The following is a 72,089-nucleotide window of genomic DNA, read 5'->3' on the forward strand; positions in this document are numbered from 1 at the left end:
ATGCATTAAAAATTTTTTTTTAAGGGCTTGAGAAGGGAAAAGTGAAGATCACTGCTCTAGATGGATTGCTTCGTTTCCTTCTGGAGGGCCAAGGACCATTCACTAGAAGGTAATTTATTTTAAACCTTTTCTTCGTAGTTTAATGAAGCAGAAGTTGATTCATACTTCACAACTTCATCTGTATTAGGACTGATAACTAATAAACTCTGCAAAAAAAAAAGTGTGCTTATGGAAATTATGTGGATGTGTTTTGTATGTGCACGGCATTTTCTATCCATTCTCTGTCCGTGAAAGACAAATATGTCTGTATAGTACAAAGTTACTTTTGCTGTTGTCAGTACTTATCAATATAGCTTATGTCATAGCAATAATTAAATCATTCACTGTGATATCAGCCTCCAGTTCCTGTTAATTTTTAGTCTATGTGACCTATGTCTATAATCTATTTTTTAAAATTAATTTTATTTATTATCAGACCTCTCGGCAGTGAAAGCGTGGAGTTGCAACCACTGGACCTCCAGGGAATTCCCTGGTATGACCTTTATTAGCAGGAATAGCTAACAATGAAACTCACTTTGGTGTATATTGCTCACACACTATTAGAACTGCGCAGAGGCCCATACACTGGATGTGCTCTTACGTCTCAGTTCTCCAAGGCTTTGCTGACATGCTTTGCTGCCAGCTTTACCTGAAGCAGAAAGTTTTCATTTCTTATCAGTTACATTGAAGTGCATATATGTATCTTCTCAAAGATGATCATTTTATCTGTTCAAAATGGTACACATAAAATGTAAAATATGCATGAACAAAATAAAAAAGTGAAAATCCTGAGATCAGGAATAAATGGAGACAAGGATTTGTAGTCCTACTTTAAGCTTTAAGTATATCAATAATTCTTTTGAAATTTACATCTGGAAAAACCTACACATTTAGAGTGTTTTCTTCTCCCTCAATTTATGCAATATTACTATATGACAACTTTATGGCTAGAAGAGTTTAATTTTTTTTCTTTTATTGAAATATAGTTGATTTACAATATTGTGTTAATTGCAGGTGTATTGTGTTAGTTTTCAGGTGTATGGCTAGAAGAGTTTAATTTTTCTTTCATTGAAGTATAGTTGATTTACAATATTGTGTTAAGTTTCAGGTACAAAGTGATTCGGTTATACATATCTATATATTTAAGTGTATACTTTTTAAAAATTCTTTTCCATTATAGGTTATTACAAGATACTGAATATAGTTCCTTGTGCTATACAGTAAATCCTTGTTTATTTTTTATATGGTAGTGTGTTTCTGTTAATCCCTCCATCCCCTTTCCCTTTGGTAATCATAAGTTTATTTTCTATGTCTGTGAGTTTGTTTCTGTTTTGTAAATAAGTTCATTTGTACTATTTTTTAGATTCCACATATAAGTGATACCATATGACATTTGTCTTTCTCTGACTTACTTTACTTAATATGATAATCTCTAGGTCCATACACATTGCTGCAAATGGCATTATTTCATTCTTTTTTATGGATGAGTAATATTCTATTGTATACATGTACCACATCTTCTTTATCCATTCACCTGTTGATGGACATTTAGGTTGCTTGCATGTCTTGGGCTATTGTAAATAGTGCTGCTGTGAACACTGAGGTGCATTTATCTTTTCAAGTTAGAGTTTTCGTCTTTTAGTTTCATTGGTAGCTATTCCATGCAGATACATGCCCAGGAGTGGGATTGTTGGATCATATGTAACTCTATTTTTAGTTTTTTAAAGAACTTCCATACTGTCCTCCATAGTGGCTACACCAATTTGCATTCCCACCAACAGTGTAAGAGGGTTCCCTTTTCGCCACACCCTCTTCAGCAGCATTTATTATTTGTGGACTTACTATTTGTGACCCGTGTGAGGTGACACCTCGTTGTAGTTTTGATTTGCATTTCTCTAATGATTAATGATGTTGAGCATTCTTTCATGTGTTTGTTGGCAATGTATATCTTCTTTGGAGAAATGTCTCTTTAGGTCTTCTGCCCATTTTTTGATTGGGTTGTTTGTTTTTTTGATATTGAACTGCATGAGCTGTTTGTATATTTTGGAAATTAAGCACTTGTTAGGCACATCATTTGCAAATATTTTCTCCCAGTCAGTAGGTTGTCTTTTTGTTTTGTTTATGGTTTCCTAGACGAGATTAATTTTTTTGAAGAGGTTTTTATTGTGAAAAATGAGAAAAAAAAAACACCGCATGAATTAACAGAATAGATTATTCAAAACCAAGATTACCTGAAACAGAGAAGTGGAAAAATGGACAGTGATAAATAAAATCTGTGGCATATCCCAAATGCACTTTTGGTATACATAGATGCTCAAAATAAAATTTATCATTATTGTTATTTTTAACAACTCAGTCCCTTCAGTAAATACAGTTGCCTTGAAATATGACCGTAAAAGATAGCTAGAAGTAGATATAAACATTTTCATTTTTAATACATTTTAAAGAAGCAGCATAAATTGCTTTATTACACATAAATTATTTTAAATAATTAAATAACATTTTATTATTAAACATGAAGCAAAATTGTTGAAAGATGTTGTCTCATTATCCTGCCAATCTCCAGTTAATCAAGGCCTTATTCAGTATCCACTAGGGCTCAGCACACCCAAAAATAGTGTTTAATGATGTACAAAAACAGATCCAGTTAAGGCTTTGTTGTGATTGTTACATGTTACACTGTTACATGCTATTTTTCAGAGCTATGTTGAAACATACTAGCTCAATTAATATTTCTGTCTCACTTTATAGAAAATAAAATTTCACTTATCAGTGAAAAGGAAGAGGCAAAAGGCAAAAATAAGAAAGAGAAAGAGACATTTAGCATTGATCAAGACGTAAGCCTCGGAACCTCTTTTTCAGAAAGCAGTGGAGATTAGCAAGAATGGAAATGAAAAAATAAGAAAATTGAATTCTCAGTGTTGACACAGTTCCTAAAAAGTAAGATAATCAAAAGCAGCTTTTAAAAAAAATTTTATTTTATTTTTGGCTGCACTGGGTCTTCATTGCTGTGCACGGGCTTTCTCTGGTTGGGGCGAGCGTGGGCCACTCTTCACCATGGTGCATGGGCCTCTCATTGCGGTGGCCTCTCCTGTTGTGGAGCACGGGCTGCAGGCGCACAGGCTTCAATAGTTCTGGCTCGTGGGCTTAGTTGCTCTGCGGCAGGTGGGATCCTCCCGGACCAGGGCTCCAACCCGTGTCCCCTGCATTGGCAGGCGGACTCCCAACCACTGCACCACCAGGGAAGCCCAAAGGCAGCTTAAAAAAATTTTTTTTTCTATTTTAATTTTTAAATTTTGGTTGCACCTGGTCTTAGTTGCAGCAGGTGGGCTCCTTAGTTGTGGCTCTCTGGCTCCTTTAGTTGGTGGCACGTGCTCCTTAGTTGCGGCCTGTGGGCCCCTTAGTTGTGGCCTGCATGTGGAATCTAGTTCCTGACCAGGGATCGAACCCGTGTCCCCTGCATTGGAAGGCAGATTCTTAACCCTGTGCCACTAGACAAGTCCCCTAAAGGCAGCTTTAAAAAAATTTTTTTTTAAATTGAAGTATAGTTGATTCACAATGTTGTGTTAGTTTCTGGTGTATAGCAAAGTGAATCGATTATACATACATATTTTCTTTTTCATATTTTCCATTATGGTTTATTACAGGATATTGAATATAGTTCCCTGTGCTATACAGTGGGGCCCTGTTGTTTATCTGTTTTGTACATAGTAGTTTGTATCTACTAATTCCAAACTCCTAATTCATCCCTCCCCCACCCGCTTCCCCCTTTGGTAACCGTAAATTTGTTAAAGGCAGCTTTAAACAAAAGTGGTGAATGGATTAATACCAAGACCAGCCCCTAGTCTCCCAGTAGCTCACCTGCTTCGTGCTGCCCAGCACTCAGCCCTCCCTGGGACACAGCATCCTTCCACTCTTCCTGTCCCTTCCTTCTCCTCCCCATGCTTCCTCAGCGGGCTTTTAGTAGGAAAACAGTATGATTTAGTACCTCACGCTAACTGATCAATCACCGGTGGATAGGCTTAATCTCTCTTGCTACACCTTAGCACCAAGTGCGTTATTCACTATAAGGAATGGCCCCTCCAACCACATTCCTCCCTCTCCCAAAGAACAGGGAACTGAGAAGTCAGAGAAGTTCAGGAGAGGGCAGGGTTGGGCGGTCCAGTCTTTAGGGTTCTCCACATCCGATTCTCAACTCTGCTTTCTGCTCTGAAGCATCTTCATCACTGAGCAGAGGATGCTGTGCTGGGCCATCATTGCAGATCCAGCAACATCTCTCCTCCCTCCCCTCAGAAGGGGAGATACATACTTTTCCATAACCCTTTGCCGGCGGGAACCATTATGTTTCCCCAGCGGGAGGCAGCTGCCTGAGGTGCGGGAGGCGGGAGAGGAGCAGCAGCCGTCCTTCACCTCTGGCAGGAGGGTGGACTTGGGGAGGGGGCTAGCTGTTAGTCTTGCACCGGCCGGGATGTGAGGCTGCAGCTCTTCCTTGGTGCTGTTGGCTTCTTGGCTTCCTGAGATTCCCTCATTTCCCCAGCGACCTAAGGGCAGTTCCTTGACCTTCACTTTCCCAGCCTTTAGGAAGGGGAAGGTTGTGGAAGCACCTGCTCCCTCCCTGCTTTCGGTTTTCCTGATGGAACTCTGGCTGATAGGGGCACTTTGGCTGACTTGCTTGTTCTCTGCTGTCCTCAGAGTGAGTTGTTAGTTTTCCCACCAAGAATGCAAACCAGTGATGACTCTGGATGTGCTCTAAATTTGTAATAAAGCACATTCCTTGGTATTTCCTAGTCGTTTTATACACTTTTTGAAATCTCCGACACCCCCTCCCGGAGAAACTCAAGAAAACAAAGGAAAGCACCATCACTGTCGTTAAATCTTTTCATTTATCAAAGCTGCTATTGTTGTTATTGTATCTTGCTTCATACCAGAGTTGTGACAAAGGGCAATTAGTTTTAGAGAAAGTGAAGAAAGGTAGGAAGGTTGCTTTAATTTTTCCCAAACCTGGCTGGAGGGGAAATTCACACATCCTTCCAGTTTATGAAACAGGCGTCGGATCTTTATTAAACTGGCCAGCAGAAGAAGGTCGTCCCCGTTCAGGTGTCGGAGTGCTGGAATCTCTTCAGGGTTTGGTAGCTTTTCAGGAAAGAGAGAAGGGAAGCTCAGAGTCCAGGGTGGAAATGGTGACTGCTGAAGCAGGAGGTGGGAGGAGGCGAGAGGCGACGCTAATCTGGGGCTGGATTCCCTCTTGAGTCTAATTATCTATAAATAGGGGCAGTGGTGTTAATTCTAGTCCGAACAGGAATGAGTTGAGATGCTCTGGAGATTTGAGAGACTACAGCAGGCCAGACCACATAGAAATCGGATACTTTCTTTCAAATGCTTACAATGTATTCAAGTCATTTACCGGCATCTGCTGGGGGAAGCACAGAGATGCTGCAGGCACCCCGTCCCTGGGACACGCCCAGTGCGGAGAGCGTGGTGGGTGCGGGCCTAGAGGCTGGGAAGGCCCTGAACTGGGCTTTCCAGAAGGAGCCGGGATGACTAAGGCACCTTTCCTTCTAAAGCGCGCCCCAATATCCAGGAGGCCCTTCCACACGACCCTCCTTGCCCTCCACCCGCCCCACTTCCTTACGGCCTTGAGTGATTCAGGCTGATGCTGTCTCCTCGCAGCTGCGGGAAGGTCAAGTGTCTGTTAGGGCAGCCTCGCCTGAGGTGTTTCCCAGCTGCGGCTTCTGAGGCAGCGCAGGAGGGCTGCATAGCCTCGGCGGGGTGGGGCGGGGCGGGGCTAAATGCAAGCCCACCTATTACCTCCTGCAAAGCTGAGTGACCTCTTACCTGCCAGAGACGTGAGAACTCGCAGCATCTTCCTGCATTTTTATCCCTCCCCTCTTTGGAAGGGAGGAAGGAGGGAGGGAGGGGGGAAGGAGGATGAGATGCCTGAGTAATGAGGATGGATCTCCATTTTTAGTTTTCCTTCAATCCCAAATCCCATAAAATGGCAGAAAACATTTTCAGAGAGTAAATCAATAGGAAATAGGAAAATTTTTTTTATCAGCAGGAATAATCTTAAGGAATTCCTGAAAATCAAGAAGCAGCTGGGACCACATCCGTAGAGAGATAAATGACCAGATGGAACCACTAATCCCAAACACATTCTGAGGTCAAAGTCAACAGCAATGGGAGGAGGAGAGGCCTTGAGGTAAATATTGCCATGGTGCCCTGGCCTCCCCTTTGTGTTGAGCCGCGGTGCCCACAGGCTGAGGCTGGAAGCCTGGCGCTGGAGCTCGCCTTCCACCCCTCAGCAGCACATGCCACTCCTCCACAGTTAGCAGAAGGACACTTCGGTAAGGAGAACATGCAGGAAAACAGGGCTTCTCAATGAGAGGCACCAGATTTACCTGTCAGAGATGCTAATATTCAGGGAAACAGACCTTAGAATATATGTGTGTGTGTGTGTGTGTGTGTGTGTGTCTGTGTGTCTGTGTGTCTGTGTGTCTGTGTGTCTGTGTGTGTGTATACAGTTAATATTTTCTGAGGGATTTGGGAGAATTGTCAAGGAAAATAACTAGAGGATTTGGAACTTAGTTCTATGCATATAGAAAAAAAGATACGTTAATTTTAGAATAACCATTAAAATATAACGTATTAAAAGATCAAGTCTGTTAGGTTGAGGAGAGCAACAAAAGTTAGATGTGTTTGCAGGGACACATCTAACTCAAAACTACATAAAAAGGTTGCAAATCAAAGGATGAAAAAAAGATGTATGAAGCCGGTGCAAACTAAAAGAAAGCAGGTGTAGCAATTTAACATCATATGAAGTAGCATTTAAGGCAAAGACCATTAAGAGGGAAACTGGGAATAATACATATTGATGACATTAAAATTTTTTGTCAAAATAGAAACAAAAACCCTCAGTGATATGCTGAGTCATGTAATGGGTACAGCTGAAAGGCAAATAAGTGAGGTGGCCCAGGGGTGAAAAGTATAACTCACCATGAAGACAGTCGACACCTTTAATTTCCTAACCATAGAGCTTCAAGACAGATAAAGCAAAACCTGATAGAAATTGTAGGAAAAATGTACCAATTCAGTCATATTGGGAGACATTCGTACATCTCTCAGAAATAAATGAACCATAATAAAAAGAAAAGGATATAGAGAGAAGTGTAAATAGAACATTTAGACATACACAGTTTTGTGCTAGTAAACCTTTTGGGGGGGTCAAATATACATGGAACAGTCATAAGTTATGTCATCAGCCACCAAGAAAGTATCAGTACATTTTAAACAGCAGGGAAAAAATGCAAGCCATATTCCTTGACCATTTAGAAGTTAATAAGAAAAAGATAGCAAATTTAAGAACTCTATTTGAAAATTCAATAACTACTGAGTTGAGGAAATCAGAATACAAATCATATACCCTTTAGAGGTGAAAGAAAATGGGAGCCCTACATATAAGAACCTGTGGCATATATATATGCCCAAAGGGGCACTCAGAGTGCCAGGGTAGGGGTGGGGGTCCTGCGAGTTTACACGGGGTGGTCAGGAAAGGACTCCGAGAGCAGAAACCTGAGGGAAGTGCAGCAGCTATGTGCTAAATGGGGGAGGAATATTTTAAGTTGAGTGAATAGCGAGTGCAAAAGCCCTGTGGCAGTGACATGCCTGGTATTGTCTAGCAACAGCAAAAAGGCCAGGGTGGCTGAAACTGAGTGGGTAGGAAAAGAGGACTACAGAGGGAATGTTAATAGAAGGAAGTCCAGATCACATACAGTATTTCAGTTACAGGATCTTGGCTTTTACTCTGAGTAAGGTTAGAAGTCTCCAGTTTTCACCAGACTTTGGTTTTCAAAATATCACCTCCACTATCGTGGCAGAATTGACTTTGGGAAGACCGGAAGCAGGGAGATTTAGGAGGAGGCTACTGTAATAATTTAAACAAGAGATGGATTAGGTACATGAGGCAGATAAGGGTGGTAGTCTTGAAGGATGCCAGGAGTGTTAAGAGTCTGGAGATATGTTGGCGGTAGAGTTTATAGGACTTGCAGATGAAAGATGTGGGGTTGTGAAACAGAGAGGAGAGGAGGGTAGCAACCCCGAAGTTTTGGGTCTGAGCAACTGAAAGCAGTTGCCATTTCCTAAGATGGAGAAGACCCAAGGTAGAGCACGCTTTCAAATGTCATTTTGCTCTGTGAAGTTTCTAATGCCCTTTAGACACCAGATGGAGATGGAGGGTTGGAATCAGATCTGCAAGTTTAGAGTTCCTGGGAGATCCACGTGGAGATAAATGGAGGGGTCATCAACAAGCAGATGGTATTTCAGGACAGAAAACTGATGAGATCACCTAGGGAGTGAGTATAGCTAGAGAAAAGATGAGCCCGACGACAAGCCCTGGAGCCCCTCAATATTTAGAAAAAGGCGGGGGTGAAGAAAATAGGCAAAGAAAAATGAGAAGGAGTAGCCCTTGAGGTAGAAGTAAAATCAAGAGAGAGTAGGTCCTGGAAGCAAGGGAGGAAATTCTTCTAGGAGGAGGAAGTGAGCAGCTGTGCCCAATGCCACTGAGAAGGCATTAGATTCAACATAAATTAACTATAGTACATATGAAATATTACGTAGCAACAGAATAGACAAATATGCTTGGATATGTAGACATGAAAGGATCTTTAACACATGTTAAATGGAAAACAAAAACAAAGAGAACAAGCCTAATAATACAATCAGTGTAGTCTGATCCAATTTTTATTTTAAAAAGATGTATGTGAATAATTTATAAGTACATAGAAAAGAGAAGTACACACCAAATTTTCAGTGGTGATTACCTTTGGGAAGAGAATTAGAAGAGAAGAAAGGATGAAGGGGGTATCTCATTTTTTTACTCTCTATATTTCTATATTATTTGAATCTTCAAATATGAGAATGTATCCACATATCACTTCTGGAATTTTAAAAAATTGAAAGGGTGTTCATGAGGATGATGAGAAAAGCAATCATTTTTAACATCAAATTCTTTCTTTTGCACCAACTCTCTTTTCTGATTAAAATTCATTTCGAAGGAGGGAAGTGAGAAAGAGAGCATTTTTGACATTTTTGGTAAAAATGCATATTTACCATGAATGTAATGAACCAAAAAAAGACTGTCTTGTAAATTTCTAACCAAGGAAGAAGCTTGTTTGCAGCCTGACAGCTGACTGCAGTAGCTAGACTGACTGGAAGTAGCTCAAATAATGCTTAGCACATTGTAGACCCTTGCTCCATGTTGGCTGAATCTGAAGTCTCCTTTTTGTTTGGTGTTTATGAAATATCCCTGCCTGTGTGGAATCCTGTAGTCATATTTCCACTCGATTAAACGTATAGACTTTTTAGATGCTGAAGATATCTTTGAAGTTTGGAACAATCTCTTCCTTGAATAATTGATGAAACAAGGTCCTCAGAGTTTAGGGGACTTATTCAAAGTCACATACTATATATGCTCTATATGTGACATAGATCTCTATTTATATCTTTCTCTACATGCCTATATATATTTCAGCTTTACTGAGGTATAACTGACAAACTCTACATCTCTACTGAGCTATCATTTGCTAAGTACTTAGTCAGTTCCAAGCACCATGCTAAGTACTTTGCATTCTCATTGAATCTTCACAGCAATCTGTAAGAGAGGAATCATTATCCCCATTTTGTAGAGGAGGGGACTGAAGTTCAAGTTCAGCCACTTAGCTAAGTGGCAGAGCTGAGGTTTGAAACTACGTCTCTGTAACCCGAAGTCTGTGTTCTTAACCGTTGTGCAGCATTTCTGGTCACTGAGAGTGTACTCTGGGCCATGCTCCGGGCAGGATAAAGGAATCAGTAAGACAGATTCTGTCCTGCAGGAGCTTACCATCCAGTAGGAAAGACAGCCATGAAGGCAAGTAAGGCACATGGTTCAGCAAGTGCAGGGACAGAGGTGAGTACATGGACAACCCAGAGAAGGACATTTTCGACCCTGATTGGACAAAGGGCTAGGAGCTCTGGGAAGTGTTTCCAAGGAGATGGGGCTTGTGCTGGGTCTTGAACATGGTCAGAACCCAGGTCTCCTGACTCAGCCAGGCGCTTTCTGCTAGAGCACAGAGAAAAGCAAACCCAATACAAAGTCTCAAAACCAAACCCCCGAAGCCGCACTACCTCAGTCAGAGAGTAAACACTCAGTAAATATTATTTGGAATCAAGTCTGAACTAAAAGGAATTTCTGAGGAAGAAATAACAGCAAGGTTGTCTCAATTCCATATGAAACTTTCACTATATGTATTTTCATTGAACTCCAAAATTCACAGTAGTGCACAGTGGATTACACACAAGTATAATCTATCAGTAATAACACTAACAAACATTGCTTTACTCATTATTCTAAATGCTTTCAACTGTTTATAAAAATGTACCTACCTTCACTTTGGTTCCGACACTGATTCTTGCCTGTTGGCCCATTGCTAGAAAAGTGATTGAAATCTTGTCTTGTTCTAAGATGCGGATTCCAACATAACGGTTCAAAGCCAGAAAGACAGGTTTAAATGAAACGAAGGGTGAGGACGTGACGGAACTTGACCAATTCCAAGCCCTTACTCTGTTGCCAGCTTGATCTGAACATTGACCGCCCAAGATATTGATGTATACCCTGGGCAGAAAGGAAATTAAAAATAAACAGTTACATTATAATTCAACCTTGAATTAGCCTGCTCACTTGCTAACCAAAGGGAATAGCAGTTTATACTAGCCAATAGCATATGAATAGTGGAAAACCTCAGGTAATCTTAGGAGCAATAATACTGTGACCGGATTCTATACTAATTTGAAGTACTGGGTATGGTATAAGATGTAGTAATAAACCAAAATGGGTCCAAAGGCTGGAACCGGGATGGTAAAGGGATCTGGAAAATGATGTGCTGGGGAGGATGAAGAGGGAGCACAGAAGGTTTAGTCTGGATAAGAAGAAATACAGGAGAGCAGGCTCTACATGGAAGAGGGGAGAAGACTCGTACTTAGATTTTCCCTGTGTCAAAATGAAGATCAGTGAGTGTAAGTTCTGGGAAAGGCCAAATTGGCCTGAGTACAGAGACCTGTTTCCTAACAGTGCCCAGCAACTGGGGCCAGGAGTCCTTCTAGGAGGTCTCTCATCAGGGCCAGTGTGGGCAGGAGAGGCTCAGGGATCATCTCTGAGATCACTGTGGTTTAGAAGAGTTTGGTAATGGAGCAGAAGGGGGAACTGAGGCCAGCCGGCCCTCCCCAATCTCTTAGAGTTGTTAATGCCACATTTTACCACATTACCTACAGATGTAGCCCTGCACAATCTGAGATCTAGTGGCACTAGTGACTGCCATCCTACTCTATGAGCTCCTTTGCATACCCTCTCACTTTCTTCCATCTGGGGTCACCATCTCTTTCTCGAGGAGAGAGGATAGGTAGAGTTCTGGGTACTTAGCTGGCTTAATTTGATAATAAATTATTTTTTTTAAACCAGATGAATTGGCCAGGAGGGCTCCCTAGAGTAAGATAACTCACATTGTATTTTCCCAGCTTTGATGAGTGGCAGTAATCTGATAACAAAAGTACAACTGAGAAATTGAGGTGATTATCTTTGTATCTGGGAGGAGGGAGATTTAGTTTTATCTTGGTACGTGGGTGAAAACATTTGGCTAAAATTATCTAGATAAATTGTTTATTTAATAAACTTTCTTTGAGTCTATGCCATGTACAGATAAATGTTATGTAGTGGCAAAGGTGCAGGGTGTGCCTTCAAGGGACTTCAGTCCCGCAGGGGAGGTGGGCTTGCTACACAAGAAGCAGCGAGAGGGGCTATGAGAGTGTCAAGGAGTCATGTCAGTGGGCCCGGGAGTTCAGTCGGTGGCTGGGAGGTCTTTACTGGTAAAGGGAGAAATCCTAGAAGCCAGTGAATATCTGGTGACAGTTGATATAGTGCCCCACCAGATGTGATGCAGAGCTGCTACTGAACCCTGAAGGATAAGCAGAAAGTCTCCAATAGACTTGGAGGTTTGGATTGACTACTGCTTTGAACTAAAAGTACAAATATCTCCCTGTGTCCTAACTTTCTCAAGTACTGGCAGAGTGTTCAAATTTCTGTCAATTATTGGCAGAGTGTCTCAAGATAAGATTGTTATACCTGTAAATAAGTTAAAGGGAGAGAATATCTCTTTCTGAAAAGCTTCAAAAGATTAAATTGTATTTGAAGTTAGAACCCAAATTTTACTTTCTCAGACTAAATGAAATAATATGAAATCACAGAGTGTGTAAGTTAGTAGATCGAAGGCATTAGGACCTTCATTTCTCTAGAGATTTTGTTTGTATATTATTGTTGGTTGTGGCTATGGGAAGCCTACTTGTTAGGGATATGTCTCAAACAGTAACAACACAGTATGGCAGCTGTCCATTGCGAATTATTTCCATAGATGAAGCCAGGATAACATTATCAGGGCATAGCATCTAGAGAGACTGCCTGGGTTCATAGCTCAGATCCCTAGGATGGCCATACAATTTATTTAGAGATGTTTTTCTAATATTAAAATTGTATATTTTCTTTCTGTTTATAGAAAAAAATATGATGAGCTTTGTTTTATGTAGTTGCCTGGGATTTTTCCACTAAGCAGCATATGGAATGACATAAATCAAAAATTTATCTGAGTTGAACATTACTATCTAAAGACCACTAATATAAATAAATCTTCTTAAAGCTATTTTTGTCCTTCTAGTTATAAGATGAATAAGATCTGGGGATCTAATGTATAGCATAGTGATTATAGTTAACACTGTATTATAAACTTGAAAGTTGCTAAGAGAGTATATCTTAAATGTTCTCAACACAAAAAAGAAATGGTAATTATGTGACATGTTGCCTGTGTTAGCTAATGCTATAGAGGTAATCATTTTGCACCATATAAGTGTATCAAATCGACACGCAGTACACTTTTAACTTACACAGTATATGTCAATTATATCTCAATAAAGTTGAAAAAATAAAAGGAAAAATAAAATTTCACAAAACCTGAGAAACAAAATGACAGCAGGAGGAACATAGAAGCCTACCAGACATTTCCATTGGGATGATAGCAGGAACTTCGACCCGAAGAATCTAGCACTGCCAGGATTGCAGGGTTAGTGGGCATGTCTTCTTGGACTATGCAGGTGAAGCCATTTATCTTATTGGGCACTTGGATGATGGCTAGGTTTCCAGATGGGTAGCTGAGATCAGATAAGGTCATTTGAGTTATGCTAATGGTCTTTATACTGGGAATAAATTCAATTTATAAGAGAGCCCTTTGAAACTATAAAGCATTCTGAAAATGGGAGGGTTATTACAAAATAATTTCATGCTTTTTATGTGGATCAAAATATATTTATGAGACACAAAAATCCTCAACAAAAATACCAGCAAAGGAATCTAGCAACATATTAAAAGGATTATGTACCACGACAAAGTGGAGTTTATCCCAGGAATGCAAGGTTGGTTTACCATCTAAAAATAAATTAATGAAACATACTATATTGATAGAATAAAGAGCAAAAAACAGATGATCATCTCAATAGATGAAGAAAAAGCATCTGACAAAATCCAATACCTTTCATGATAAATGATTCAATGAACTAGGAATAGAAGGGAGCCTCCTCAACCTGACAGAGAATGTCTAACAAAACCCCAGAGCTAACATCATACTTAATGATTAAAGACTAGGTGTTTTCCCCCTAAGATCCGGAACTAAACAAAAATGTTCACTCTTTCCACTGCTGTTCAACCTCACACTGGAGGTTCCAGTCAGGAAAATTTTGTGAAAGAAAAAGAAATGAAGACATTCAGAATGGAAATGGAAGAAGTAAAACTATCTCTATTTGCAGATAACATGTTCTTGTATATAGAAAATCCTAAGGAATCCACAAAATAATGTTAGAACTAACAAAAGAGTTCAGTAGGGTTGTAGGCTAAAAGATCAATATATAAAAATAAGTTGTATTTCTATACACTAGCAGTGAACATTTTGAAAATGAAATTAAAATAATTCCACTTACAATAGCATCAAAAAGTATAAAATATACTGAGGATAATTCACTAACTGTTAATATTCAGTCCTATCTCAGCTGATCGGAAGTCCAGAGGTGAATTAAACACAAAATTGATTCTGAATCATTTTGAAAATCAGCCATAGCCTTCAAAGGAGTGAAAACGAATTAAAGCCAGGGCAGGAAATGATAACGAATGATACAAGCTGGGGAAGTTATTTAAAATTTTTTGATATAATTAAAACAAAAAACCTACACTCTTTCTCAAAGGGCCTAGGGAACTAAAACTTCATTACACTTCCTATGCCATGAAAGCCATTTTTCTGGTTTCTTAGTGGGGTTTGACTAAACATTTAGGCAACTATGACTAAAAATGACTTTCTCCTACAAAATGAGGCCCTTAGTTCACCAAAAGGTCCTTCTCATTTCATAGTTTCGTTTTACTTTCCTTGAGATATTAAATGGCCTTTGCGTCAAAATAGCAAATGGTCTGATCATCAGGCAGAATTCAATTGATCAATAACTTGAACACTCAATAACTGAGTGTTCCATAAAATGGATATTGAATTTTTGTATTAAAAAATAACATGCTGCTCATGGATGTGTAAACTGGTACACATTTTCTGGGGGGCAAAATCTATTAAACCTTTAAAATGTCCATAATTTCTTACCCAGAATTTCTATCCCTAGGTATTTAATTCAAGGAAGTAAGTGATAAGTGTGCAGCGAGGTATGCACAAAGCTGTTCATGTAGCTGTTGTATAAAACAGCCAAAAATTGTAAAAACACCTTTGATTAGTGATAGGGGATAGATGAAAGGAATTACAGTACATCACTGTGATGGAATGCCATGTGCTTATAAAGATGGTGTTGTATCTCTATATTTATTGCATATTATATACTCATAACATTTATGAGTATTTATTGTATAATATTTATTGTATAATATTATGTAAAGGGTGCAAGTTACAAAATATAAATAGTTGAAGAATTAATTTTTAAAGAATTATATAATTACTCATAGGAAAAAAGTAAGGCAAGATGTATAAAAAGATGTTAACAGCTTTGCTCTGGATGGTAGAATTTGGTAATAACTATTTTTTCTTCATATTTTTCAATCTATTTTTTCTTTTTCTTTTTGTGAAGAAATAAAGCTAACGAAAATAAGTTGTTGAAAGAAAGGATACAATATTTGTGTTGTCCCGTCTGGAAATGAAGTCAGAAACTTGCTCCCATGTTTGTAGTGCTTTTCAAAGAGCTCATTTGTCATGATCTATACACCGTAGAAAACAAAAGCACAGTTACATGATGACAACAGACATCCCTTGCTTGCTAGACACTCACACAAACCATTTCTTAACTTAAATTTTTGATCCTGAATCAGCAACAGGGAACAATCCTTAGGAATCATTAAAGATTGTCCCTAACCCCTGCAGATAACCTGATTAAACCTTTCTGGCAGGAATCTGACATTACTTATCTGTTTGAAGAGTGTTTTTTGTTTTTTTGTCTTTTTTAAAAACTTAAAAACAATTTTTATTCAATAGAACAAGATAGAAGAGAGTGCTCAGGCTTCAGTCAGATTTAAGTAATCGTCATCATCATAACAGCAAACACTTAAAAAGAACTTATATGGTAGGTATTTTTTTTAATTGAAGTATAGTTGATGTGCAAGGTTATATAAGTTTCAGGCGAACAACATAGTGAGTCACAATTTTTAAAGGTTATACTTCATTTATAGTTATTATAAACTATTGGCTATATTCTCTGTGCTGTACAATATATCCTTGTAGCTTATCTATCTTATACATAGCAGTTTGTACCTCTTAAACCCCTACCCCTATCTTGCCCCTCCCCACTTCCCTCTCCCCACTAGAAAATAGTAGTTTGTTCTCCATGTCTGTGGGTCTGTTTTCTTTTTTGTTATATTCATTAGTTTGTTTTCTTTTAGATTCTACATATAAATGATATAATGCAGTATTTGTCTTTCTCCGACTTATTTCACTTAGCCAAATACCCTCCATCCATGTTGTTGCAAATGGCAAAATTTCATTCTTTTTTATGGCTGAGTAGTATTCCCATATATATATGTGTGTATGTGTGTTATATATGTATGTGTATATATATATATATATATATATATATATATATATACACACACACACACACCCCACATCTTCTTTATCTATCTGTTGATGGACACTTAGGTTGCTTCCATATCTTGGCTACTGTAAAAAATGCTGCTATGAACATTGGAGTGCATGTATCTTTTCGAATTAGTGTTTTCATTTTTTTTCAGTTATACACCCAAGAGTGGAATTGCTGGGTCATACAGTAGTTCTATTTTTAGTTTTTTAGGAACCTCCATACTGTTTTCTACAGTGGCTACACCAATGTACATTCCCACTAACGGTGCACAAGGGTTCCCTTTTCTCCACATCCTTGTCAACATTTGTTATTTGTGTTCTTTTGGATGACAGCCATTCTGACAGGTGTGAGGTGATATCTCATTGTGGTTTTAATTTGCATTTCCCTGATGATTAATGATGTTGGCCATCTGTATGTCTTCTTTAAAGGAATGCCTATTCAGGTCTTATGCCAATTTTTCAATCAGGTTTATTTTTTATTTATCTACTTTTACTTTATATGCATATTGTTATAAAAACAAAAGAAGATTAAAAAAAAAAAAACCCAGCCCTAGCACAGTGGAGATATTCTGTGTCCTGGTTGTAGTGGTGATTACATAACTGTCAAAATTAATGGAGCTGTACATATAAGAAGGTGAGTTTTACAATAAATTATACTTCAATAAACTGACTTTACACTCCAGTGTAAGCTGCAGCATCTGGTGTCTTTTCAGGGTTGCTCTTGAAGTTCATTTGAGAAAAACACTAGTGGAATATGGGAAGATGAAGAAAGAAATACAAAGAGATATTCCTTGTTGTACCTCCAAGCTTAACTATTTTACTTTCTATGTAATACTCAATAGGGGAATGAATTTGTAGCCAACAATGTTTTATTTTTTAATTTTTTATAGACATGTCTTTTTAAAAAAATTAACTTATTTTGGCTGCATTGGGTCTTCATTGCTGCGGGCGGGCTTTCTCTAGTTGCGGCGAGCGGGGGTTACTCTTCGTTGCAGTGCGTGGGCTTCTCACTGCAGTGACTTCTCTTGTTGCAGAGCACGGGCTCTAGGCACGTGGGCTTCAGTAGTTGTGGCTTGCGGACTCTAGAGCGCAGGTTTAGTAGTTGTGGCACACAGGCTTAGTTGCTCCGTGGCATGTGGGATCTTCCCGGACCAGGGCTCGAACCCGTGTCCCCTGCATTGGCAGGCGGATTCTTAACCAGTGTGCCACCAGGGAAGCCCCCAACAATGTTTTAAAATGAACTAAAGCTTCAGTTGAATTCTGTTTCTTCCTAATCTTGAATTGTAATAAAATGCATACAAGAATTCCTAGGGCTAAACAATGAAACAATCTAAATTTTCATGTAAATGTTGCCATTTATTTTGAAAGATAATACACTTTTCACTTTTATGAAATATAAAATACATTCAGATAAGCACTAAAATATGCTATTTTGTTAATGCGTAATTATAATGTGAACACCCATGTTATCACCATGTGGGTCAAGATATAGAACAATGCCGATACTCTGGAAGTTCCCTCTGTGCTACCCCAAAGTCAGTGTTCTGTAATCTCTAAACAATATAGTTTAATTTTTCCCATTTTGAATTTTACATAAATGGAATCGAACATTATGAATTTTTAATACTTTGTTTCTTTTAGTCAACATTACGTTTGTAAAATTCATACACGTCCCAGTGTGTAGTTGTTGTCCAATTACTTCCATTTGTGTGTAGGATTGTATTGTATGACTTCATCATTATTTACTTATCCATTCTATTGTTAATGGATATCTCGGTTGTTCCCAGTTTTTGGCTTATAAACAATGATACTCTGAACCGTCTTTTGCATGTATGCTGGTACCCAGTTACTCTCAGATCTTATACCCAGAGGTAGAATTGCTGAACCCCAAGATATGCCTGTCTCCCACTTTACAAGGTACTGACAAAATGATTTTCAAGTTGTACCAATTTGCATTCACACTAGAGGCAAATAATAGGGACTGTTACTCTATATCCTTTCCAACACTCAATAGTATCAGACTTCACAATTTTTTTTTTTGCCAATATTATACGTATGTACTGATCTCTAATTGTGGTTTCAATTTTCCTCTCCCAGGAAATTACTAATGAGGTTGAACACCTTTTCATATGTTTATTGATTATTTGAATTTTCTCCTTGGAGAAGTGGTCAAGTTTTTTTTTTTTTTTTTTTTTTTTTTTATGCGTTATGCGGGCCTCTCACTGCTGTGGCCCCTCCCGTTGCGGAGGACAGGCTCCGGACGCGCAGGCCCAGCGGCCATGGCTCACGGGCCCAGCCGCTCCGCGGCATGTGGGATCCTCCCAGACCGGGGCACGAACCCGTGTCCCCTGCATCGGCAGGCAGACTCTCAACCACTGCGCCACCAGGGAAGCCCTCAAGTTTTTTAAGTTCATTTTTCTATTAGGTAGACTTTTTTTTCATGTGGATTTATAGAAGTTCTTTATACATTTAGGATAAAAGCCCTTTGTATATCATATGTGCTGCAAAATATCTCCCTTCTTGGCTTGTCTTCCAATTTTTAATTTTTTAAAATATTTTATTTATTTATTTGGTTGTACCAGGTCTTAGTTGCAGCCGGTGGGCTCCTTAGTTCTGGCTCACCTGCTCCTTAGTTGCAGCTCACTGGCTGCTTAGTTGTGGCATGCAAACTCTTAGTTGTGGTGTGCATGTGGGATCTAGTTCCCTGACCTGGGATCGAATCCGGGCCCCGTGCATTGGAAGCGCAGAGTCTTAACCACTGCACCACCAGGGAAGTCCCCCAAATTTTAAGTTTAATTTATCAACTACTTTATGGATATTGCTTTTTTAAAATTGGTTAGTAAATCTTTCCCTAACCTTAAGTAATAAAGCTAGTCTCCTATTAAAAAAAAAAATCATTGTAGTTTTGCATTTCACATTTAGGTCTTTAATCCACTGGAACTGATTTTTATATGATGTGAGGTATGATTCCAATTTCATTAAAAAATATGGATATCCAATTGTCCCAGCAGTATGTATTGGAAAGATTTTCCTTTCTCCATTACTGTGCAGTGCCACTGCTGGCATAGATCAGAAGTCGGTGTGTGCATAAATCCGATTCTGAACTATTCTGTATCATAGATTTATTTGTTTATCCTGCCCCAACACTACACTGTCTTAATTACTATATTTTGTAATAGATTTCAGTATCTGATAGAGCGTGTTCCCCTCCCTCCCAGGCTTCTTCTTCAAGAAAGTCTTGGCTCTTCTAAGTTCTTTATATTTCCATGTAAATCTTAGCATCAACTTGTCAAGACCTTCCTTCCCCCTGCACACGCAAATATACAACCTTGTTAGAATTTGAATTACAGTTGCATTGGATCTATAGATCAATTTGGGAAGAATGTCATATTTTAAATACTCTTCCAATCCATGAATATTAGGTCAAATTTGTTAAATGGGTTGTTCAAATATTCTATCTTATTACTGCTTTTTTTTTTTTTTGGTCTAATAGTCCTCTCAATTATTGAGAGAAGCAGGCTAAAGTATCCCGTTATGATTATGGATTAAAATTTTTTCCCTTTTACTTCCTTGAAATTTTGCTTTATTTTTTTTGAGGCTATGTTAATAGGGGAAACATATTTTGTAACATTATACCTTCCTGGTGGATTAAAACTTCTGTCACTGTGAAGTGGTCCTCTATCTCACTGATGTTCTTTAATATTTTCATGATACATCATTTTTGTTTATTTATATTTAATCTTTTTGTATCCTTTTATTTTTTATTTATTTTATTTTACTTTTGGCTGTGTTGGGTCTTTGTTGCTGCTCACAGGCTTTCTCTAGTTGCAGCGAGCGGGGGCTACTCTTTGTTGCGGTGCGTGGGCTTCTCATTGCGGTGGCTTCTTTTGTGGAGCACGGGCTTTAGGCGCACAGGCTTCAGTAGTTGCAGCACACGGGCTCAGTAGTTGTGCCTTGTGGGCTCTAGAGCGCAGGCTCAGTAATTGTGGTGCATGGGCTTAGTTGCTCCACGGCATGTGGGATCTTCCCAGACCAGGGATCAAACCCGTGTTCCCTGTGCTGGCAGGTGGATTCTCAACCACTGCGCCACCAGGGAAGCCCCTATCCTTATATTTTAGATATAGTCTCTTGTAATCAGTATATGGTTGGAATTTTTCCTTAAAAAAGTTGTCTGACACTCTTTGTTTATTAACTGAAGCATTTACTCTATTTACATATAACTACTGACATTCCTTGACGTGTTCTATTTGTCCTCTGTTATGTGTTTTTCTTTTCCCTTATCCTTTCTTATCTTTTGGGGGGCACTTAAAGTGAATTATTCTAATTTTTTTGCTCTGCCTCTGATAGCTTGGAAGTTATACTCTCTACTTGTTATTTTTCTGGCTACCCCAGAAATTTCAGCAAGCAAACTTAATTTATCAAAGTCTGAGTTTAAACTATGTTTGCCTTTCTCCCAGACCAAGGACTTTTATAACACTATAATTGCATTTAGCTTTCTTGCCAAATCATGTACTATTTTTTCAAGTATTTTTACTCTATACTGTTTCTTGAAAGTCCTTGAGCCATTATTATTATTATTGTTTTATCAGTCAACTTTTAGTTTTATACATATATCCCATGAACGCTTTTCTTTGCTCTTCATCTTTCTTGAATCTCATACTATCCAACTACACAAAGAACATCCTTTAGAATTCCTTTTAGTCAGAGGCTACTAGTGACAAACTCTGTTTTGCCAGACCATGTCTTTTGGGGGCATATTTTAATGAAAGATATTTTAACTGGGTATAGGCTTCTAGACTGACTGTTATTTTCTTTCAGCACACAGAAGACATTATACTGGCTTCCATTGTTGCTGTTGGGAGGTTATCTGATTTCTAACTGTTCTCTTTTAAATGTAAACAGACTTCTTTTTCTCTGCTGATCTTTAGATTTTCTTTTTGTCTTTGTGCAGTTTCACTATACTGTGTCTAGGATTTATTTTTATTTTACTTTATTTTATTTTTTTAATTCATCCTGCTTGGGATTCTTAAATCTGTGAATAGGTCTCTTTTATCAGTTTTGGAAAATTATCATCCATTCTCTCTTCAGATACTGCCTCTGCCTGATTATCTTTTTCCTCTCCTTCTGGGATTCCGAACAAATACATTTTAGACCCTTCATTCTATTTTCATATTATACACACTTTTCTGTATTCCTTACCTTTTTTTGCCCCCATGTAAATTTTGGGGTAAATTTTGATAGTTTTCTTTTAACCTTTCTTTCAGGTCATTAGTTCTTTCTTTAGTTGTGTCTAACCTGCATTTAACTCTCATCTTTTAAGTTTTTATATTTTTTTGTATAGTTTTTGTATTTTTCATTTCTAAAGTTCATTTTTTTCTTTTCAATTGTATGTCCCTTTATAGTTTTCTGTTCCCTCCATATATCTTCAAGCTGATCTTTTGTTTTCATAAACATAGTTAGATTACTTCAGTTTTCGAAGTCTTTGTAGATCTTCTCTTATTGATACTAATCCTCTGAGTTTTCAATTGTGGTGTTGAGTTTCCTTGTGTTCTTAATTATTTTTCACTGTGTGCTGGTAATTGAACTTGAAAGATAATTTGTAGGAGTGATTTCAGGGCTAGATAAGCAACCTTCCTTCAGACAGGATTTGGATTTGATTCTGTCAGAACCTCAGTTCACTGCCATGCCTTAAATTCTATGTCACCCAGGAGAAACAAAACTGGTCTCAGGAGTTTAATTTCTAGGGATCTATTCTGGGGAACTATATTTAGTATAGTGTAAATTTATACACAAAGATATTGAAAGCAATGGTTAAACTATATGAAAAGGCACATAGATATTAAAATGATGTTAATGTAAGCTATGTAATATCATGGAAAAATTGTTGATAATTAAGTTAAAAGGATAAAAATTACATGTGTAATATAATTACAAGTGTTTTAACAGAAACTTATGCTTAAAAACTCTAGAACAGTGCTGTCTAATAGAACTTGTAGTGACCATAAAAATTTTCTATATCTGCCCTGCAATATGGTTGCCTTTAGTCACACACAGCTATTTAACACTTGAAATGTGGCTAGCATGACTGAAGAATTACATTTTATTTACTTATTTAATTTAAATTATTTTAAATAAGTTATTTAATTATTTTAAATTTGGATATCCATGTGGAGTATTTGTTACCATATTGGGCAGTGCAGATCTAGATAATATTGAAATATTAATAATGATTTGGGGGATGTGGGTGAGACTTCTGATGATTTTCTCCCATTCTTTTTAGTTTTCTAAAGGGTTCCAAATGTTCCTTACTATACACTGATCACATTTTAAAGTAAAAAGGCTTTAACCAAAATACCCCCTCATAAAACATATGTAAAGCATTGTTATAAAGTCTAGTATAAGTTAAAAGGCCAAGTCCATACCAATTCTTTTTGACAAATAGTTAAATGTGTCATGTAGCCACGCTGCCATATTCATCATGACAGCTTTTATAATTTTAGGTAAAACTGATTTTTAAAGAGTAGCAAATAAAAAAAATTACAAGCTAATTACCTTTCCACATGCTATCCTAGAATCACAACAAACAATGGATATATTTCTTTTGTCTAGTTGATAATCAGTTAGTTCTTCCTTAGCTGACTCTACTTCTGGAATATCCATGGGAAGTTGATAAGAAATTGTTTTAAATTGCTTTGCATCTAATGGGAAAAGAATCACATGAAATACATATATGATGTTTAAAACTTTCCAAAACCTCTCTTCTAAAATGAAATTGCAAATTCTGTTACGGATGCATTGATTCATTGGACATATTTTTAATGGAAGAAAAATGAGGACCTCCTTCTTTTGTTTAAAAAAATGAGAAATTCTCATTTGGTTGAAAGAAAAATAATGATGATTTTCATTACGTGGAATTTTCTGGCCTTAGGTTTAGTAGAAAACAGTTGAATACCAAGGGATTTTATACTAGGGGTTTCATTGAAAAAAAAAATCTTCTCTAAGTATCTTTTCAATGGCTCTGAGTCATAGAGGAGGAGCCTGAGGCTCAGAAATATTAAATAATTTATCCCCAGTTGGGCAGCCTATGAGGAGAAAAGCAAGGACATAAATCCAGAACTTCTGATTCTAAAATCGGTGCCCCTTCAGTCGTACCAGTACTACAGCTATACTGGCCAGCTGACCGATGGGGCCTGCCTATAAGAAAGGAATCTGATTTATTTTTGACAGATTTTCCATATCCTAGCTTGAAACAAAATGGAATGTGTGTTTGATAAAATGGGAGACAATGAACTCAAAAGCTCTTTCTAGCTATCTGTAAAGTGCTCTATAGATGTTGCTAATTTATTTCAATCAATAACAACAGTGAGCTGAAGACTAAAAACTTCAAAAGCCAGATGACGGAAAAGCGGGATTTTCTGAGCCATTTTGACTGATGTATTGACCAAAATGAAAAATTTTAATGTTATTTTTAGAATACGTCAATTTTTGCTCTTGGTCAAACATATGAGCTTTCTGATCTATAACATCAGTGTTAAGGAACTTACCTTCTTCAGAGGAAGTAGTCTGTTCTTTTGTTAATATTGTATAGTGTTTGGCCATTCGTCGCTCCTGTCTTCTACAAAATCAAAAAATATGATGCATAAGTCTGAAATACGTTGGAAGTTTAAAACAGTATACTATAAATGTTTACTGTTTAAACGCTATTCCTTGTTATTTTTATCTGTTATTACTTGTGAATCAAGTCATTTAATCAGTGTGCGTGTGTTTCTACTATATTTAGTGGATAGATTTCTCCAATATAGGGATTCTGAATTGCCCTGAGAATTTGAGATTGGCAAATTTCTACTCTAAGTCAGTGAGTTCACTGAGTTTCTGAAATCTTCTGACACTTACAGTGTCCACCAGGAATTGCAATAGGTTTGCTTTGGCCAATTTTTGTTTCTTCACTGGGAATGCATCTTCAAAATTATCTATTTTGAGAAAATGAGGTTCATTTTACAAAAAACTCTCTAACTAAGTGGGCCTATCTGAGTTTCAATATCAAAGGCTCACTGTTACCTCCGCAAAGCTTTTTCCTTTGCTTCGAGTCTGTCGACTTCACTGCCGTGGGCGGCATGAGGGTCAATACAGATTAATTCAGCTTTAGAGCTCTGGATTTTTTGTTTTCCCTCATAGATGTAGTCAATCAGGTTTTGGAAATAACTACAACAGGAGGTCTGAAAAACAGAGTTCATTTTCATCTCATCAGTCCTAGATGATAATTACAGGAGGGAAAAAACCCCAAAAAAATGGTAATGGGGTTTTGGATAACAATCTATCATAACAGTTTTTTGGTAACAGTTTTATTGAGATATAATTCACATATCGTACAATTCACCCATTTAAAGTATACAAGTCAATGGTTTTTAGTGTTGGGTTGGCCAAAACATTCGCTCAGGTTTTTCCATAACATTGTAGGAAAAACCCGAATGAACTTTTTGGCCAACCCAATATAGTCACAGAATTTTGCAACCATCACAACAATCAATTTTAGAAACTGAAACCTGTACCCATTCATATAAATGGAATCATACAACATGTGGTACTTTGTGACTTGCTTCTTTCACTTAGCATAATATTTTCATTTATATCGTAGCACGTATAAGTACTTCATTTCTTGTTATGGCTGCATAATATTTCATTGTATGGATACCCCACATTTATTTACCCTTTCATCAGTTGATAAATGTCTGGGTTATTTTCACTTTTTGGCTGTTATGAATCACGCTGCTGTGAACATTTGTATACACCTTTCTGGGTGGACATATGTTGTTAATTTTCTTGGGTATATACTTAGGAACGGAATTGTTTGTCGGGTTATATGGTATCTGTAAGTTTAACTTTTTGAAGGATTGCCCGACTGTTTTCCAAAGTGGCTGCATCGTTTTCTATTCCCCTTCAGCAGTGTATGAGGGTTCCAGTGTCTCTACATCCTTGTTATTATCTGTCTTTTGGGTTATAGCCATCCTAGTGGGTGTGAAATTGTATCCCATTGTGGTTATGATTTGCATTGCCCTGACGGCTAACACATCACTCTCTTAAGAATGGCAATGCAGGGAATCCTCTGGCAGTGCAGTGGTTAGGATTCTGGGCTTTCACTGCCAGGGTCCCAGGTTCGATCCCTGGTGAGTGAACTACGATCCCACAAGCCACGCAGTGCAGCCAAAAAAAGAAAAAGAAAAAGAAAGGCAATGCATTGGAAAGATGCAGAAGAAAATACTACTTATGCTTAAATTAGTGTCTATAAGTAACACTATTTCCTCCGTGAACCTGCTTTAGAACTTACATGTTCTACTAGTTCAGAACTATTGTAGTCACAGGAAAGATCCACATTGGAGAGAAATGTTCTTAGATCGCTCCCACAGAATTCACACGTGGGTGATACCTCCTCCTCTTCTCTCTTCAGAGAGGAGAAAAAAAAAATGAAGACATGCCCACAAGGAGGCCCAGAGCCTCTGAGAGCAGGCGGAGCCAGAGCCCTGGACAGGGCCAGCGAATGTCCAGTCAGACAACAGGGTTGATGAGGGATGTACAAACCTGCTTGAGAACTCCTGTCAGACAACATGAGGGCTCCCAGTGATGGTTAGTAGGGAACTTTCAGGAGTCTGAGATCCTATATCAGAAGGCACCAAGCCAGCAGGATCTGTATATTCCAGAAATGAGACATCATTTCTATTCAAGGGCTCTTAAGGGCTGGGGAGGCTGAAGTGGTGTTTTGGAGGCCTCTGTCTGGTGCAGTTCGTTGGGGTGCAGCTGAGCCCATCAGGAGCTCTGTGGGTCCTTGGGATGCCTCCTCAGTGTAAGAAGAAAGTTGCAGAAATGATTTTACTATTGACATCAGTGTCCCTTGTCGAGCAGGGGGATGTACAGTGTGTGACGAGATGTGGGACACAAAGGATAACACATATTTGATTTTGTGTAAATGGTCTAAGGTGTTTAAATACCATAAACTCTTTCAAGAAGTGTCAGCTAAGGGCTTCCCTGGTGGCACAGTGGTTGAGAGTCCGCCTGCTGATGCAGGGGACATGGGTTCGTGCCCCGGTCCGGGAAGATCCCACATGCCGCGGAGCGGCTGGGCCCGTGAGCCATGGCCGCTGAGCCTGCGCGTCCGGAGCCTGTGCTCCGCAACGGGAGAGGCCACAGCAGTGAGAGGCCCACGTACCGCAAAGATAAATAAATAAATAAAAATTTAAAAAGAAGTGTCAGCTAAGAAAAAGTCTTGACATTACTATGTAGGCCACTGTTTAGAATGCTCAACTTTCTAAAATAAATTAGAGTCCTTTCTGAAGGGAAGCCCCAGTTGGGGCACCACATTCTCCTATCTGTGCTGTGAAGGTAATCCAGGAGGGGAGGGGAGGCTAGGGAACACAAGAGGAGGCTGGGAGTTACGGGCGCAGGTGACTCAGTGAGGGGTGGATGCACTATGGCCCTCTTAGTGATCTGAGGTCATGGCTGTGACTACAGAGGCTCCTGGCAGGTGAGCAGCCAAGCCTTGGCACAGGCCTCCAGGAAAAGACCCAGATCATGACTTGCATGTCGTGAAACCACCAGGGCACCTGTAGTTACCATGGAAACCATTCTCCGAGCCTGGCAAAATGACCGCCCTGGGGCCAAAGGGTGACTGAGATGGCCGGTGCAGCCAGGGACCCTAGAGTACAGTCCAGTATAATTAGGCCATGGAAAGTACCCGATAATAAGTACTGTACATCGCTGAAAGCAGAACACTCAGGGAGGAAAGCCTTGTGAGAGAGAGATGGTGATGACGGATCCAGGACAGCTACCAAATGATGGAATGGGCAGGAAGAGCTTGGCAACGCCAGGCCAGCTACAGACTGTGCCACCAGCATCTCGGTAGTGAACTCCTCTGCCCATGGCCCCTTCACCCCTTCACCCCTTCACCTGGGGGCGAAGTAAGTAAAGATGCTTCAAAAGACATGAGTGGGGTTGGAATTTCTACCTCAAGAGGGTGTGGCTGAAGAGGAGAGCTGGCCAACCAGCTGCTGCTGCCCCTGAACTAGACCAGTGTCCAGGCCCATCTCAGAAGACCTGAAAGGTTGGCCCAGGGATGCAGGGGGAGCCAGCCCTGTCCAGGGGCCGGTGTAGGGACAGCTCTGTGGAAGGAAGTCCCCAAGGCCTTCCTCATGTTCAGGCGCATCTCTGGGTGTCAGGGGAAGAGAGCTCAAGAAACTTCCTGGATACAAGCCTTTGTGCTTCAGAAAAAGGAAGGTGCTACGTTTGAAGAAAGAATTGCAGCCTGAAGAGTCTATAAGGTGACCATAAAATTTAGAAACCTGGGCAAATATAAACAGTAAATGTTGACTCATATTACGTTACGTGACGTATTTAATGTATCACCAGGCATTAGAATCACATAGTTCAACGTGCTGCACAAAATGACAATGAACACCAACCACATTGGTGCATCCACACGGCATTCCCGTCGACTCCTGCACACACATCTGTGCTGTCCTGCCTCACATGATTGGTGTCTCTTATTTCAGTGAATAAGCCTGTACCTTTAGTGTACCCCAAAAGAAGTAATCAAGGAGGTTCCAGTCTGGGGAGTGTGCAGCTCTCTCCACATGGCCATGCCGTGCAAGTTTGGAAATAATCATACCACCGGTCAGTCCCTTACCTCTGTGGCAAAGCAGGGTGGTTTGTATCCTGTTGGAATTACTAAGGTGACCTCTCCCTTGCCCATTGAATGCAGACATTAATTGGTCACTTAATGTGATCAAATACAGCTGACGTTCACCTGTGCTGCCAGGCCTTATGACCACTGTTATAGGTTGAGTTGTGCTCCCCCAAAGGTTCTGTTGAATTTCTAACCCCTGGTACGTGTGAACGTGGCCTGACTTAGAAACGGGGTCTCTGCAGATGTAATCAAGTTAAGATGAGGTCATTAGGGTGGGCGCTAATCCAATATGACTGGTGTCCTTGGAGAAGAGGGACATTTGGACAGAGACACACAGAGCGTGCTGGGACAACCAAGGCAGAGATTGGAGTGATGCAGCCGCAAGCCAAGGAATGCCAAGGATTGACGGCCACCACCAGAAGCTCAGAAGAGGCAAGGAGGGACTCTCCCCTCCAGGTTAGACTTGCTGACACCTTGATTTTGGACTTCCAGCCTTCAGAACTGTGAAACAATACTTTTCTGTCGCTGTAAGCCACCTAGTTACTGGTATTTTGTTCCAGCAGCCCTAGGAAACGAATACAGCCACCCTAAGTGCTATTCCAAGTAAATGTGCTCCTTGCCTTTTGTTGGTAGAAGGATTCACTGTCTTTTGTGCAGATCACCATGTGGCTTTTTATACCACTTATTACAGTAAAAGCAAAAAGAAATATAAATGAAAATTACCTTGAACTTAATGCCTAAATTGGAACTCTCTTGTTTGAATGTGAGAATAGATGGTGGCCCGATGCTGGGTAGTGTTCTCAGAGAGGGCTCAAAAAGTGTTATGAAGTCTTCCTTAAACTAAATTTTAAAAAGAGGGAGAAAGAAAAAAATTGAAGATTGAATAAGTGATTTTTACCATGAGTTCAGTGTACTAGTTGGACTGATAAACATTTCTTACCTCCAGCTCACATAAAATATTTAGTTCTGGCTCTTCTGGGTTAATTACCCATTTTGCTGAAGACAAAAAGACAGATTTAGAAGGAATGTTTGAAAACTTTATGCAGTGTATTCCATTTTCTCTAGTTTGAAGATCCTAGCCCATGACACACACTCACTCACATACACACACACACGCACACACGTGCTGTCTAAATGCCCTGAAACCCTACCTTCACCACCTTCTTGCATATACTTTTAGGGGAGCTCTTTTGTAAAGGGGTTGGACACCATCCAAGTTAAGGCTGGTTCCCTAAGGGCAGTTTGCCTTTGCCAGCAGAGGGGATGATGCCAAACATCCAGTTACCTCTTAATTTAGAAGGTAGATTTTCAGGTTCATCTTCCTTCTTTACAGAGGGCACTTCCTTCTCTGTAAAAAGAGTGTACATTTGTCATCAATCCTGACAAAGGATGAAAGGAGTCTAATAGAAAAGAAAATATGCCTCTTGGAAAAATAAGTGCCCATTTTGTGTTTTATTTTTAATTTTTTTCCCAAATAACATTTTGTCAACAGTAAGTAACAAACAGAGAAGACTCACCACTAATGAATCACATTAAAAAATGCTTCCTTGCTTCTTTTTAGTCTTAGAATGTTACACGAATGCATATTTTATTTGATTATAATCATGGTTTGCAGACCCTTTTGTGTTCTGCCTTTTAAAATTACTGTTCTGTCTAATTTATGACTGTTATTCTGCAGAAGATTTTTCAGGGAGAAGAGTGCTGGCGTGGGGTGAGAGGGCGGTTCCGAGTTCAAGACAGTGAACTAAACCACCAGAATAATTCCCTCTGCAGATTCCAGGGCAGTACTGGAAATGGGGACAACAGCCATCTATCAACACACGAGCCTCTTGGAGTAAATATCTGGAAAGGTAAGCAGACAGGACTGGGATTATGAAAAACCAATCAGAACAACCTACAATGAGACAGAGGTGAAGGGAGAGGGCAGACCCATTTTCCCTGTGTAGCCGGGACTGGTGCTGGAGAAAGAGATGGGCTTCAGAAAATGACATGCTTCATATGTTGAGTACCTGAACAATTAAAAAATACGTTTTGGGCATTTTGCCCAACAGGAATACCAGCACAGGTATTAAAAAACAAACAAACGAATGAACAAGACTTTCATTAAGGCATTATTTGTCGTAGGGAAGAGGTCAAAACACAAAACCAAACCAAACCAAACAACCCTGCAACATCTAACAATCAGATGTATTACATAAGTCACAGTAACTGTAGGTATATAAGGCAATACTACATAGTCATTTCAAGGAATTAGATCAATATTTCCTGACATGGAAAGATGTCCCTGATACACTGCTAAGTAAAAAAAATTAGAGATAAAACTGCTGTTATTCACAGGAAATGTAATTGTCTAGTGGACTTTTAACTGATAAAATATTAGAATAAGAAAGTTCAGCAAGGGAATCAGATACAAGATTAATGCATTGAAATCAATAGTTTTCCTATACATTGACAATAACCAATTAGAAAATATAATAGGAAAAAAAAGATTCCAATTATTACATCAATAAAAGACAACTGTAAAACACCTAGGAATAAACTAATAAGAGGTGCCTATCAGTTCTCTGTTAAAAAAAACCTACAAAAAAAGATATGAAAAAATTGAAAAGGTACATTAGGTTCCTGCTGTTAAAGTAATCAAACAAGGAAGCCATTAGATGAGGGGGCTCTAATGCCTTGGTAGCCAATCGTAAGCAGAGTGAAACCTAAGCCAGAGTCAGTTCCTCAAGGTTAATGCCTCAAGGTTAAGAACAGCTCATAGCAAACAGCCAACCGGGCTTTCCCAAATACAGTTAAGTCCTCTACACACGAACCTTCGAACTGCGAACTTTCAAAGATATGAACGTGCGTTCTCACGTCCAATCACGTAAATTAGTTCACGTGTCTGGCGTACATTGTCACGTGCATGCACCCTCTACAAGTGGTTGTGCTTTTGTGTACTTTACTGTACAGTACTGTTGGCTGTGCAACACGAGGAGCTGACTAATGAAGACCTGATGGAATTGGAGGCCCAGAGAAAGGACAAAGAGAGACAAGAGGAAGGAGAAGTAACTGAAGAACCGAAGAGATTCACGACGCAGGAGATGGCAAGGGGATTTTCTTTATTTGAGGAGGCGCTGTTAGCTTTTGAGGCATAGGATGGTACACGAAGGTTGCGGCAGCCGTTCAGAATGCAATCCAGTGCTACCATGTCATCTATGACAAGAAAAAAAGAGCTACTACCCAGACATCGCTGGATCCTTTTTTCAAGAGGGTAGGTAGAACTGAATCTGGCAAGGAACCAGAACCTGTGCCATCCATGTCTGGCATGAGTGAAATTGCAGCTTGCTTTCCATCTCCTATCGCTGACGACCCTTCAGCTCTACCATCTCCCACCCCTTCGCCCTCTTCCAGTCAGTAACTCTTCTTGCCTGTTCACTCGACGCCAGCCCCTGGATGCCAGCTGTTGTGCTGTACCACTGTACTTTTCAAGGTGCTGTACTGTGAGATTAGACATGGTTTCTTTATTTTTTTGTTTGTTTTTCATGTATTATTTGTGTGAAAAGTATTATAAACCTATTACAGTACAGCACTATATAGCCGATTGTGCTAGTTCGGTACCTAGGCTAACTTCGTTGGACTTCGAACAAATTGGACTTATGAACACGCTGTCGGAATGGAACTCGTCCGTATGTAGGTGACCTACCGTAATGCAACCTCGAGCAATAGCTATAGTCAAATGATTTCCTTGCTTTGCTCCCACGACTTCTCTATAAAAACCTCTCCTTAGCTCTTGTCTGTGGACATAACCACTTCTGCTTTGGCGCTGCCTGTTTCCAATCCACATCTGCTCAAATAAACTCTTAAAAATTGGAAAATGCCTCAACTTATCTTTGAACGCTGCAGAGCAAGACCAAAGAATCAACTTGTCAAACTCCACTGAAAAACTTCATCACAATTACATTGAATATATAGATTAATTTGGGAATAATTAATGTTTTTAATATTAGGTTTAATATTATATTAATATTTATTTTTTTTATTTTTTTTATTTTTTTTATTTTTGGCTGCATACGGTATTTTTGTTTTTTTCTTTTTGGCTAAGTTTGGTCTTTGTTGCTGCGCTCAGGCTTTCTTTAGTTGCAGTGAGCAGGGGCCACTCTTGGTTGCAGTGCATGGGCTTCTCATCGCGGTGGCCTGTCTTGTTGCGGAGCACGGGGTCCAGGTATGCAGTCTCAGCCGTTGTGGCTCGCAGGCTCCGGAGTGCAGGCTCAGCAGCCGTGGTGCACGGGCTTCGTTGCTCCACGGCATGTGGGACCTTCCCGGACCAGGGCTCGGACCCGTGTCTCCTGCATTGGCAGGCGGATTCTTAACCACTGCGCCACCAGGGAAGCCCTATATTAATATTTAATATTAATTATACATCTAATTTTTTAAAAATTTATTTATTTATTTATTTTTGGCTGTGTTGGGTCATCGTTTCTGTGTGAGGGCTTTCTCTAGTTGCGGCGAGCGGGGGCCACTCTCCATCGCGGTACGCGGGCCTCTCACTATCGCCACCTCTCTTGTTGCGGAGCACAGGCTCCAGACACGCAGGCTCAGTAGTTGTGGCTCACGGGCCTAGTTGCTCCGTGGCATGTGGGATCTTCCCAGACCAGGGCTCGAACCCGTGTCCCCTGCATTGGCAGGCAGATTCTCAACCACTGTGCCACCAGGGAAGCCCAAATTTTTAATTTTTATGTTAGATTGTGTCACTCCTCTGTGCAGACCCTCCAGTGACTTCCCACTTCATTCTCATTGAGTAAGATTTGGTCCTCATTGTCTCTCTGATTTTATCCCGTAGGGCTCACCTCCTTACTTACCCCACTGCAGCCAAGCTGGCTGCCTCCTTGTTCTAGAAGGAAGCACTTGTTCTTCCCTGTGCCTGGAACACTCTTCCCCCAGAGATCATTATCACTCTCTCTCCTCCTTGAGGTCTTTACTCAAATATTTCAGCTTCTCAGTGACGATTTCCCTCAGCATCCTGGGTAAGCTTGTACCCATCTACCCAACATTTCCCATCCCTCTCCCTGCTTTATTTTCCTCCTTAGCATTTACATTATGTAAGATATTGTGCATTTACTTACTTTGTGTATCATTTATCTCATTATTACTTCCATCTCCCACACTTTAATAGAAGACCATTGAGACAGGGGGTTTGTCTGCTTTATTCATTGCTGTTACCTTAGAACAGGAAACTGACCTATGACAGGTGCTTGGTGTGTGCTCAATCAACATCTCATGAATAAGTGATATAACATAAAACAATAAAATTGAAAGGAAAGGCTGTTCATAACGATCACTTCTGAGGAATATACTGGGATAAGTTAAAAACTTAATGTTTACATTATATTTTTCTTAATGGTTTGATGTTTTAAAAACGGCACGCATGTTACTTCTATAATAAAAAATAAAGATGTGTTTCAAAATATGATGGCAGATTATTTCTTGATGTGAACACAGGTGCTACCATTTATTAAAGGCTCAGTGCCAAGGAGTTTAAATGTTGAGTTTCATTTTGATCGTCGTAACAGTCCTGTTACAGAAGGATTATTAAGGCCAACAGAGAAAGAAACAGAGTCAATGAGGTTAAGTGACTTGCCCAGTTGTCATGGTGTTAGTTTGTTTGGGGGCTGGGATTCAATCCTAGCTCTCCTGGCCATCTACACCAGTGCCCTTTCCAGTGTACAATCCCATGTCCCAGCAAAAGCTAAAAAACCAAACTACTCACTCGGCTGCTGCATACCTGACAGTTCTTGAAGCCAACTTTCTTCTGTTTGTACTGATGTTGAAATTCTTGGATACAGGTTGTGATAGACAGCCCTGAAATTTAGACAAAATGTTAGTTTTCAGTATACCTATAGAGTTGTTAACAGTTCTTCTAAATCTAGTACATTTAACAATCAAATAACAGATGTTCTCAGAAGATCCTGGTTTCTTTTTCCTTTGAAATCTTTTCTTCCGTTCTTATGTCTTCAGTAAAGTCAGGCACAGTGTGCTTGCATCATATCTGTTCTTTGCAAAGCACTCCTCTCTCAATCCTGGAGGCTCCCAATACCGTATTATTTCTCTCACGGAGTAAATTACTACCCCTCTATCTGTGCTGTGTGTTGGTGGTGGTGGCGGCGATGATGGTATGTGTGTTTAAACATTTACTTGAATTTAAATTAGAACGCGTTTGTTCATTTTAAAATAGCTTTAAAATAATCCAAGCTCTTTTTAAAGGGCTGAAGTTAAATGCGTTGTAATTAAGCAATCTGTATTCTTTCCACAAGTAGTTTAACCAGTTAGTTACATGATAGGAAGCAGGAATTTATTGACTTTTAAAGTAAACAATACCTATTGCTTTTCAAGTTCCTTTGCCTCTTTGAATTTCAATTTTTTTTGCCATAGTTTGCTGGCTCTTCTAAAATTATCAAACAAAATTTCCCAAATAATTTAGTCAACTTCCGGATTGTCACTTTTTCACCTTTCTCAGTTCTCTTATGTCTCCACCTTCCTTTTTTGGTGCTTTGTTCCTTGAAACATTGTGTGTTGAGAACTCCTCTGCAGAAGCCACCTGAACAAGTGTCTGGGGGAGTCCTGATTGTCTAAGTTCCCATGGAAAAAAGTTATGGGACCAAGAGTAAAGGAACATTGACGAGCAATCCCTAGACAACATTTTACATTTCAGTGTTTTCCCAATACAGTAGTTAACAAAATCAATACATAACTCATCTAGGTCTCTGCCTCCCTTGAACCAACATGAAAGATTGTTTCTGAAATTCTGTGTAAAGATGGCAGACATTGGAGCATAAGAACAAAATTAACGTTTCCTGAGAACTTACTGTGTTGTAGTAGATACATAGTAGTTGCTTTACTTACATTACTTCATTTATCTTTACAAAAACCAATCAAGGTAGGAATTAGTATACCCTGTCCTTTTTTAAAAAATTTTTTATTGGAGTATAGTTGATCTACAATGTTGTGTTAGTTTCAGGTGTACAACAAAGTCAATCAGTTATATATATACATATTTCCACTTTTTTTTTTTTAGATTCTTTCCCCATATTGGCCATTACAGAGTATTGAGTAGAGTCCCCTGTGCTATACAGCAGGTAGTATTCCTTTTCTATAGGCAAGGAAATCGAGGCTCTGTGGGGCCCTCTCAAAATCAAACATGGCCGAGGCAGATGGGGCCCAGACCTATTTGGCTCCAAAACCTGTGTTTCTCCAGATTCATCTGCCTCCTAAAGTTTGCCCCAGAATAGTAATAGGGCAATTAAAAGTAGAAATGGAGCCAGTATTGGTTGCATTTCTGTTTCCTTTAAGGACAGATTTCCTTAAAAACACAATCTCACCAAATTCACCAGAGAATGCTTTGAAGTACAGAAGAAGCATCTTCTTAGGAAGATTTATGAGGAGAAATTAAGAATTTGATTTAGGAAAGATAAGTTCCGATATGATAGAAAGTCCAGGTCAAGATGGCACCTGAACACGCAGTTCTCCCCTTCCTTCCAAGATCTTATTGAACTAACAAACACTTCAAACCCACAAACAAGCAATAGCCCTGGAAAACAAGCAAGAGCAGTGTCATCAGTAGACAAGTAATATTGAAGAAGTCCTCGAAAGAAAATACATGGCCTCAGGTTGATGGAAAACTAGAGCAGAGACCGCCACAGCTCAAGATAAGAGACATAAGTAAAGTTCTTCCAAAGGGAACTCCTGAGAAGCTCCTAGCCCAGACTCGACCAAATGCACAGGGGAGGGGGCTGGAGATGGTCATCAGGGTAGTTCAAGGAGTGAACGTGGAACAGCTGGCCAGTCAGACCCCTTCCTCTCCTCTTACACAGGGCAGTTGGCAGCAGTTGTGTTCATTTCCAGATGAAGCCCAAAGAACTGGTTTCTAAAAAGCCTGCCTGGGGAAGTTTTAGGTCTGAAAGAGAAGGAGAGCGCAAGATGAGTTACTCAGGACCTACCCAACAGGCTTGGGTGAAAGAGGAGGAAGGGAGAGTCCCATGAAAGAAATACATGAGGAACTCCAGCCACACAGTAAAGTGTCCTTATCATAACTAGTAATAGTGGGCTTACCCACCTTGCCTGCTCCCTGCTGACACCCCACAGGAAGCTGGCTGTGACTGCCCTACCCACCCACGCAGGACTCACAGTCAACATTCCCCTGCCAGCCCAGTCAGGAAACAGAACTACTTGGCTGCAGGACTCCTATCCTAGTTTCAGCTACCTATCAGTCATTCATTGATAAATACAATTGGATAACCAAGGATTACCAGTCACTTAAGGACAATCCATAGCGTGGAATAGAAGGACCAAGAAAAACAAACGGAACAAGTGATCTTGAAAGAAAAAAGAAGAAATACAAAGAACAAAGGAGAACTTTAGTATTTTATAACAGTACCCTCAAAGAGATTTAAACACACACACACACCTCTTCAGAGAGTAAGAATCGGTTCTTGGAAATTACATGGATCCCCCAATAAAAAATTCTGTACAAAGGCTACATCGTAGCATGTAAACACCAAGAATCTTGAAGATATCCAGGAAGTCCAACAGCCAGCTAATAGCAGTTCCAAAGGAAAGAATAGAGAAAATGAAGGGGAGGAAATAAATATTAGAAGGGTTTGAAAATCAGACTGATCAGCAATACTAGATACTAGAAGGCAATGAAGCAATGTCTTCGGAGCTCTGAGGGGAAACGGTTTTAAACCTATTCTTTTATTCCAGGTTATATTATTAATAAAGTATGAGGGCAAAAGGAAGAAATTTCAAGACAGGCGAGAACTCAGAAATTTGACTGTGCATGAGATCAATATGAAATAATTACCTGGGGAGTTTCTCCAGCAAAAAGAAAAGGAATAAAAGAAAGAAAACAATATGGAAAACAAGAAAGTATGGCCGTTGAGCCCAACTCAGAAAAATTGAAGACAACTAAAAACAACTGAGAGTTGAGAAGTTCTTCAGACATAGGATTTCATTTTCTTGTGCATGAATGCAGCCACATCATTGGGTTCTTAGCAGGAAATTGTGAGTATTGGTTATTGGTCTTCAATTTTCAGAATCAACTTGTACCCAAAGCACTAAGAGCTAGTTATAATTACAAAATATGCAAACACTATAAAACTTGGTAAAGTAATATGACTTTATAGGACTATATATTTTAATAAAGTCTGTTACATAATTTGTTAATTGGGAGAGGAAAGGGTGAGAGGAGAGAGAGAAGGAAGTAGAAGTGCATTAAGGTGTTAATTCCTCAAAATAGAGCTAATAGTTACTCAAATTGATAAACCAAGAAGTAGAGGTTTAAATACTTTAAAGTCCTAAAGGTTAGAAAATGTAAAAATAATCTAACTACTGAAAATGGAGAGGAGGGAAGTAGTGTGTTACGTTCCTCAGCTTTCATGGTGGGAAGTCAGTACTTATGTCAAAAATTAATAAATCAAGGAATGAAAATATGCTATTTAAATTATACTGGAAACAAAACAAACTGTTAACAATATGTTAACTCCGCTGAGTGGAAGTGGGAGCAGAGAAGGGTACAGAAATTTTAAAATTTATAGCTTTGTCTACTTTAATGTTTTAACCATGTACATATATTATCTTTTATTAAAATGTTGACTTGGATAAATAAAAACATATTAGTGGGGCAGAACAATTCTCTTTCTGCTTAAAAATGGAAATTTGCTTATAAAAGCAAAACTTAGGTGAACAATAATGTGAGATTGTGGACCCATGTTTGGTGTGAGGTTTCAGGGAAGACTGATGAAGATGTTCCAGATGTGTTTCTCTGGTGTCTTCCTATTATAGTTAGAAGTGCTTGGAGGCTAATAGCAATAACAACAAGAAAAAGAAACCGTACTTTCCACTCTCCACCACAGGTGTCCCTGATCACTCCTAAATTTAGCCAATAGAGACTTATGTCCTAAAGCCTCATAGCACTTACTGTTGTGCACATGACATTTATGATTTCATGCTATATTAGTAAGTAGACATGTCATCTCTACAGGTAGATAATAAGCCGGTGATGGGCAGGGACCCTATCTATCTCCTCCAATAGTGTAGATTAAAAAACACCTTTTTGAATAAATTGGTTGTAAATGCCCTGGATGATTTTACTCTACTTCCTGACATGTTTATTCCAAAAGTAAACATCATCAGCTTCAAAAAATAATAATATAGAACACTGAAAACAATTTCTTACCTATCTAAATTCGTTTCAGACACGTCTTTTTTAAATGTCTGAAGTATTTTAGGAAAACCTGTTGAATGAAACATTAAACAATTTAGCCATTCCCTTTAAATCAGTGGCTCTCAAAAGGACAATTTTGCCCCCCAGGAAACATTTAGCAACGTTTAAAGACATTTTTGATTGTCACAAAGCCCGGTAGGGGCTAACTGGCATGGTCAGAAGTGGAGACCAGGGATGCTGCTAAACATCCTGTAGTCCATCCAACTGCCCTCAACCCACGCGGCCCCAACAAAGAATGATCCTGACCAAAATGTCAATGCTGGGAGATGGACAAATCTACTGTAAGTAACTGCTGTGCCTCTCTTTTTAAGGAAGTGGCTGGAGTGGTTTCAGTCCAGGAAGTTAAGCACAAAAGTGAATTATTTTTGGCTGGGCTGTTTCAGTAGCAGAGCGCCCTTAAAGCACTACTTCTTCTTCAGGAGTGGGGCGCGCGCGCGCGCGCGCGTGTGTGTGTGTGTGTGTGCGCGCGCGCGCGCTCGTGTTTGAGGGGGGCGGCGGGGGGAGAGAATGAATGTAAGAGGACGCGGTCACTGAATGCACGAAGTGTTATAAAATGAGCACTCCGTACAGCACTGCCTGTTTCCAGTTTGACGAGGCTCAACTGTGGACCATCACAACCGCTCAGCCAAGACTTCAGTGTCTTGAGGGACTGAGATAAGGGTGTGTGTGAAGTCTTGTGTGTATTTGGAAACAGACTGGCGGGTAGACGGAGGCTCTAGAGGAGTTGGACCTGCTCTCCGCTAGGGACAGGGAAGCCTTCGAGGAACGGGTTGGGCGGGCCGGGGAGCGGTACTTTTTGGGGAGGAGGTGCTGGAGGGTGCACTTTCGCTGGCCACCGGCGTCTGGCTCCACTTCAGGCTCGGCGTTCGGCTGAGCGTCGGCGTCGGGCTCAGGCTGGGGCTGACTACGCTGGCTAAGCGGGGACGAAAGGCTTTCCATTCTTCCTCAGTGCCATCTCCGAAGGCCAAAAGCTTCCATAAGGACTCCTCGCTGAACCCCGCATCCTGGTCCGCCGCCGCCGCGTCCTCCTCGTATTCCTCCTCGGGCTTTTTGAAGCGGTGATGCGAGTGCATGTTGGCCGCGGCGGGCGGGAAGCGGGATCGCGGCCAGCGCAGGGGACACCGGCGGGTCCAGGCCTGGGGCGCTCGAGGCCTCCTGTGCGTCCGTCTCCCTGGGCAACGGCCGGCCGCGCGGCCCCCGAGTCTGGAGATTAAAGTCGCAGGACCCTTCAGGCCGGAGGACTGGCGCTGCGGGGGGAGGGGCGGAGAGGCACGGAGCGACAGTGGGGGGAACTAGGACCACTGAAAGCTCCTTTCGCACCTGCTCTCCGGAGTCTCGGAGAACCCTAGCGGCTTGCCGTGAACTGATCTTCCTTTCCAATCTCTCTCAGCTCCTTTGGAGCCAGTCTTTCGAAATTTTTTTTTTTTTTTTTTGCGGTACGCGGGCATCTCACCGCTGTGGCCTCTCCCGTTGCGGAGCACAGGCTCCGGACGCGCAGGCTCAGCGGCCATGGCTCACGGGCCCAGCCGCTCCACGGCATGTGGGATCTTCCCGGACCCGGGCACGAACCTGCGTCCCCTGCATCGGCAGGCGGACTCCCAACCACTGCGCCACCAGGGAAGCCCTTTCAAAATTTTTTAAAATATGGAGGTATGGTCGACTTACAATATTATATTAGTTTCTAGCGTACAACATAATGATTTCAATATTTTTGTAGACCATACTCCATTTAATTTTATTATAAAATATTGGGGAGCCAGTCTTTTTTTTTTTGGACAGGGGAGGGGGCGTGGCTGCTAGCTATGGGCACCCGTAAGGCCTCTTGGTAGTGCTGATGCCGGCGTTTGGATGCTTGCTGGAGCTTACAATAAAACTTTATTTACAAAAGCTGGCACTGGTCCTTGGTCGTAGTTTGCTGGCTTGGTTTTTTAAAACACTGCCTTAAATGTTGTTTATCTTGATTAGTGAGATTTTTGATGCCACTTACATTTTGCGACCGAGGTGAGTGCCTTGCTCTAGTCCAGGGCCTGATTGATGCTTGTTTCATTCATCCATCCAGGAGGTGGAAAAAGCTTGAGGCATCTGGCCACCAAGGCATCTCCTGCGTCTTTCTGGGGCTTTGTTTTCAGCTCATTGTACTTGTTACCCCCGGAGCCAGAAACCAGCTCGGGTTTGGCTGCTCATTGCTCAAAAGTCGATGGTCAAGAAGCAAGGGTAGGTGGAAAAAGAAAGGGGCTTTGTTCAGGAAGCTGGCAACCTGGGGAGGTGGCGAACTAGTGTCCCCCAAACCATCCCCCAATGGCCAGATCAGAGTGCAAGAGCCTTTAAAGGAAAGCTCCAAGGATGTGCAGGCGGGGGCTATGTGCAGAGCAGCACAGTCAGCTCTGACCGTCATCTTGAAACTGGTCATGCGGTGGTCTGGTCAGCGTCATCTTGCTTGTTTTAAGCACAGTAAATCTTCAGCTCCAGGATCGGTGTGTTGCCATTTTCTTGAGGCCAGTCCCTGGAATGGTGCTAGCCATAGGTTCAGTACTGCTCAGAACGGAGCAGCTTATATTATGACTACAGTCTGGTCATCATGCAGTTAGCTTTTTCCCTCTTTTGGTGGTTATAGTATATGCAAAACAACTCAGGAATGTGTCTCAAATATTGTTATCTGTGTCCTTCAGGGAGAACTAAAGATTCTGTGACTGCTCTTTGGCTGAGTTCCTGTTTATTTATTTATTTATTTTTGGCTGCGTTGGGTCTTCGTTGCTGCGCGCGGGCTTTCTCTAGTTGTGGCGAGCGGGGGCTACTCTTCGTTGCGGTGCACGGGCTTCTCATTGTGGTGGCTTCTCTTGTTGAGGAGCACAGGCTCTAGGCATGCGGGCTTCAGTAGTTGCGGCATGCGGGCTTCAGTAATTGCAGCATGCGGGCTCAGTAGCTGTGGCATTCAGGCCCTAGAGCGCCGGCTCAGTAGTTGTGGCGCACGGGCTTAGTTGCTCCATGGCTTGTGGGATCTTCCCAGACCAGGGATCGAATCTGTGTACCCTGCTTTGGCAGGCAGATTCTTAACCACTGCACCACCAGGGAAGTCCCGATTTCCTGTTTAAACTGTTACTAGTCCTCTAGGTCTAATTCCTATTTTTGTCACTACATGTCTACATCCTTTCAATCATTAATTCTTGAACCAGGCTTTTGTGACTCAGGGGAGGCTCCTAGGAGACTAAAGCCTTCTTCTACAAACCAGAAACAGGGGACACGGAAGAACTTTTGTACCTGGGAGGGTCCCGCAGCATCCTGCTTAGCTTCATACTTGCTAAAATTTGTGTAAGATATTTGTATACACACAAAAAAAGTATACAGAATAATATAATGGACATCTGTTTACCTACTACTCAGACTGGAAGCTATGACTTCACCGTCCAGTTCAGCTTCTTTTGAAAAGCCTGTTAAGACTGAGAAGGGTTCCTGGTGGGAGGGATTCTGTTCTTGCTGTTTGACTTCAGCTCTAAGTAAAGGATGCCAACTGAGATTCTGTGTGGCTGAGGACATCTGGATGTTGTGAAGAGGGTCTGGATTGGTCCTTACATTAAGTGACCAGGGTTAGGTCTAGAAGTCCCCTTGTATAATCTCTGCTAAATAACCCTTCATTGTCCAGCCTCAGTTTCCCTGGGAGTAAATTGGGAATAATAATACTTACCCCCTAAGATGTATGTGGAGACGATTACAGGGCTTTCAAGGAAGCAGAAAGTGAAAAGTTAAGTGTCGAGAATCACTAAGCAATATTTTATGATTATCAGATCGAACTAATATTTATTGAGTACTCTGAGCCAGCTCTCTGCTGAGTGCTGGGCCATGAGTGAGTAGGAGAAGTGTGTCCTGCCCTCACTACCTGCCAGCAGTACCTGAGCATGGGACAAGGGTCTGGCAAGCTCTCAGGCACTGGGGCAGAACACGGCAGGTGAGAGGCACAAAATTGCCGTGCACTTCAGGGAGTCAGCGAGAAAACACACAGAATATTGTTGGAAGAGGAGCTCTTGCAGGCTATTGGAGCCGTCAACACAGATGAGAGGACATTTGAGCTGCTTTGGAAGGAAGGGGAAAACGAGAGGAGAGTGAAACCCGTCCAAAAGTATTCCAGCTCTCCCAGGGTAGGAAAGGGGGCCAGCGCAGGGAAGTATGGGTGGAGATGTCAAGGTACAATTAAGATAAATGGATTGAAAAATTACCCAACCCTTTTCTGGGCAATAAAAGCATTTTGATGCTGGAAGGGATCCTAAAAGTCATGCAACTCAGCTGGCCACTTCTACTTAAGGGAAGTGGCTTGTTTGAGGAGAGGCAAGTTTGTTTGTTTCCAGAGCCCTCAGCAGAATGGGAATCAGGATGTGGGCTGGGAGAAAGCAAGGGTACAAGTGTTTATTTTCATGGCGGCCACAACCTGCTCAAAGCCACCTTCCTCCTTGCAGTCTCTGATTCCTCTCCTGGAACTCAACTGTGGTCTTCCCAGAGGACTCTGTCACTGCATCCAAGCACCTAGCAGGTGGTGTTACTGAGAAGGACAACAGTGACATGATTAAGGACATGGATTGGAGGAGCAAGACGACATGGGTTTAAATCCTGGCCTCCAAACTGACCAGCTGCACTCCCTGGCTAAGATACCTGACTTCTCAATGCCTCAGTCTCCACATCTGCAAAATGAAAATAATATTTTAATCTTCCTGACAAGCGCATGAAGTGGGCACTAGTATTCTTTGAAACTGGTTTATAGGCTGCTCACGAGGGTTCAATGAGTTGATATGCATAATAAGTTAGAACAGCTCCTGGCACACTGTACATATTGCATTATCTATTCACATTTTAGGGTGTTCATTGTCTGGCAATAAGAATGAAATTAAAGTTTGTGGCCAGAGGCAGCCATGTGGAGGCCCCTTTCAAAGCTTGTCATGGATCCAAAAAATAAGTGAGAAGGTTAAGAAGAGAGAGATTTAAATAGGCATAGATGATAAATACCCAAGTGTATTTATAGGCTGAGAAGGAAGCGGCAGATTGATTGGAAATTCCTTGCCAAATCGGATTCTCCTCCACTCGTTAGCTCCCTACTGTCTGGAATTTTTTAGCAAATGAGTAACTGAATAAATGATGGCTGACCCTATAGGAATGTTACATGTGGGAAGAGCGTAGAGGTGCAACATCTGTGAGCAGGGAGATATGCACAGGTTTGCTCTTTACTCTATTTTCTGGATTATAGTTTTTATTTTCATCCTTACATTCCAGTAAGTGCTGACAATCCACCAGGCCTTGGACATCCGAGAGTAGCTGGCCATGGGGTTAAACATCTTGCTTTATTTGCTAGTGCAGCTTTAATGAGGAGGGTAAGGTGTACAGCCTGTTGGTTCAGGAGAGGCCCTCTGAGGGTGTCTCAGGAGTCTCGGTTGTGTTTCTATGTTCACCTTGTCCCATCAATGATGGTATCAGTGAACAGGGCAGCCAGGGTTTGGTTGGGGGCTGACTTAATAAGCTGTGGCCCTATTTCTCCAGTGATGTCTCATTAAACTCTTACCCACTCCAGTGGACCTCTTACCCAGGTCCTACTGATGTCTTTGCAGTCCTTGAATCCACCGTGTGCCTCTCCCCTCAGGGCTTGCAGCATGTGTTCCTACTCCTGTGTGCTCTTCCCCTTGCCTCACCTGGCTAACACCTACTGTCTTTCAGGGTTTCCAGGAGGTGCCCCCCTCCCCCATCGCCCCTGATGCTACTCCCTTCAGAGATTGCACAGATCACAGGCATTTCTGCTTGTGTATTTGTCTATTTGCACTTACTAGTTTCTAAGTCCCACCAGGGCAGGAAATGTATCTATTTTGTCCTCCACTGTGTTCAGAGGGCCTAGTAGATACTTAATAAAAGTAGATGGATCACATAAAAGTAAATGGGTTTTAGGTATAATTTAAAATAACCCCTAACCTCACAGGTGAACAACTCTGACTCAAAGATACTTGATGGTTTATCTTAGCCCAAAACTAGTTAGTGGCTGCATGGGAACTAAAACTCAAGTCACCTGGTTCCCAGGACAATGCTATTTTCACAAAACCAGAAACACTTCATGTCTGTCCTTGGCACTTTTATGATCAACCTGGGGCAATTTTTAAAAATGCAATCTTTTAGTTAAAATACACATGCAGTCTACAGTCGTAGAGAGCAAACGTATGGATACCAAGGGGGTAAGGGGGGAGGTGGGACGAATTGGGATATTGGGATTGACATATAAACACTATTGATACTATGTATAAAATAGATAACTAATGAGAACCTACTGTATAGCACAGGGATCTCTACGCAATGTTCTGGGTTGACCTAAATGGGAAGGAAATCCAAAAAAGAGGGGATATATGTATACATATAGCTGTTTCACTTTGCTGTACTGTAGAAACTAACAAAACCTTGTAAAGCAACTATACTTCAATAAAAATGTAAAAAAAATAAAATTATGGAAAGAAAAAATAAAATAAAATACACATGCAGAAAAGTGTATAAATTATAAGTGTACAGCTTGACAAATTTCATGAAGTAAACACATTAGGACAAGTTTTAGTGACTAAACATTAACTAAAATATGTATAATTAATATAAGCCTCTCCATAAACTTGGTGTGAAAGTGGTCACACTCACTGTCTTTTCTAAGTTAATCACTTAAGCCCTTACCTGCCTGGCTGGCACAATCTCAACCACGCAGGCTGCTGCCCTGAGTTTTCCAGAGAGGATAAGCCACATCCTGGTTGCTGAGTGCCCCTCGCTTGGGTTCACAAACTTACAGCTCTTATCCCATTCGGTTCCCATCATAGCTGCCCCGGACCAGTACCCACCCCTCTCAGTACCCACCCCTCTCAGACCCAGAACCACTGTCTGCCTTCTCTCCCAGGCTCTGCCCTTGAGGGAGGAGTTTTCCCTTAAACACTCAGAGCACGAAGAATCTGAAAAGGAGGTGTGCCTTTCCCCTAGACACTGAACTTCTTGCCCTTCTGACCGGGTGAAATAGCATCTCAGAGAGACATCCCTAGGAATTCCCAGCTGCCCTACATATGCACTTAGGGTGTCTGGTTTTGAATAGGTGGCTACAAATTCCTTCCCTCCCCTCCTCTGTAATGTAGCTGTAACTTTGCGGCTTCTCCCCTCAACAGGTGGAGTCCATTTCTCCACTCTTTGAAGTTGGTTCTGGTCACGTGATTTGCTGTGGCCAATGGAGCGTTAGCACACGTGACGTAAGCAGAAGTACAAAAGCACTCCTGCCTTGGGAGGCTTGCCTGTTTCTGTTGCTGGGAACCCCGAAGTCTCCATATGCTGAAGCCTGGGCTAGGCTGCTGGGGCCCAGCCCAGCTATTGCAGCTGTGGGCCCTGCCTCCACCAGTCAGCCGGCCAGCCAGCTGCCTGTGAATGGGCATTCCAGCCTACCCACCAGCTGACCACAGGGAAGAACCAGCTGGCCTAGGTCAGGACTGCACAGCTGAACTCCAGAACTGTAAACGAAGTAAAATGGTGAGTGTCCTGGTTTGTTTTTAAAGTCATTACGTTTGGGGATGGTTTGTTATATGGCGATAGATGACGGAGTTAAAAGTGATTTTCTCTTCTAGCCTAGAGAGTTCAGTAGCTGAAACTTCTCTAAAGAAAGGAACAAACACACGTGTGATGCCCCTCAGGTACGGCAGGCAGCACCCTAGATACAGATGGAGATAAACACACACGCATACACATACATGCAGGAGAGGGCTGGCTTTTTGTTTTATTGTTAAAAACAAATTCCTCTAAGAAGCAGGAATGAATGGGGTGGGGTGGGAGAGTGAAGAAGTCCTTTAACTTCAGCTCTATGTATACCTGTATATAGATATTTTGCAACACATGTGTATTTACAGTATTACCCGAGTTATTCTGAAAAGTAAGTACATCCCCATAAGCACGCTGAGGAGCTTTCATGATGTCCCCAACTTGTGGCCTGGAGGACTAAAGTCCCCTTCCCTCTCAGCCATAGCCCTGTGGGGTTGCCTTTCCCTCAGGAGGTGAGAGGAAACATGCCCAAACATGGCTCAGTATGGGAGGACTCGCAGCAGCTGGGAAGCTCTCTGCTCCCCTTTCACCTGCTGTGGGCACTGGTGGAAGCCTGGGTGAGCGGTGGGTGTGGGCAGCAGAGAGAAGTTGGGGAGAAGGGGATGGAGGAGGAAGTAGAAATGTGTTCTGCTGTTTCCAGATGCAAAGAAATAACCTCAGGTCTTTGAGGGCAGTGCCTAGGGCCTTGTTCTGGTCTGTCCCATCATTGCATTTGCTGACCCAGAAGCTCCTTCCAAATCTCACTGGATGGCGCAGTAGAAAAGTTGTGGGACCTTAGGTTTCGAATGCAGAACAGAAAAGTTGCCAACAGACAGTGTCTGGGCTTCTGGAGACAAAAGAAAAAGCAGGGGTTTGTATAGGAAAAGAACATGGCTTGAGCAGAGAGGAAAATCTGATAGCTGAAGTTTTATACTAGGGATGAGTTTGATATGGAAACATTATGAAATTTCACGTTTCCCTTGGTTTAATTTCACGATCTGTCTGCTCTCCATCTGGTACTTGTGGTTATAAAGCCTTCTGGTGGACAGTGAGATTTCTTCTCTCTACTCCTTCCTTGTGGAGAGCCCATTTCATGGGATTTCCATGAGGAGGATCTCTCAAAACCTCTCGCCATAATCGGGGGTTGGCACATGGTTTCCTAATTCTAGAATTTCGACTGGGAAATTATATGGAATATAGAACATACATTAAAAAATCTTCTCTGTCCTTCATATTTTAATATTTTTGAATTGAAATTTTCAGACTTGTCTTTTGTCTCTGCGGTACGCGGGCCTCTCACTGTTGTGGCCTCTCCCATTGCGGAGCACAGGCTCCGGACGCGCAGGCTCAGCAGCCATGGCTCACAGGCCCAGCTGCTCCGCAGCATGTGGGATCTTCCCAGACCGGGACACGAACCCGTGTCCCCTGTATCGGCAGGCGGACTCTCAACAACTGCGCCACCAGGGAAGCCCGTCTTTCGTCTCCTTTAACATTGTAGGCATAGTTATGTTTGCGCCTATGTCTGAGAGCTCCCATATCCAGAATCCTACATTTGCTGTAGGAAGGAACCTAGAAGAGCTCGTAATGCAGGATCACCTTAATCCAATTTCAGTGATTGCCATGATTTAATGCTAGATTGCATCCCTACAAGGGTTAATCTATTTCCACTTCAACCTGTGCTTAGAATGCAGCCTTCAGTGTCCCAGTCTCAAGTGTGGGGTTACCTGCACTCTCTCCCAGACTTGGTGGGCTTAGACTCTTTTTTTTTTTTTTTTTTTATTCCCTTAGCCCATTTAAGGCTGTCAAAAATCTTGCTTGGCCTCTCAGTTGCCTCATCTAGAATTGGCAAGTACCCAGGAAAGTAGCAAGTCCAAATGCATCTCTGGATTTCCCCCTTCTCCATTTTCTTAGTTTATTTTACCTGCCTTGCTAGCTCTTCAATGCCTGTAAGTAGATTTTTAAAATTAATTGTACCTGGCTTTCGTAGAGGTCCTCAGTGGGCAAGTTGGTCCAAATTACCTAGCCCATCAGTAGTGGAAGTAGAAGTCCTTTATGTAAAGTGGCAACTTGTTTTGGATGGGAACATATATAAAAGGTGGGTTTATGGGGACAAATGCATGAAATCTCAGCCTTAGGAAAGGAAATAGGATTATAACTCTAGGAAGGAAGCTCTGCCCTCTAAAGAAAGTACAGGCTAGGTTATGACAAAGAGAAATACAGTAGTTCAAACAATGTCACATTGCATTTATTTCTCTCTCACATAATACTTCAGAAGAAGGTAGGTTAGGTTCTTGAGGCAGCTCTGATCGAGGAGTATCTAAGGACCCAGGTTATGTCTGTCCTGTTGCTGCCCCAAAGCAATGTCGTCTTCATCATCGTAGCCAAATATCATATTAGCATTCCAGTTGGGGAGGAGGGGAAAAAGAAGAGGAAGGCAACCAGGTTTGCTTGTTTTTTAAAGATAATCTGGAGGTCACATGCATCACTTTCATTCATATACTCTTGGTCCAAACTAATTATTTGCAGAGCCATATCTAGAGTCAAGAGAGGATTAGATATGTAGTTTCCCGCTTGTATTAGTAGGAGAGAGAAGAGTGGAATGGATCCTGAACAATTCATAGTCTCTGTCGTGGGTCCTGGATAAGAGAGGAAGAATGACATCTCATACCCAGGATGGGCTAATGGGACAAGGAGGAGAGACACCAGTATGACTTCACACAAAAATAAGGGCACCTGGGCTTCCCTGGTGGCGCAGTGGTTGAGGGTCCGCCTACCGATGCAGAGGACACAGGTTCGTCCCCGGTCCGGGAAGATCCCACATGCTGCGGAGCGGCTGGGCTCGTGAGCCATGGCCGCTGAGCCTGTGCGTCCGGAGCCTGTGCTCCTGACACGGGAGAGGCCATGACAGTGAGAGGCCCACGTACCACAAAAAATTTAAAAAAGTAAAAAAAATTAAGGGCACTTGATGTCTCTGTGTGTTAGGGAGGATGAATTCGAGTGGCAGTTGTCAGATTTGAGCATGCATCAGAATTGTCTAAAAGGCTTGTTAAAATATAGGTTGCTTGTTAGTGCCTCCCCAGAGTTTTGATTCTGTGAGTCTGGGGTAGATCTGCGAATTTTCATTTCTAACAATTATCTGATGTTGATGGTTCTGGTCCAGGGATCAAACTTTGAGAACACCGCATCTTGGGCAGGACTAGCTTAGACCGGCTTTGTTTCTGAGAGTTGACAAAAAGGGGTGTGTATAACAGTAATAATATAGTTGAGCACTACGTTTTCAGTTGTAAAGTTCTGGAATCCTTCACCATGGTATTATGGACGGGATTATTCAGTCTAGACTAGGTAAACTCCTTAACATAGACGAGCATAACCATTTTACTTTTGACTTCCTAATCCCCAGTTTCTCTCTCCCTGCTAATTCCAATAGAATATCCTGGAAAGCCACTTAGAGCTCTTCACTTGAACCATCTCTGATAAGCAGATTTCACTGTGTGTTAACTTCACTAAGATACGTGCAGCATATTATTTTTGCAGCTTTTTATTTATATTTCAATGAGAATTTTATGAATATAGGTCTTGGTTCTTTGGGACAAAATGAAACATGATATATTTATTTTTTATTGGAATAAAGTTGCTTTACAATGTTGTGTTAGCTTCTGCTGTATAATGAAGTCAATCAGCTATATGTATACCTGTATCCCCTCCCTCTTGGACCTCCCTCCCATCCCCCCCTCCATCCCACCCACCTAGGTCGTCACAGAGTGATTTATTTAGTTGCTTCCTCCTCTTTAAAAAAAAATTAGGAAAGATTCTATTTACTAACTGAGGGACCTGAGTTTCTGTATACTATTTATAGAATGGAATTGAGGGAATTCCCTGGCAGTCCAGTGGTTAGGACTCAGCGCTTTCACTGCCGGGGCCCAGGCCCAATCCCTGGCAGCGTGGCCAAAAAAAGAAAAAAATGGAATTGGAAACAAGGACAGATGAATTTGAAAACAGTTGTTTCCTGAGGAAATTACCAAAGACTGGATGGAATGGATGGAATCTATTTACCGGCTTCATTTTTTATTATTGATTTCCACCACTTGGCTGAGCTTTGGGTGGTTTTATTTCAAATTCCAAATGGCATTTAGCAGGCAGGTGGGGAAAAGAGAGAAGGGTGATTTTTAACCCTGCAGTATGGCAGTTGACCCTGAGCGGGACATTAGGGGGCACAACTGGGAAAATGGGAAGGATCCCAAGTATGAAGAGAATAAGAAGTGTGGGAAGCAAGGCCAGGGAGGAGGCCACCATTCAGGTCAACTCCCAAGCAGCACGCAGCTCACCCAGGGCAGTTCTCACTTTCGCAAATCTAATATGGTGGAAACAAGCTGGAGGTACCGTTTGAAAGAAAATTTGGTAAAGATCCTTATGTTAGTTTCAGAGCTAGATTACTGCAGTCATTTTGTCAGAAATCCAGGCAAAAACCCGGCATGGAGAGAAAAAGTCAAGAGACCCATGCAGGAGGTCAGGTAGGACTATGGTCACCACCCAACAGCGTCTCTGAAACATTCAGGCATTTAGATGTCATGCGGAGAAGTAACTGTCAACCCACTAGTTTTCTGGGCGAGCACGTTGTAGAGAAGGTCAGAACAGTTTCTTGGCAGTTAGATGCTGTTTCAAACACTGCCTGGGCTGACCAAGTGACTCTCCCTGGGGCTGAGGTTTTTTGGATACCCAGGCTGAATCAGGAAGGTGCTTTCTTTAAAGCTACCTATTCAAATGTCTTAACTAAATGGAAGACCTCAAATCCTGAAAAGACTCAAGAGTCTTTTCCTCTGAAAAGCGGTGCCTCTTTTTTTTTTTTTTTTTTTTTTTTTTTAAGCGGTGCCTCTTAAACGCCTTTCTTAGAGTCTGGGGTTATTGCCTCTGTAGGAACAATGCAAAAACCTGTTGCTGCTTTGCATCTCAGAATGTATGTACTTACTTCACTAACCTGATAAAGGAACTTGAACTTGAAAGATGGCTGTGGGAAGTATTAAGAAGTATTTTTTCCAAATATATATGTCCTTTATAGAATGTTCTTTTAAAAATTATTATTAAAGTACATATTCGTGACCTCCCCAGGAAACGCCCCTTTTGTCCAGCCCTCCCCTACTTCCAGTCACTACTCACCCCCAAGGGGAATCCCTGTCTTGATATCTAACAGTATTGATTAGTTTTGTCCTTTATATAAGTAGAATCACATAACATACACTCTTTTGTATCTGGCTTCTTTCATTTGTATCACTGTGTGTAGTTGTGGATTGTATATTCTCATTGCTGTAAGTATTCATTGTCTGCGTATACCAGTTTGTTTACTGATTATTCTGTGGATGGATTTTGAGGTAGCTTCCAATTTGAGGCTATTATGAGTCACGCTGCTGTGAACTTTCTAGTTTATGACTTTTGGTAAGCACACGTTCACATTCTGTTGGTACTTTTTTTAAAATTAACTTTTATTGGAGTATAGTTGATTTACAATGTTGTGTTAGTTTCTGCTGTACAGCAAAGTGAATCAGTTATACATATATCCACTCTTATTTATTTTTTAAATTTTAAAAAATAGTTATTATTTATTTATTTTGGCTGTGCTGGTTCTTAGTTGTGGCAGACTTCTTAGTTGTGGCATGTGGACTCTTAGTTGCGGCACGCATGCGGGATCTAGTTCCCCGACCAGGGGTCGAACCCGGGCCCCCTGCATTGGCAATGTGGAGTATTATCCACTGGACCAACAGGGAAGTCCACCACTCTTCTTATGATTCTATTCACATATAGGTCATTACAGAGTATTGAGTAGAGTTCCCTGTGCTATACAGCAGGTTTCTTATTAGTTATCTATTTTATATATAGTAATGTGTATATGTCAATCCCAATCTCCCAATTTATCCTTCCCCCTTCCCTTGGCAATTTATTTATTTATTTTTAAAAATATTTATTTATTTATTTATTTGGCTGCACCGTGTCTTAGTTGTGGCACGCAGGATCTTCATTGCCACGTGTGGGATCTTCATTGCGGCAGGTGGGATCTAGTTCCCTGAGCAGGGATCGAACCCGGACCCACTGCATTGGGAGAGCAGAGTCTTAGCCATTGGACCACCAGGGACGTCCCAGGCACTTTATTTTAATTGTAGAAATAGTTTACCATCGCCAACATCCTCTTTGAGTCAGGAATTATATGGTAGGTGCTGTGAAGAATTAAAAGGGAGCAAATGGGTGTCTCTAATGGCAAAGCTCAGGTGAGGGGTGAAAAGAGTCAATGTGGCTTTGGAATCCTGCATTGGCAAAGTAACTCAATCCAAACCTCAGCTCTTCCTGTATATGCTTTTATTTAACACTCCCAATGGAAGTTCCATTTTCTCTCCATTTTACAGATGAGAAAACTGAGGCATAAAGAGGCCAAATACCCTGATCCAAGCCACACAGGCAGCAAATGGAGAAGCCAGAATTGAACCCAATTGGTCTAGCTCTAGAAGCCAGACCACTTGGGCTGTCACTCAGCTTTGTTGCCTTTCTGTATCTTCATCTTCCCATCTCTACCAGTAGGATGGATTCTTCTCGTTCACACTTAAATATGCCTCATCTTACCATCTTAAATTCAACTCTCCCTTGACCTCACATCTCCTTCCAGCTACTCCCCCTCTTCTGCTCTTTACCTCCATAGTTCTTGAAGGATTTGCCTACTTGCATCATCTCTGTTTCCTCACCTCCCACACACCCCTCACCTCACTCCAGCCTGGCTTCAGCCCCTACTGCCCAGCCATGTTAGATCTTGCTGAGGTCAGCAATGACCTCTGTAGCTAAATTCAATGCATGTCATGTTATACACCTTGGTGGTTTCCAATATTGTTGATCACTATCTCCTTGAAACTGTCTTATCTCTTGACTTGAATAACTTTCCCATTTCTCATCCTACCGGTTTACTCTCTCCACAGCCTCCCTCTTCTGCTGGCAAATCCTCTTCCTGTGTGACCTTTAAATATTGCAGTAATACATGGGCTCCCTCATCCCTGGGCTCCCTTCTCTTCTAATTCTATACCTTTACCCTTAAAAAGCTCATCTTGGGCTTCCCTGGTAGCATAGTGGTTAAGAATCTGCCTGCCAATGCAGGGGACATGGGTTCGAGCCCTGGTCTGGGAAGATCCCACAGGCCACGGAGCACCTAAGCCTGCAAGCTGCAACTACTGAGCCCGAGTGTCACAACTACTGAAGCTCGGACATCTAGAGCCCGTGCTCCGCAACAAGAGAAGCCACCGCAATGAGAAGCCTGTGCACCGCAATGAAGAGTAGCCCTGCTCGTCGCAACTAGAGAAAGCCCGCGTGCAGCAAAGAAGACCCAATGCAGCCAATAAATAAATAAGTAAATAAATTTATAAAAAAAAAAAAGCTCATCTCCACTGAAGGCCACATTTACCATCAACACCCTGAGTATCCCACATGGGTACCTCTAGCTGGCTCTTTCCTCTGAGTTCTAAACTTTATCATATCAGACTGCCTACTCACCTCTCCACCTGGTGTTTCCTGGGCACCTAACTTTAGCTTCTCAGCAATGAACTCATGATCTTTCTCATCCCCAACCTGCTCCCTCCCTGGGGTTTCCATGATCAAGTCTATGGCTCCATCTTCTATCCAACTGCAGAGTCATCCTTGACTGTTCCACTTCCTAGCCCCCCAATATAATTATTCACCAAGTTTCTTTAACATTTCTCCTAATTATCTCTCACGTCTCTCTACTGTTTCCAGCCCTAGACTTAAGTTACCTTTCTCTCTGGCCTGGAATAGTCAAAATTGCTTCCTGAAAGGTCTGTTTACAGCCCCTCTTTGCATTCTTCAAATTTCAGCCAGAGCCATCATTGGAAATCCTATCCTATCCAGTTCTAGCACCTGCTCCCCAACTTAAAACCCTTTAAAAAAAATGACTTCTTGGGCTTCCCTGGTGCCGCAGTGGTTGAGAGTCCACCTGCCGATGCAGGGGACACGGGTTCGTGCCCTGGTCCGCAAGGATCCCACATGCCGCGGAGCGACTGGGCCCGTGAGCCATGGCCGCTGAGCCTGCGCGTCCGGAGCCTGTGCTCCGCAACGGGAGAGGCCACAGCAGTGAGAGGCCCGCGTACCGCAAAAAAAACAAACAAACAAAAAATGACTTCTTGTTGTTCTTGTTGTTCAGGTTGAAACCCTGAACACTAGTCGTAGTGCTTTGCGTGACCTGGCTTGCTTTGCCAGCCTCTCCTCACCTCAGAGTCTGCACCCAGTCTTCACACTGAGACACACAGTAATCAAATTGGCAAAAATTAAAGACAAAGAAAAATTATTGAAAGCAGCGAGGGAAAAACGGCAAATAACATGCAAGGGAACTCCTGTAAGGTTAACAGCTGATTTCTCGGAGGACACTACAAGCCAGAAGGGAGTGGCATGACATATTTAAAGTGATGAAGGGGAAGAGCCCGACGAAGTCAGGACCCTCTGTTATATGTCTCACAGCATCCGTTACCTCTCTTTCACAGAGATTTTCATGACTGTAATGATTTCATTATGTAAATAGTTGCTTAGTCGGTCTCCCCTGATAGACTATTAAACTCCAGGAGGACAGAAACTGCCCCTGTGTGGCTGTCCGCCCCATTCCCAGCACCCAGAGCAGTCTCTTCCCTCTAACAGGGACTCAAATAAAAGAATAAATGAATGACTTGCCATCTTCAGAATTTTCAACTCCATCTCCTCTGATTATTCCTTACTCGTATTTTATCTGGGGTGTTTAGACTGTTAATAAAAGTAAAACTAGATTAATTTGGCCTTTGTGGCTACTGTATTACTAGTATCAGAAAAAGTGATTTTATACACTCAACATCATTAGCCATCAGAGACACGCAAAACAAAACCACAGTGAGACACTACTTCACATTCACTAAGCTGACGATAGTAAAAAAAAGACATGTGTTAGGCTTCCCTGGTGGCGCAGTGGTTGAGAGTCCGCCTGCCGATGCAGGGGACACGGCTTTGTGCCCCGGTCCGGGAAGATCCCACATGCCGCGGAGCGGCTGGGCCCGTGAGCCATGGCTGCTGAGCCTGCGCGTCCGGAGCCTGTGCTCCGCAACCGGAGAGGCCACAGCAGTGAGAGGCCCGCGTACCGCTTAAAAAAAAAAAAAAAAAAAAAAAAAAAAAAAAAAAAAAAAGACGTGTTGGGAAGAATATGCAGAAATCGAACTCTCAGATGCACTTACGGGAATGAAAAACGGTGCGGCCACTTTGGAAAACAGTCTGGCAGTTCCTTGATATGTTAAACGCGGAGTCACCGTATGACCCAGAAATTCCACTCCTAGGTATATGCCCAAGAGAAATGAAAACATATGTTCACATAAAAACTTGTACATGAATGTTCATATCAACATTATTCATAATATATTTTTGACTCTTCATAATAGTCAAAAAGTGGAAACAGGGGCTTCCCTGGTGGCACAGTGGTTGAGAGTCCACCTGCCGATGCAGGGGACACAGGTTCGTGCCCCGGTCCGGGAAGATCCCACATGCCGCGGAGCGGCTGGGCCCGCGAGCCATAGCCGCTGAGCCTGCGCGTCCGGAGCCTGTGCTCCGCAACGGGAGAGGCCACAACAGTGAGAGGCCCGCGTACCGAAAAAAAAAAAAAAAAGTGGAAACAACCTAAGTGTTCATAAACTGATAAATGGGTAACTAAAATGTGGCATATCTATACAATGGAATATTATTCAGCAATATAAAGAAACACAGTACTTACACATGCTACAACATGGATGAACCTTGAAAACATTATGCCCAGTGAAAGAAGCCAGTCACAGAGGACCGTGTGTTGTGTGATTCCATCTTTATGAAATGTAGCATAGGCTAAATAGACAAATGTATAGAGATCGTTAGTAGATCAGTGGTCGTCTAGGGTCAGTGGGGTTTGGGGAAACGGGGAGTGACTGCCTGTGCGTATGTGGTTTCTTTAAGGAGTGATGGAAATGATCTAAAATTAATTATGGTGTTGCACGTCTCTGTGAACTTACGAAAAGCCATTGAATTGTACCCTTTAAGTGGGAGAATTATATGGGATGTGAATTATATCTCAATAAAGCTGCTAAAAGACAAAAAGATGGTTTACTTTTGAGGGTGAACTGAAAGCACACCACCCAGACATTAGTAACAATTAAACAACAGTATGGAGCGCTGACCATGCCTTCTGCATGTGGTTTTTCACTCCAGTGTCCTTGCTCTGTATATCATGTGCCCCTTCGCTTTGTTTTGACGGGACATCTTATGTCCGTCCCCTCCCTTGAATTCAAGACACTGCACGAGCTCAGAGCGACAACTTGTTCTCGCCCTTAGGATTATTATGAGGACTAAATGGGTTAATATATGCAATGCACTTAGCATTGTGCCTCGCACATGGGAAGTGTACAATAAATATTATTTGTTATTATTATCCCAACCAAAAACTAGCAAATTTTATGTGGTTACGGAAAATATAGAGCCATGGCTTATGTTTTGCAATTGAAGTGGCGGTTATTTGAATGCTTTTGACGGTCCTATCACACGTCCGATACACTTATTTTTTCCTTCTGGGAAGTTGAGGGACCCAGACCTACCTCCACCCTTATCCTCACCCTTTCCTCACCCTGTTACAACAGGGTGCAATAATGTGGATGAACACTAGGGGGAGACATGCAATTGCAGTTAAAAATCACACTTGAAACTCAGACCATAAAAAGACCTAAGCTGTCTAGTGTCAAAGGAAAGTGAAATGTCTTCCTTTAATATAGTATCTTATGGTATTCTTCTATAGGAGGAAAAGGTTATTATTATTATATCAGAGGGGTGTTGCTTCCGGAAGGATGGCTGCAGCATTACTCAGATTCTACCTATGTGTGCCTGCATAAAGAGGGTGTACAACCATTTCCTCACATGCTACATGCCCTGTGTATCAGTTCTCTTGAGGACAGTTAGCTTCTCTTGTGAGTTGGTCCTGCTTGTGGGAAGTGTTTGAGAGCCCACATTACTATAGTGCTGCCTTTCAAAGCACTTTAACGTAATATCTGGTCTCTGGGAGGCCCAGTTGTGCTTCAAATCCTAGACTTCCCTGAGATTGCTGATGAGTTTCTGTTGAGGTGTATGTGTCCCCACTTGAGATGAGTCCTGCAAGGGCAGGGACCAAAGCCCCTCTTCATCTTTGTGTCCTCAGAAGTTTGCAGTGCTTGGCATATTCCACTGAAGCTGGATAAGTGTCTACTGGACCAAACTGCTCCATGAGCTGAAGCTCGAAAAAGAGGGAAATTAGGACCACCTTGTGCATGAGCAATGGGACTCCCTCCAGTGAAGTTTCTTTAATTATTTTTTCTATGCTATAAAAGCAGTTCATGCTCGGACTTCCCTGGATGTCCAGTGGTTAAGACTCCGAACTTCCAATGCAGGGGTTGTGGGTTTGATCCCTTGTCGAGGAACTAGGGTCCCACATGCCACGTGGTACGGCCACAAAACAAAACAAAACAAAACAAAAAGCAGTTCATGCTCGTAAGGAAAAAGCAAGCGAAAAGAACACAAATTACTCATAATCGCATCTACCCAAACCCTGGGATACCACAGATTCCTTTTACCTTGCGTCAAAGCATAAAATATAAGTATGTGTGTGTGTGTGTGTGTGTGTGTGTGTGTGTGTATACATATATATAGTGTTTATATTTACGGCAGCATGGAACATAGTATTCCATTACATGATGGTATTATCTTTGTTTAACTAATCCCATCCCCCTTTGAGAATTCAGGTTATTTCTAAATTTTTGGTCTTTTAAAGAGCAGCCTAGTGAATAACCTTGCAGCAAAATCTTATCCCACATTTTTTGTTAGTTCCTTAGGATAAATTCCCAGAAGCAGAATTGCTGGGTGATGGGTAATTTACATTGTCACCAACAGTGACAGTGCCCTTGATCAGATGAAAAGTTTTAATTAAACGTCACACAGAACTCTATAATCTTGTCTCAGTAGTGCCATCACCACTCAAAACATTTAGTGAACTCTGTGTTTGGTGATCCAGGCTATGACTCACACAAGAAAATAAATCTTAATCCCTCATCTTGCCTTTGATCTTGGACTACTCAGGAAAATCTAATTTACCACAAAAAGACAAAGAAAGCAACCCTGGAGGATATTCACATAAATGTGCCACCAGAGTCAGGAGGTAAGATAAAGAAATGCTTCCTACAGTGGAGCAGGGAACACATCAGAGCATGTGTTAGGGGGCCCCAGAGGGCAGCTTTCAGTGTGTGTATCCTGATAGAATTATTTAAAAAGCCATGTCATCGCACCTCATGCACTCTCCAGGTGCAACTCTCTTGATGCTTTTCCAATTTGAAGGTTTTTTTTTTCACCTATCATTTTTGTAAGTTGCTTTTTTTTTTTTTTTTTTTTGACATTTGGATGGAATTGGCTGGTTCCCCATCATCTGAAGACCCCTTCTGGGTTGCAACAAGGAAGGCTCTCTTAACTGGTTTCTTCCTTAAAGGTTCCCAAGCTTCTCTTTCTTTAGATCTGAAAGATATGCCTAAATAAAGAACTGAACGTTTCAAAATGTATTTATAGGGATTTCTTCATGGACGGGTAGAGAGAGACGGCAGCACCCAACTGGGGCTTAGTGTTTCTATATGGAGGGGATTAGGTGTGGCTCTTGATTGATGGCAGTAGGGTAGAGGACCTGCACTGGTTTTTACTATGATTATATGTTTATTTGGTGAGGTCTTGGTGAAGAGCTGTTATTTTATGGAGGAAGGGGGCTGAAACTAACTCAAGCCACCCATTGGTGCGGCCACGTTATTGCCGTATCGCAAAGAAATCCTCACTGGCTCTTGGTAGCCTACCAAATAAAGCTGTAATGCTTGGGCTGATGTTCAAGGCCGTCTACAACGTAACCTTCACCCTATTTCTCCAGCCTTAACATCCCCTACTCCTTGTACAGACCTGTGTGGATGCTCCACATCTTTTGGCCCAGCTCCTTTCTCTCGCTGCTGCTGTGGCAGCCAGCTTGTGGCCCGACAGCTCTCACCTGAGCTGCACAGAGACTCTTTCATTTTCTGCCTGACATCTCCCTGACTCTGCAGTGTGGACACGCTGGTCACCTGGTTGCCTTCTGGATGTGCGAGGGACTGACCCTGCTGTGGGGCAGCCTCCGATGACCGGGGGATGGGAACTGGAGGGTGAGGACCACCCTCCGCCTGCCCCATCTGTCAGCTGGGCGGTTCCGAGGTCCCTTCACACAGCTCCTCAGAAGTGCCCGTGGCACTGTGCCCCAGACGCCCACAGTGGTGAGCAGCTGCTAGCCCACCCTCCACCCGCGTGCTGGCCTTCCCTCCTTGCTTGTTCCTCTCTCCCCGCACCTCACCCCTGTTCCCTGGGATCATTTCCCCAAACACATGGCACCGAAGCCTCTTCTCGTGCTCTGCTTGCTGGGGGAGGGGGGCGGACAACAGTTCCCGTCCTTTTTTCTGATCATGTTCTTTGGTCTTGTCTCTTCATTTCTTTAATACTCACGCAGGGAACGTCTAGAATGTTCCTTGTCTGGGGAAGGGCCCCAAATAGAAAAGGGAATCAGACCCAGGCCTTGCTCTTGAGGCAATAGGACATCTGATATAGTTTGGGGTATCTGGGGAGGTTTTCTCCAGAATGCCTTTTAAAGGATGAGTGGGAATGAGTTTGCTGGGACACAGTGGAGGAAGACTTTCTGGGCGGAGGGAATGGTTTGGGCGGAGATGGCAGGTGGTGAACACGGTATGTTTGGGGAACTGGAAGCTGAGCGAGACTGGAGTGGGGGGCACCCAAGGAGTGTGCCCCGAGGGATCTGCCATGCCCCACGAGGGCAGAGAGGGCCCTGCGTGGCTCCTTACCTGTCCCCGGCCTGGTTCTGTCCTTCTGTTCTAGGAGGTCCCACCCTGGCTGTGGCTGCTGACCGGGGTGGGGCGCCTGCAGGGGTGGCCTTGGCATGGCCCTGAGCCTGAGCCTCTGCGGGGGTCCCCGGGAAGCTGAGTATCCCCTCACCCAGGCCATCCTGCCCCTGTGTCCTGCCCCGGGGAGAGGCTCTGGAATAGCTGGGAGGCCGGGGAGGGACCGTCCTTCACCCACAACAAGAACACCCTGGAGCAGGCTGTGTGATCTCCTGCTTGTGTGTGGCTCTGTTTTCTTTGCCATGAAACAATCCTGCCCTGGGGCTGTGGAGGTCTTTCCCCTGAGCCCGTCCCCGCTGTGGTAAACATGCAGCTCCTGACTCAGGGACTGGCTGGTGACTCAGGGCTCACTGGTGGCTTCCCCATCAATCAGACCCGTTTTGGGGGACTTTAAAGGACACACAGGGAAGGCAGCAGACAGAAGCAATGAGGACGAGAAAAGGTGAGCAGAGAGAAGCAGGGCTGCTGGTGGCAGGATGAGTGGAGAGATCGTGCCTGAGTCCCGATGATGTGGCCATATCAGGAGCTGTGAGGGGCCTGGAGGGTCTTTTTGTTTTGGAACTACACCCCAGACTCCAGAAACTTTGTAGAGCTGGACCTGTGCTCCCTGGAGCAAAAATAGACACACCCACTTCCCTGGTCCCTTACACGTCCTAACACAGAGTGGTGTCAGGCGCTGCCCTGCCTGGGTCTGAATGTTGCCCCATTGCTTACTACTGTGTGAAGTTGGGCAAGTCATTGACCTCTCTGTGCCTCAGTTTCCGCCTCTGTAAACAGGGCTAATACTGGTGTCTGCCTCAGAGGGCTGTTGTGAGGACTGGGTGAGTGAATGCATATAATATGCAGAGAAGAGGCGGGCACGTGTGAAGCGCTCTGTAACCAGGTGGCAGCCCGGGTCTGGGGGGGACACTCAGCTGGGTAACTGAGGTGGGTGTAAGAGATCATTTACACAGGTGTGGTTCAGAGGCGGGGACGCTGACAGAATGGTACCTGCAGGAAGCCGGTTCCATTCCTGGGCCTGATGGGGCGAGGGGAAGGGGCAGTCACGAGCCAGCTGGTAGTCTCAGGTGAGGGTGGCAGGACAGCAACTGTGGGCTCTGGCCAGGAGTGCCGCTGGGTCAGCCCGCCCTGCAGGGCAGGAGTGGAGGGGATACATACCCCCGAGCCCCTCTCCTCGCCTGCTCTGATCTCCTGCCCCTGCCCCGCAAAGGCCAATCCAACTGGGGGACAAAGGGCAAGGCATTTAGGAGAATGCAAAACCCAGAGGGCGGCCTGCCAGGGCCCAGGGCAGTTGCGGAAGGGTGGGGAGTGGAAGGGCAGCCCTTGGCGTCTGTCCAGCACCAGTGCTGGCTAGGGTGGCTGTGACTGTTGTGACAATGAATGCCTGTCACTTGAAGACTTGACAAATCTTCATTCCTTGCAAGGAGAGCCACAGGGCACACAGTGTGCTGCGCTGTGACAGCTGGTCTCCTTCACTCGCTGGGCAACCGTTGGTGCAGGGAGGACAGAGGCCACTCCTGCTTTCTATCCTGCGCCCGGGAGAAGCATCAGGCCTTTTTATTTACAACGCGAGCTGTTTGATGCACCCTGAAGCTGTACTTAGGGATGAAGACTCTCACAACCAATGCCACACTGTATTTATCTATTGAAGCTTATTTTACCAACTCAAAAACCTTTGAGGCCGCCCCCCACCCCGGAAGTTTAAAAAAAGATAAAAGAGCAAAACTCATATATGAACTGTGCTGGTGGGTTTTTCTTCCACCGCTCTCAGGGCAGCTGGCCTGCTACAGGAAGCAGCTGAAACTCCAGGGACAGGAGCAAAAAAAGCAACTTTAGGCTAGGAATGCTGAGTCATGGAGAGTAGGTGCTGGCTGCTGTGGGGAGGTGATTACAGGAGGAAGAATGCTGCGTGTGTGTGAATGTTTACATTTGACACATATTGAGGGGGGGTGGGGGGGGTGGAGGAGGGCGGGGGCGAGTTGAAGGCGGTGCCTGCTTAAGGCGGTGCCTGCTTTGGATCAGGGAGGAGGCCAGGCCCTGACCAGGCTCCTCCCTGGAGCCCATCTTTACTCAGCCGGGTTGTGCCAGCCCCTGGGCTTCCCTGAGCTGACTGTCACAACATCCCTGTGGAGTAGGTGTTGCCCCCGTTGGCCAGATGAGGGCAAAGCCATCGGTCACTAGGGATGTCTGTATTTGAGCCCAGGTGTACACCTCCAGAGGCTGGGTTCTCTGTCATTCAGGCCGAATTTTTGCCCTTTCTGTGTGTTACCTGTATTATCATTTACTTAATATTTTTTTGAAAATGACCTTTTTTTGGTACGGTAAGCAATTTTGTTTGAAAAGGAAGCTGGATCACTACCGTGAACGGAGAGCTAGACTCACCTACCTTAAATAAGGTGACCGGGCATCCGCAGTGGCGCAGTGGTTAAGAATCCACCTGCCAATGCAGGGGACACGACTTCGAGCCCTGGTCCGGGAAGATCCCACATGCCGCGGAGCAACTGGGCCCGTGTGCCACAGCTACTGAGCCTGCGCTCTAGAGCCTGCGCGCCACAACTGCTGAAGCCCGCGCGCCTAGAGCCCATGCTCTGCAGTAAGAGAAGCCACCGCGATGAGAAGCCCGCGCGCCAAAAATAAATAAATAAAACAAATAAATTTATAAATAAAGAAATAAAAATAAGGTGACCATCCATATAAATACAAAGGAATTCCTGGTTTCCAGCCTGGCTGACTCTGAATTCTAGAGCAGAATGATTTTGAATTAACTCCATCCCTTTCTGAGGGTTGGCTGAGCAGCCTCTCTCCCCTCTGTCTGGTCCCTAAGATCTGTAAAAACGGATTCGAAATTGGATAGTGTGGGATTTCCCTGGTGATGCAGTGGTTAAGACTCCACCTGCCAGCGCAGGGGACATGGGTTCGATTCCTGGTCCAGGAAGATCCCACATGCCGCAGAACAACTAAGCCCGTAGCCACAATTACTGGGCCTGTGCTCTAGAGCCCGCGAGCCACAACTACTGAAGCCCACGTACCTAGAGCCCGTGCTCCGCAACAAGAGAAGCCACCGTGTTGAGAAGCCCGTGCACCGCAGCGAAGAGTAGCCCCCGCTCGCCACAACTAGAGAAAGCCCATGCGCAGCAACGAAGACCCGACGCAGCCAAAAAAAAAGAAATTGGATTGTGTGCTAGTAGCCAGTAAATGTTTAATAACCGACTTTCCAAAAATGAATGTATTATGCACACATAGTATAAATCTTACTGATGTCAAAGGCCTGTATAGCACACAATTTACAAATGAAAAAAACCCACAGAACTCTCTACTGTAAATTCTGTATAGCCGTTTGATTCCTTCAGAATGCTTTCATTGCTTTTTGCTGAACTCTTCCATCTGTGGCCAACCTGTGGTTGGAATTGACAAATGAGTGTGTTAAGACATGGATGTTGGTTGATATCGTCAAGGTTAAAGTGAAGCAACAAAGACATTTGTCAGAATTTCACTTAGTCCGTTCATTGTCATCAATGATATGAGTGACTTCTTTGCTGAAATGGGTAAGAGTTTTTGAATCCTGGGAAAATATTGCCTCACTTTTTTGGTTCTATTTGCAATGGAATGGATTCCCAAATGTGACAAACTTTTAAGTGAAAGCTGCACTATTAACACCTTTTTCTTCACTTTCTTATGTCTAGATAATAAGACAATAAATCAAGCCCCAATTTATAGCATTTGCCGATTTCTGTGGTGTAACTACTACTACCATGGCCCGTTTCAAATTACCAATGTGACACCACTGAGCGTGATGCAGATTTGGGAATAGAAGGGCAGAGCTCACCTTTTATAGTATTTCCACTGTACAGATACAAAAGACATAAATAACCGTAACAGCCTAGATAGTAGTTAGATGTAGCAAAATAATTTGGAAGTTGCCAGTATTTAATACTTTTGTTTTTAATATAATTTATTTAATTATAAATTTCTATAACTTAATTTTTAATAAGAGCTGTGTTTATCAACTGAATCTCCAGATTCCTCAAAAATTCTGTCACCACTGGTGTGTGTCAGCTCCAGTACACCAGTGATCGCAGCCTTATCTTGAAACTGGGCATACTGTATGTGCATGAAGCTTGGAGCCAGGGGCCAGAATAATTTCTGCTGTTTTCAGATGTACACACTCCACTATGCCCTACCTCAACAGAATAACGGAGTTTGTCTCTCCCCTTACTTCTCCAACTTCGAATCCTCTACTTTCCTTCTCACTGACGCTGCTCCCTAGATATTCCTCAGATGCACCAGGCATGTCCACCTCAGGGCCTCGGCACTTGCTATTTTCCCTGCCTAGAATGTTCTTCCTCCAGCTATCTGCGTGGTCCACTCCCTTCCCTCCTTCAGATCTTTGCTCAAATGTCCCCTTCTCAGTGAGGTTCTCCCTGCCCACCTTGCTTATAACTGCGACCCCTCCTCTCTATTCCCCTGCTGACCATCCCTCTTCCTGGCTTCATTTTTCTCCCTAGCATCAGTTACTTTCAATGTATTACACTGTATAAGATCCTCCTATTTTGTTTATGGCCCATCCACAAGAATGTAAGCAACTCTTTTAATATGTTTTGTGGGATCCTCTGTGTATAGAACAGTGCCTAGCACAGGGTATGTGGTCAGTACATATTTGTTGAGTAAATAAATGATTGAATAGTAGAAGCCCAATAAATATGTATTGAATAAACAGATGAATGAATGAATGAATGTTGCCTCAAGTTCTGGAGGCATCAGATTATCAGGAAGTGATTTTAAAACTATATATATATACCAGCTTTATTGAGATATAATTCATATTCCATACACTTCACCCACTTGATGTAAACAGTTCAATGGTTTTTGATGTATTCAGAGTTTTGAGATCATCACTGATATCAATTTTAGAACATTTATATCACTCCAGAAAGAACCTCATGCCCATTAGCGGTCACTGTCCGTTGCCTCTGAATCCCCCCAGCCCTAATCAAATGTTAATTTATTTCTGTGTCTGTAGATTTGCCTATTCTCTCTCTCTATATATCTATGGAATTGTATAATATGTGACCTTTTATATCTGGCTTCTTTCACTTAGCATAGTGTTTTCAGGGTTCGTCTATGTTATGGCTTGTGTTAGTACTTTATTTCTTTACATTGATGAATAATAGTCCACTATGTGGATATACCAAATTTTATTTATCCATTCATCAGTTGATGTATGTTTAGGTTTGTTCCATTTCTTCACTCTAATGGCTAATGCTACTATGAACATTCATGTACAAGTTTTTGTGTGGATATGTTTTCATTTCTCTTGGATATATACCTAGGAATAGAATTGCTGGCTCATGTGATACTCTATGTTTATTTTGGAGAACTGCCCATCATCAGTGTGTGAGATTTCCAACTTCTTCACATCCTCATCAATACTTGTTAGTATCTGTCATTTTTATTATAGCCGTCTTAGGAGGTGTGAAATGATTTGTGAATTTGGTTTGCATTCCTTTCTTTTTTTTAATTGAAATATAGTTGATTTACAATTTTGTGTTAGTTTCAGATGTACAGCAAAGTGATTCAGTTTTATATATATATATATATATATATATATATACACATCTATATTTCCAGATTCTTTCCTATTATAGTTTGTTATAAGATATTGAAAATAGTTCCCTGTGCTATACAGTAAATCCTTGCTGTTTATCTATTTTATATATAGTAGTGTATATCTTTAATCCTATACTCCTAATTTAACCCTTCCTCCCTTCCCCCTTTGGTAACCGTAAGTTTGTTTTCTATATCTGTGAGTCTGTTTCTGTTTTGTAAATAAATTCATTTGTATTATTTTTTAGACTCTAAAAAATAATATAAGATATTATTTTGATATTTTGATATTATTTTGATATTATGATATATATAAAAGATATATCATTTATATCTATAAATGATATATAATATTTGTCTTTCTCTGACTTACTTCACTTAGTTTGATATTCTCTAGGTCCGTCCACATTGATGCATATGGCAATATTTCTTTTTTTTAATGCCTGAGTAATATTCCATTATATATATATACATATATATGTGTATATATATATGATGGACACTTAGGTTGCGTCTGTGTCTTGGCTGTTATAAATAGTGCTGGTTTACATTTCTTTGATGTCTAATGATGCTGAGCATCTTTTCACGTGCTTATAGGCTATGTGTCTATCTTCTTTGGAGAAATGACTTTGTCAATTTTTAAATTTGGGTTGTCTTTTTGAGTTGTAAGAATTCTTTATATATTTTGAATACTAGACGCTTATTAGATATATGATTTACAAAAACTTGTGGGCTGTCTTTCACTCTCTTCTTGATGGTGTTCTTTGAAGCACAAATGTTTTAACTTTAAAAAATTTTTTTTAAATTATTATTTTGGCTGCGTCGGGTCTTTGTTGTGGCATGCGGGATCTTTTGTTGTTGTTGTTGCCTCATGTGGGCTCTTTGTTGAGGTGCGTGGGCTTCTCTCCAGTTGTGGCATCAGGTTTTCTCTCGCTAGTTGTGGCGCGTGGGCTTAGTTGCCCTGTGGCATGTGGGATCTTAGTTCCCTGACTAGGGGTCAAACCCGTGTCCCCTGCATTGGAAGGCGGACTGTTCACCACTGGACCACCAGGGAAGTCCCACAAATGTTTTACATTTTGATGGTGTCCAGTTTACCTCAGTTTTCTTTTGTGACTTGTGCTTTTGCTGTCATAGCTAAGAAACAGTCACCTAACCCAAGGTTATAAGGATTTACACCTAGGTTTTCTTCTAAGAATTTTATAATTTTCACTCTTACATTTAGGTCTTTGATCCATCTTAAGTTAACTTTAATGCATGGTGTGAGGTAGGGATCCAACTTAATTATTTTGCACGTACATATCCAACGGTCCCAGCACCATTCGTTGAAAAAGCTATTTTCCCCCATTGAATTGTTTTGGCACCCCTGTCTAAAACAAGGGGAGATTTCAAATAAGATTTTTGTGGTTAGATTTGCTTCTTTGTGATTTACTTTGGTGGAAGCATTGAGAAGTCTAGTTAAAGTCTATTTAGGTATAAGGCAGGAAATCCTTTCAAACTGGTTCAAGAATAAAGGGAATGCTCCTAATGCCTAGACTGTGATTTTTTCAAAATGTTTTAGCTTTTTTTTGGGAAATTGAGGTATAATTACATATAACATTATATTAGTTTTAGGTATATAAAGTAATGTTTTGATATTGCAAAATGATCACTGCAATAATTCTATTTGACATTCGTCACCAAAGTTATAAAAATTGTTTTTCTTTTGATGAGAAGTTTTAAGATTTACTCTCTTAGTAACTTTCAAATATGTAATACAGTATTATTAACTATAGTCACTGTGCTGTAGATTACTTCCCATGACTTATTTATTTTGTGACTTTTGACCCCCTTCACACATTTTGCCCATCCCCAACCCCTGCATCTGGGAACCACAAATCTGTTCTCTGTATCTTTGAGCTTAGTTTTTGTATTTTTGTTTTCTTTTTTAGATTCCACATCATAAGTGAGATCATATAGTATTTGTCTTTCTCTGTCTGACTTATTTTACTTAGCATAATGCCCTCTAGGTCTATCCACGTTTTCACAAATGGCAAAATTTTACTCTTCTTCATGGCTGAATAATATTCCATTGTATATATATACCACATCTTCTTTATCCATTCATCCATCGATGGACATCTAGGTTATTTCTATGTTTTGGCTATTGTAAATAATACTGCAGTAAACATTAGACTGTAATCTTGAATTATTATTTTCCACTAAAAGAAACCAAGTTTCCTTGGAGACATAGTTGATTCTAGGTTGAGGACAGGAAACTCCTGGAACGTCAAAGATTACCATCTATGGTCATATCAAAAGGACCCAGAAACCAAGCTGCATAAGCATTCATAGGGCAAGATAGAATGATATGATTATCAGTAAGGATAATAACTACAATGGACTGAAATACATTAAAAAATGTTTAAATCCATGATTCATAATGATGTTTTAAAAAACTATTTCTTCACTGTTTACTTTTGGAGGATGCTAAGAAATCACCTCATTATTTTGTAAATTGATGAAGGAAAATAATCAAGCATTTATCTTTCCTTTCCCTTGTAAAGTGTACCTTAGGGTAACCAAATAGTTGAAAAGAGGGAAGTTTCTTACTATAGAAGTTTTCCAGTCAATAAAGAAGGAATAATAGATTTGGATTATCCTTCTGTACTTCCCTAATAAATGAATACGGGCCATCAATGACTGATAACATCACCTAAATAGAGAGAGAAATGGGGAGGGAGAGAGGGAGAGGGAGAGAGAAGGAGGAAGACAGGCTATTTTGTCCTTCCTGTTATGGAAGTACACAATACCTCCACCACCTATGAAGCAGGCTTGTTAAAAAATAGAAAAGAAATCAAATGTGAATCTCATCAAGCCTCTTGTCCTAACTAGTCATTGAAAGGAAATACAGGGGGCAGAGGAATATGTTAAATGATATTCTGGGGATGTAATGAAACTATAGGAAACTCTGTTGTAGGAAACCTGGGTTCTTTTATTTTTTATTTAACATCTTTATTGGAGTATAATTGCTTTACAATGTGTTAGCTTCTGCTGTGTAACAAGGTGAATCAGCTATATGCATACATATATCCCCATATCCCCTCCCTCTTGCATCTCCCTCCCCACCTCCCTATCCCACCCCTCTAGGTGGTCACAAAGCACCAAGCTGATCTCCCTATGCTATGCGGCTGCTTCCCACTAGCTATCTATTTTACATTTGTGTAAAACACACAAATGTGTGTGTGTATATGTCAATGCTACTCTCTTACTTTATCCCATCTTACCCTTCCCCCTCCCCGTGTCCTCAAGTCCATTCTCTACATCTGCATCTTTACTCCTATCCTGCCCCTAGGTTCATCAGAACCATTTTTTTTTTTAGATTCCATATATATGTGTAAGCATACGGTATTTGTTTTTCTCTTTCTGACTTACTTCACTCTGTATGACAGACTCTAGGTCCATCCACCTCACTACAAATAACTCAATTTCGTTTCTTTTCATGTCTGAGTAATATTCCATTGTATATATGTGCCACATCTTCTTTATCCATTCATCTGCCGATGGACACTTAGATTGCTTCCATGTCCTGGCTATTGTAAATAGAGCTGCAGTGAACATCGTGGTACATGACTCTTTTTGAATTATGGTTTTCTCAGGGTATATGCCCAGTAGTGGGATTGCTGGGTCGTATGGTAGTTCTATTTTTAGTTTTCTAAGGAACCTCCATACTGTTCTCCACAGTGGCTGTATCAATTTACATTCCCACCAACAGTGCAAGAGGGTTCCCTTTTCTCCACACCCTCTCCAGCATTTATTGTTTGTAGATTTTTTGATGATGGCCGTTCTGACCGGTGTGAGGAGATACCTCATTGTAGTTTTGATTTGCATTTCTCTAATGATTAGTGATATTGAACATCCCTTCATGTGTTTGTTGGCCATCTGTATATCTTCTTTGGAGAAATGTGTATTTAGGTCTTCTGCCCATTTTTGGATTGGGTTGTTTGTTTTTTTGTTATTGAGCTGCATGAGCTGCTTGTATATTTTGGAGATTAATCCTTTGTCAGTTGTTTCATTTGCAAATATTTTCTCCCATTCTGAGGGTTGTCTTTTGTTTATGGACACCTGGGTTCTTGAATAAATAATTTCATGGAAAGAAAAGAGATGGAAGGAGAATCTATAGATTAAAAGAGATGTAACCTTTCATCAGTAGCAATGTAAGGATCTTACATGGATCCCAATTCAAACAAAGGATCCCAATTCAGAGTATACATCAATCAGAGAAATATAAACATTAATTGGGCATTTGATTATATTAAGGACTTATTACTACTTTTTATAGGTGTGATATCAGTATTGTCATATAGTTTAAAGCCATTGTCGTATACTTTAAAGTCCTAATCTTTAGCTATTCTATACTGAAATATACATAGAGAGGTGAAATGACATAATGCCTGGGATTTGATTTGAAAAATACACATGTGGATGTAGGTGAGGGTATAGATGAAGCAATATTGACCAAGAGTTGATAATTGTTGAAGTTGGTGATGGGTCATTATTCACCCTTCCTTCTTTTGAAAATTACGTAATAAAAGGTTTTGAAAATAACCTGCCTCCCTCCACATCTCAGGGCCTCTTGCTCCCACATTTGTGCTTTCCTTGCTGGTGCCTGTTCCCTCAACCTGGTGGAGCCCTGACTGGGATCCCAGGACCATGTGGTTCCAGGGCCCATCACTGACTGCCTTCCATTCTATCAAGAGAATCTAGCTGATTGAGCTCAGCCAGTGAACGGCCTGCCTTGGATTGGGTCATGTCAGCTGTGGCCCCTTTTGTTAGTTTGTGTGTGTGTGAGTTATTGGGGATTCGAATGGAGATTTCCAGGAACTATGGGCCAGGAAATTCTCTAGAAGGAGTAGGTTTAACTGTGGGTTGGCCATGAAACTTAGCAAGTGTGGGGATGTACTGGAGAAAGGAGAGACTAGAATTAGGAGACCAGACAGGATACTGTTGAATTCAACAAATATTCACTGGGCACCTTCTACGTGTGTGGCCTTGGGTTAGGTGCTGGGGATGTAGGGAGAAATGAAATGTAAGAGATGGAAAACCGTGCAAAGGGGATGGTGAGGTGGGCAAGGCTGGATCCAGGCACTGAGTTGATTGGGCCTGGTCAGGGAGAGACTGCCCCTTTCTCCTTTCACATCCTCCCGATAGCCTTCAGCCCTGCAAAGTCCTGTCCAATTCTCAAGGCCCATTGCACACACTACCTCCTCCCCAAGAAGCATTTTCTGATCCCCCTTTGAACTCCATAGCAATTCGTATGTCCTTCTTACCTTAATTTGCATTGTAATGATATAGTTTATGTAGTTGTAGTTGCGTTTTTTTTTTTTTTTTTTGCGGTACGCGGACCTCTCACTGTTGTGGCCTCTCCCGTTGCGGAGCACAGGCTCCGGACGCGCAGGCTCCGCGGCCATGGCTCACAGGTGTAGTTGCGTATTTTGTGTTATTGTAATTTGCCTCTTCGTCTTTTGCTTTCACATTTCTGCTAGACTGCAGAGTCCGTATCTTAGCCTCATCTGCAGGCTGGCCAGGCTGTGGGAAGGGCTAGAGTCCTGGGTTTGAATCTCATTTTCACCACTTGCAAGCCTGTGACTTTGAGCAAGTTACTTAGCCTCTCTGAGCATCTCTTTATTTGTTAATGAGAATGATAATACTCACCTAAAAATGTTTTGTGAGGATTAAATTCTATCAAGGATGTAAAAGCACAGGACCGAGCACAGAGCAATTTATGGATGTGTATTGAATGAGGAGAAATAAGTTAGGCCTCGAAGGGTGAGAGGCATTAGCATAGCTGGAAAGATGAGAAAGGTAAGGGAAAGAAAAGTGCATATCTAGTGGCTCGCCCTCCCTCCAGGCCCTCGGGACAGGTGAGAGGGTGGGTTGGCTAGGTGGAGGGACAGCCAGCTGCCCCACCGTGGACGGGACAGCTCTTCCTGTTGTCGGCAGAAGCCATGCCCTTGTCTGGTATGATGGAAACTCTGCCTTCTGAGCTGCATTGTACTCCTTCCTTGACATCACTGTCCCAGGACCCAAGTCGCCAGTAACTAGAGCAGGACGTAGGGCTTGGCTCTCAGGAAGAGGCCGTTGCACAGTCTCCTCAGCAGCGTTCCACTGCCGACCCCTCTGTTCCACCTGAACCCAGTATTCTCCTGGGGGGTTTGTGACACCGCATTCTCTAGGATTTCCCCTCACTTGGACAGCCACTCCTAGAAGTCTCATTTCCGCGCTCTGGTTCCTCGCGTCACCTCTTATGAGGTTGGCAGTCCTGGGATAGGGGCCTGAGTCTGTCTCTCTTTTCCCTCCATATTATCCCCCAGGTCTTCTCACCCTGCCCTGCAGCTCAGATACCCTAGAGATGGGGATGGCCCCAAATGGTACCTCCAGCCTGGCCTCCCTCACAACTCCAGATTCGGATAAACTGTCTGCTTGCGGCCTTCAGCCGTGCGCTCTTTCTGGATTTCTCCCCTGAACTGGCTCTTTCCTCCATCTCTTTCATCTCAATAAATGGAACTTCCCTAGCTACTCAGGGTAAAAACCTAGAAGTGACCACCTTGGCTCTTCCTGTTTTCTTATTCCTATAATCGCCTTCCCACCTCGTCTCTGCATCCAGTCCTTTAGCAACTCCTGTCAACTCTACCTTTAAAACATGGCCCCCCACGTGCCCACTTCTCTTTAGCTCTCCCATCCTTGTCCAAGCCAAAATCACGTTGCCCCTGGACTAATGCAGTAGCTTCCTAAATGCTTCCGTTCCCGCCCACTACACTCACGTTTCTTTGCTA

The 72,089-nt window shown here is 42.0% G+C and overlaps 1 protein-coding gene across 1 annotated transcript; it reads right to left on the reverse strand.

The window, feature by feature from the left end:
* Positions 1-4,427: 4,427 nt before the first annotated feature.
* ERICH6 (glutamate rich 6) lies at positions 4,428-39,231 on the reverse strand. The gene is made up of 14 exons (XM_032629381.1): positions 38,952-39,231; positions 38,111-38,168; positions 33,647-33,738; positions 29,183-29,245; positions 28,838-28,893; positions 28,621-28,737; positions 25,549-25,662; positions 24,282-24,439; positions 23,768-23,838; positions 22,776-22,921; positions 15,264-15,349; positions 13,108-13,263; positions 10,456-10,684; positions 4,428-5,172 (listed from the first exon to the last, which is right to left on the reverse strand). The coding sequence occupies exons 1-14, from the start codon at positions 39,229-39,231 to the stop codon at positions 4,909-4,911; spliced, it is 1,890 nt and encodes a 629-aa protein (XP_032485272.1). The 3' UTR covers positions 4,428-4,908.
* Positions 39,232-72,089: the final 32,858 nt, after the last annotated feature.

Source organism: Phocoena sinus, chromosome 4 (assembly GCF_008692025.1).
Source record: "Phocoena sinus isolate mPhoSin1 chromosome 4, mPhoSin1.pri, whole genome shotgun sequence".
NCBI lineage: Eukaryota > Metazoa > Chordata > Mammalia > Artiodactyla > Phocoenidae > Phocoena > Phocoena sinus.

Coding starts and splice junctions, on each gene's coding strand:
- ERICH6 (XM_032629381.1), bottom strand. CDS start 39,231: ATGCACTCGCATCACCGCTTCAAAAAGCCCGAGGAGGAATACGAGGAG. Junction 25,663..28,620: donor ATTTAGGCATTAAGTTCAAG/GTAATTTTCATT, acceptor TCCTCTCTGAAG/AGAGAAGAGGAGGAGGTATC. Junction 13,264..15,263: donor GACGGGACAACACAAATATT/GTATCCTTTCTT, acceptor ATCTGATCTCAG/CTACCCATCTGGAAACCTAG.